The following is a 60,948-nucleotide window of genomic DNA, read 5'->3' as shown; positions in this document are numbered from 1 at the left end:
TTACGGTTCTGAGTTTGAAGGTAGGTGGAATGATCGCGAGAATTCACATGACTTGGCGCCTGGAAGCGTAAAATAAATGGAAGAGTAATTTTTAAAGTCCTGGGTAGAAGAGCTAGCGAGTAAGGTATATATACCTACGCTACCTATTAATAGAAGTAAGTAACGTACATTCGTTATAAGTAACATCCATAATTCGAAAAAAGTATCACGTTACCGGTAACACCATTGCTGGTAACGCGTTGCCTCCAACGCGGCTTGTAAGCCTGTCTGCCTAATGTAAAGTAAAAAGAACGTCGAGAATGTAAATTACAAATTTTGTGAGTTTCCGACTGTGACTGCAATTCGCTTGGCGAAAACGTGGGAATGAATTGTATCCAGGTGTCTAGTACAGTCAGGATGTGTCGTAATACGCCATATGCTGCGGCCTTCGACACTGCATACTCGTTCTCAATTCAAGAAGAAAGAGAAACAAGTTTTAGGCATTGTTCATGCGCCGGGCGAAGTAGCCCTTACAAGATTTGGCTGTCGGAGCAAGAAGGGATGTTTTTGGCGTTTGAAGCCTGTACGTCTTGATAAGATAACATATATATGTAACCTAATATGCACCTACATATATCTTGATTCTCTTCATAAAAGGGGAAATTAGGAATGCTCCGTGAGGAGACGGAATATTTATACTAACAGTTCTTGACAAGGTGAAAACGATTATAAACGAGGTTCCTTTCTTGTTTCCATGTTCAGTTTCTTTTTCTGACACACTCGCAATGGAGGAGAATACCCACTAGGGCAAACCTTGCCATCATATCTGTCTCGCGATTGTTTCCCTCTAGCGTAGCTGTTTATCCAGCCGAGGCGATGGTAACACTGTGCACGTAATATATTTAATTTCACGCGGACGACCTTGAGAACACGTGGCAAAGTTTCACGAAGAAAAGGAAATTGTCAAACCTGTATTGACCACGGACGGGAAAAGAGCAACTCGACCTGGGTACATATCGGTCGAGCCGGTTGCCCGGTCAACTTGCAACCGGACTTGCAATGAAAGCGCGAGGAAGCTGATATAAACATCGCATTTCCGCTCGCGTAGCAGTCTACCTGTTTTGCTCGCCGACGAAGCATGTCGTTCGTTCGCTCTCTGAGTGTGCTTTTGGCCTTGGGTAAGACTCGTCGACGCCTGCCAGTGGTCATTGGTTTAGTGGGCCGTGCTAGTTTAGAGAGAAAGTACTTTACAGAACCCGTATCCCGTGATTGAGGGTTGCCAGCCCATACGAGGCCTTTAATTTTAATGCGAACATAATTTTTTCAAGGGGTGTAAAAGACGAGTACCGTCTTCACTGTGTATATATGCGGCTCGGTGGACATAGAGGAGGAAATAGTACTTATGGTAGGTTGAATAATTAACTGAAATTTCTTGGGATGATTGCTTTTAGGGGTCATGTTTCAATTACAATATTGACGTAAGTGACCGTTAGAGGCCGGATCAATTAAAATTATTTGTGCAAATTGAATGTTTTTTTCCGGATATTAATTAATACATTTTTTATGTCCTTTAGCCCGTTTTCAAAATTGCGCGCAAACAGCACACCTCAAACCCTGCTGCTCACAATGACGCTTAGAAGAGCGGCGTAGTCGTCTCGATCGCATCGTCATTCGTGTCATCTGCGTAGCCACCAAGAACACGCTGCGGAGATGGTGACGATACGATTGAAACGTCTACGTCCCTTTTCTAAGCGTCATATGGGCTCGCGGCACGCATTTTTTGCGCGCAGTTTGTTATCCGGCTAAAGACAAAAAAATTCGAAAATCGATAAATGAATACCTTAAAAACCATTACAGTCTAGCAAATATCTATTTTTTTTTTAAATATTGGATTCTCCGCTTAATGGTAATTGCTCTTAATAAAGCAATTACAGCAGGACCCCTAGAACTAATTATTATAAAGTAAATGCGAAGGTTTTTACTTAATAAGCCAACTTACCATGATGATCGTACCCTCATCTAATGTCCGCCACGCCTGATAAATAAATACATGGTGAAAAAAGAAATCCCCTAAATCTTTCCCCTTTAGAAAACCACAAAAAAAAACTGTTAGAAATAAAATGAAACGCCCCGTGTCGTTACTGACAGCTTAAAGAACGCTCAGTGCGTGGCTTATGACGTTCGTGCGTCTTGATTTGTCATTCCATCTTCCGCATTCTTTATTGGTGTTAATGCCTTATCTTAATTAGCTGCAAAGTGATAATAAGTTACCCTGAATCCCTGTGCCTTTCTGAACCCTCTCAGTTTGACTGTTTTTCTATCGTTTGATATTTGGATCGTGGGTGTACCTTACTGTAGTATACGGTTCAGCAGTTGTAGCCTTTGTAATCGGCCCGGCAGCCTCCTCTGAAAATTCCAGTCATGGTTATTGAGAATATAACGACTTTGCAGCTCCAACTACTAAATATTTCAAGAGTTTATGATATATTTAATAAAATTAATTTAACTTGTCACGTTAAAAAAGTATTTTGGGGCATTGCTAGTTTAACTTTTCTTTCACTAAACCAAAGCTGAGAGTAACGTGTGAACTGCTTTTAACTATTCCTCACATCTTGTGAAGGGCCGCTTAAAAGTTGAGTTTGCACAGCACACTTTTCTTATTATTATACCGTGCAGAAGCGTTGTTAACCTCGTTTTATTGTCCCCCGCATTGTTGAAAGCTGGGTATACCAGCTTTTTCTTTCGAAACACTGACACCAAACCGACTAACACAAGTCGGTAAGAAGGCGAGTAAAATTCTGGTGATAAAATTGTCGACCTCAATCATATTTATGATCTTGCGTCTAAGAGTGAAGCTACCGGCGTTGTTAATGCGACAGAATGTAAAATCAGAGCAAAAGCAAACTTGATTAGAGCGATCGTTTTATGCTCTTTCATTTTAATAAACTTGAAGCTTGTTAAACTTTCGCAGTTGCTACGAAAAGGACGAAATATGTGGGCGAACGCATATCGATATTTGCCACGTCATCGCACATCACCAATATCTGCCTAAGATGTCAAAATGCCATGTGCCCTTGTTTCAACCTGGTCTATTTTAATTGTTAGAATCTGTTATCTCATCATTAGGCTTGGAAGGATTGACAATTTTCATCCTCAATACTCTTTGTGGTAGGATGCAATGATGTCACCTGTAGGTATATACACAACATCGGTTAGTCCGGTAAAGATGAATTACCATAAGGGGAGATGAAAACAACTATTAGAGCAGCTAGAAATGCCATATATGAAGGGTAGAATAAAGTTATCCTATATTACGTTAGACGAAAAACTTTTTAATTCGGAAATTTCTTTTAAATCCGGGAGAGTAAAACGAGAGAAAGTGCAATCGAGTTTACCTACTTTGACGAGACGAAAAGATGCACTAATATAGTTTGTTACGTTACGCACGTTGAATAATGTGCTTGTGCCGATCGCCACTTTGTGTTTCAGTCTCCCCTTTCAGGGTAGATGCTAAATTATCAATGGTTTATGACTATTATTTGAATAAAAATGAATTGTTTTTCAACTTTTACTATCCGGCATGATTCTGTGACTTGTGCTGCGTTCAGAACTGAAGTATTCGATACTTTTCGAGGACGCCCCAGAAGCTACAATTGTAAAAAATCATTCTCTTATTTATTCACGAGATATACCATAATGTGAGTTGCTTCAACTATGTCACATTTTATTTCAGTGCCCTTTACCCTACTCAACTGGCAAACAAAAAAACTGCGAACACAAAAACTGCAAAGAAACGTGCATATTGAAAGATTTACGGAAACTTCCTCTATTGCTGACCGTTTCTGTAGAATAGTTGGAACCACTCATTTTGATTGGATGGCTATATGCATTATTTGTTAACCATGAAGATTAGTTATTATAAATGGCTTCTGTGCCTATAAGCGAATAGAGGTTTTAATCCTGAGTTAACCTACTAGGTAAATATTTGGTTGGAGAAGCTCTTTAAGCACGTTAATTTACCCTACCAGGTGGAGTCGCTGTGGGGTCCAGTCAAACCTGCCAAGCGGTGAGTGTGCTCGTCAGATATATGGCAAATTGAGGAATAATGACGTTCCTGCCATTGAATAAGAAGTACATATTAAACTCTAATTGTCCAAGCGCGCAATCCGCACCCTGTGGTATGGGTACTGAAATAAACCATTATGGGTATTTAGAACAAATACGCCTACGCATTGATTTGTTGACTAGAATATCTTAAAAAAAACCTCTGCTTCGAAACCGATACAGAAAGGGGTTGGATAATAAACTAGACAAAGAATATTTTCTCATTCTTTGAGTCGTCGCAGACGAAAAAGAAATATGCAAGAACTGCTCAATGAGCTTCCTCGAAAGTGAACGGCCTTTATTTTACAGTCAGGGAAAAGCATGAGAGCACCGTTATCGAATTATTTATTATGCTGAAGGTAAGAGGTATAACGATAATGATACATTATGATCAAAGACGCCGGCAGAGTATCTAGTGTAGTTATTGGAGTTATCGGCACGGTCTACTAATACCCCTGTTACACGGGCACCCTTAACCACGGCTAACTCAGCTTTATTAGCCGTTACGCGGCACCACAGTTATCACACTATACTGTCGAACAGTTATTTCAGAAGTAGTGAAGAGTGTGCTTGCACTGCTTTGATGGGTGCTCAAGATGCTCAAGCGCATGTTCACCAATAGCATTGACTGCATTGCCGCTGAATGTTGTCCGCAAGTATTGTGCACTAGCTGTGGCTTAGCCTAACTGCAGTTAAGTGTGCCCATGTAACAAAGGTACTAGCCAGTATTTAGTTTAAACCCGTTTTAATTGTAGAATAGCTCAAACACCCTTAAGAAGAACACATTAAATGGGATACGCAACTATGGTTAAGCAATTAAGTGCTGGAAATATGTTGTGTCCGAGGCGGTAGTGATTGCCTAAGTGCACGCCAATGCGAGCAGTAAGCATCGTTTTGAGCGTAATCACTAGTGCGCCTTTTAAGTTTGTAGTGCACTGGCTGAATCGCCTATACACAGCAGAGACGTCATGATTTAATCCGAGAAACTTCCTGTTGTCAAAATATTTCTAAAACATGCTTGACGAATTCCTTTCATTTTGCTTCATTTTGTTTAGTGCTTAAAAGAAAATTTTGATTCCGTGTCTTATCCTCTTATACATATATGTGAAAAAAGTATAACCATGGAATGGTCACTTTTAAATATACATCTACCTGAGTGATTTACTTTTCTGTCCTGTAACATTGCACGACTTTGTTTGCAGGATTCGAATTGTTCCCGTGGGCAGAGATGCGTTTCTCACTTCAACTTCGCAAGTTCTGCGAACTGTGAAGAATCCCGCTATTGTGAGTACATTTCATCGTCTTACGGGACGTTTGCAAGTAAAGCAGACCTTGTTGCTCGCTCCGGAATAGGGAAGTTTTCCCACTTTCCAAGAATGTACCCTAGCCCTTTAGACAAGGTATGAACTTCACGTGTGAGAAGATTTGAAATACTTTCTGCACATTTGTAATGTAGCAATGTAGCCGGCTTTGGAAACATGTATTACTTCGCGCGTGCGGACGGTTGCGAAAAAAGCCACTGGCCGCCGCCATGTCTTTGCTCGTGCGGACATGCGCGTGCAAATTTAAGCTTGCCATGGCTATGTTCACGCGCAAGCTGCACGGGCTTTCACTCATGGGGGACCCAGTCGAGGCGCCATGCTTGCAATAGACCTTTTGCCGAATTACACAAGCATCCAAAAGAATGCCGTGTGTGCAGGTACACGAGCTGCGCGTGCTGGCATATTCAGCTCTAACTGTTCGAAAGCAAAACTCTAAAACAAATGGCACTTCGCACACGCGTTGAACGGACGCTTTATTTTGTTTATTTACTTCGAACCATTTTGTATAGGGAAGGCGAGCACGTGCAACACGTGTACCTACCTTCCCAATATTGTTTTTGATGCTTGGGTAATTTAGCGAAATGTCTGTTGTCTATACTCAAGGGCGTCATTGGTGAAATATTTTTCTAGAAATTTATAAATTGCGTTTAAACTTTGGGATCAAACTATCTAACGTTATAGCACCCGAAAATGCGTACTTTATCTGCATGATATAGTTAAAAAAAACAAGCAAGAATTTCTTTTGTCGTTAGAAATATTTCTGCTAAATACAATGTCTGATTTGATGTAAGATAAAAAAACAAAAACGACGTTTATAATGGCAGTTTTTTTTTTTTTTTTTTTGCGAGAACACTTTAGGTAGAGAGCTCTAAGAAACTATATGTCACGAATGACTAATGATTAGGCGAATAATAACTGGGGAAAATAAGCGTTTGATGGGGCGAGCCTGTGCCCAAAACAAAATAGAAGAATGTCAACGTCGCAGTTTCCGATGTCGGCAAAACAGCAGGATTGATCGCTGAGGCGAGACTGACTCCGGCTCGCCAAGCGGAGTCCCTTATGTACAGTAGACGCGTGGGCTTTCAGATCAATCAGGGTAGGAGGTTCGGCACGTGGAACATACGGAGCTTGAAAAAGCAACCGTGTTTTACGAATTTACCAAAATGCGACATTTACAGAAAAGAAAAAAAAGGTGCTTTTTAGGGGTTAATAGCGCTAAAAAACGACGGACGAGTAGGAGAGACACACACCACAGAGCGCTACTTGCAACTGGTTTATTATTGGAAAAACTACACGTACCGCGAAACCAACAAGACTCAGTTCCAACCGTCGCTAATCACACTTCTTACTCTTACACCATGCATGATCGTAAAAACGATAACTCTGATTCAAACAGGGTTATCGATGGGGCACTTACACACGTACCCTCGTCACACTCTGAAATAAAAAACGCTTCCGTTATCTCCCTTGTCTTTCTATTTTTGTTTCGTGCCAAGATGACGGTGTTGTCTAAATAGGGTAAACACTCACACCTACTGCAATGTACTGCGAGATTGCCAGAGGGGTCTGACCTCAATGACAGGGCATGTTCCCTCAGTCTTTCGTTCACGCATCGCCCCGACTGCCCCACGTATACCCTCCCACAAGACAGAGGAATTCTGTACACTACCCCCACTCTGCATCCTACGTATTTCGTTGCGTGCTTTTCTGACAAATATCCAACCGTGTGTCACCCCGTTCCACACTCCCACATAGCTTGCTTAATTTCTGTGGAGCTGAAAGGAGAACCGAAATGCCATGCTTTTCCCCCCCCTTTTTGATATTATGGCTAACGTTATGTATATACGGTATCACCACTGGTCTTTTATCTGGCTTGCCCCTCTCTTCCCTCTTCCCTCATCCACGAAACCTTTTTAGCAAGCCCTCTACCACCCCCATAATGATCTCACAGGGAAAGCCTCCCTCCTCCAGCCTCCTCACTTGTAACCCGAAGCTTTCGGCTACGCTGTGCTGACAGGACTTCGTTAAGGCCGCGTTCAGGCAGGTTGTGGCGATCCCCCTCTTGATAATCTTGGAGTGGTTCGAGTCATAGGGCAAAACACCTTTTTTCGCCCTAGGACAGTAAGTCCAACATACATGCGACGGGAGAAGGGCCAACTTCAGATCTAAAAACTGCAAACCACCCTCCACCGGGTTCTCACTTGTGAAATTCAAGCCCGAAGCGCTAGTTCTGAAAATCTCCAACATGTCTGACACGGTTGTTGTTGTTGGAACATGTTCAGACATGTTCCAACATGTCTGAACAACATGTGTGGAACGGTGTGACACACGGTTGGATATTTGTCAGAAAAAGCACGCAACGAAATACGTAGGATGCAGAGTGGGGGTAGTGTACAGAATTCCTCTGTCTTGTGGGAGGGTATACGTGGGGCAGTCGGGGCGATGCGTGAACGAAAGACTGAGGGAACATGCCCTGTCATTGAGGTCAGCCCCCTCTGGCAATCTCGCAGTACATTGCAGTAGGTGTGAGTGTTTACCCTATTTAGAGAACACCGTCATCTTGGCACGAAACAAAAATAGAAAGACAAGGGAGATAACGGAAGCGTTTTTTATTTCCGAGTGTGACGAGGGTACGTGTGTAAGTGCCCCATCGATAACCCTGTTTGAATCAGAGTTATCGTTTTTACGATCATGCATGGTGTAAGAGTAAGAAGTGTGATTAGCGACGGTTGGAACTGAGTCTTGTTGGTTTCGCGGTACGTGTAGTTTTTCCAATAATAAACCAGTTGCAAGTAGCGCTCTGCGGTGTGTGTCTCTCCTACTCGTCCGTCGTTTTTTAGCGCTTTTAACCCCTAAACATGTTCAACCAACTAGCCCAAATCCAAACCCTTCTGGAAAAAAAGGTGCGTCCGCGCCCAGGCATCGAACCTTTGCCACATTGCGTGGGAGTTCAGCACGATAACCATTCGGCCACGGGGACTTTTTTATATCCTTATTCGGAATACAGACACATGCATACATGAGTTTACACATTATTTACACTTTTAAAATGAGAAAGGCCAGTGCTTATGGGCGGGTGGTGATTTGAATTCTTTCATGCGTGTGATGATATCAAACACTCCAATCAACTCGGGCGGGTTGTCGCTCTGTTCATAAGCACTCTTTACCTGTGCAACATAATAAATAAAGGAAATACGCGTTGACCTGGGGAATCGCTCTGCGTGTCTCACCGTCATCCGCGACTTCCACAGGCTAAACCCAAGAACCATAATTATGTCTAGCAGAAGGTTCTCGTTTGCCCCGATGGGTAGAAAACGGATATAATGGGGTGTTAAGCACACGTCTTTTTTAATGTTCGTCGCAAAATATGGTTTACCCCCTATAAAAAAATAAAAAAGGAAAAAACACTGCTTTTTTGCAGTACAGAAAACTAAGTTCGATAGTTTCGGGAACCTTGCACGGTGGGCAGCTAACATCCCCTGGTTCGGCCACGTGTATGCTTACTCGGAGACGCGCGTGGCATTATTGCTTCGTTTCACAACGTTAAAGGGGTACTCCACCGATTTTTTGCGCTACCTCAACTAACTATATTTTCTGACTCCCCGGCCTTTACTCTCTCCGGTATGCTATTTAGAATCGCGAAATTCATAATAGTTATTGCAAAATGGGCAAATGAAAATGATGCAAAAACCAACATTCAAATATACGCGCGCTTTTCAGGGCCGTGACGTCAGTGGCAGGCAGGCTTGCCAGTCGAGCAAGCAGCCAAAAAATAGAATATGCCAATCATTTCTTCCGTGCTGGAGCGCGGGTACTGCAGCGAGCTTCCCAAGCATTCATTTGACACCATGAAACTGCTTTGAATCAGTTTAAAACAAAATCTACAGCCCAAAGAGTGAATCCCTGCCTTCCACTGACGTCACTTTTTCATTGTTGCCAGTAGAGACTTCGAGCTTGAAAAACACGGTGAGGACGAAAACTGTAAATTCAATAACTTCGCGAAAAAACAATATTTTGACCTAATATTTGGGATACTATTTTTGCGATGTTTGTTGGTTAGTTTAGCAAAATTTCAAGCAAATCGGAGACAATGAAAAAATCGGTGGAGTAGCCCTTTAACACCGTTTTTATTCGTGTGGAACACTTGATATGCTTTACTAAAACGATTTTGTATCTGCATTTATTTAGGTATCCCCGTAACCAGTGGGTCATGCACGGTAAGTCGGCCTTTTTTTTCATTGACTTCTGAACCAAGTGCAAGGTTCTTACTATAGAAGTGGGCATTCAAAAATTGAGCTAGAAGTGTGTTCGTCAGAAAAACAAACCGCGTTCTTAACTCTGCATAGCTTTGAATTCCGCGCTTTAAGTATGCCCTTGAGTCCATTTCTCGCGGAGCACACAGGGAGCCAACGACTGCAACCTGGAGCGTTCGACTCGTCCAACACGAAGCTGAAGCCGAAGTTCACGAAACTCGCCGATTGGACTCTTGTGACAGCGGTGTGACGTCATCGTCGCAAGAGTCCAGTCGGTGCGTTCCCTGAACTTTGTCGAGTACTCGGTGGCTCTCAGAAGGATCCAAACCGATCGTGCTTATGGGAACAACAAAGCCACGGGAGCACAAAATTGAATGCTTTTCACGCGCTAGCATTAATACCCACGTGCCAGTGAAACGCTGAGCTGTCCGTCTGGGGACGAAACACTGGAAAGGAAAGCGCGCCGCGTAAAGGGGAGGAGCCGAGTGAAGGACAAAGGGGAGGGGGAGGCGACGTCACGGGGCGGAAGCCAATGCGCGCGCGGGAAACCGGTGAACGGCGAAAGGAGCGTCAGGCAGTGGATGCCGCTGCTAAGCGCGTGCAAGGCAGGCGAACGAGGTAGAGGAGAGGAAGCAGCGCCTAGCTCGGCTAGCTGGCCAAAATGCGGCGCAAGAAACGGCAAGGCGACGCGGGTCTGAGCGCGACTGATGCTGGGACGAAGCCGGCTCGGCGAGCCCGCTCCGCCGGATAAGGTTAAAGGGACATTCATTGGTAGACCCTTAAGGAATGCGTTAGCATGACCCTTGGGAAACGCCAGACACGTCCCCCTTTGGAGAAATCTAACACTGACCTTGTAGCGAATCCAAGCGATAAAAAAGTGGTTTGAAGAAAGTGCCACTATTGCCTGTGACAGGTTATACATTCAGTAGACGTTTCGCTCGCAGCGCGAGCTTTCTTCTTTGATTAGAATGGACCTTTTCCGAGAAGCGTTCTGCGCACGCGCGAGCGCCCGATGCCAAGCGGTGGAAGTCGGCACGAAAAAATCGAGGAAATTCGGAATGAGGCTGTAAATCGACGAGTAGAACACGTAATTGCAGCATATATATAATTGTGTTACACAAAAAAAGAAAGTGGACGGAAAGAAAAACACGACGTTTGGGTGGACGCTACGGATTTCTTTCTTTAAAGTCGCGCTAGGCCTACCTCGTTGCATTGGGCACGCGACGCTGCTCAGAGAGCGAAGCAACTGGTAACGTAGCTCCCATTATTGATTGGTAGCGCAGGTCACTTCCTCGATTTTTTAGTTCGCGCAGCCACCGCCTGGTGCCGTCGGTATATGGAAAATGTCCATTCGCCGCTCGTGTACTCAAAGGCCTGCGGGAAGACAGTGAATACGTGCTGAAAGCGGAGCTTTTAATACATTTTTGGCCTGTCCCCGACTATGGTTATTGGAAGCACACCCCGTTAATATCCGAGTATTCAACTTGCCATTCTAATTAAATACTTAAAACAATGTTGCTAATTCGAGCAAAATAAATAACTAAAGGCTGGTTCACACAGTCCGATTTTTCTTACGTTACGTTACGTTACGGAAGCTTGCCTGTATTTGCTCACAAGTCGCCGGGACAAATGTGCTTCATATTAGGTGTTGCTACCAGTTCATGAAGACAGCCTTTCACGCGAGATTCGGGACACGAATGTTTCGGTGACATATCCGTAACGTAAGAACATGTAAAGAAACGGAGCTGTGTGAGCCAGCCTTAACTTTGGCACTGTCATCTATCCAGTAGCATTACACCAAAGTCAAATGAATGTAAAATTTTGGGTTTTTTCGTGTGTAACCAACGAAGGAGTTGGCATGCCCCAGCGGTGGACTGAGGATTAATTTAAACCACCTGCGTATTTTTAACGCAACAGCGTTAAGGACTTCGTGTCGCACCGGCCTCGGTGGCGTGGCAGAAAAGCCGGCGTCAGTGGCGTGCCGCGAAAATCCTGATTGGCCGATAGGGTCATGACGTCACAGCCAGATGACCTCGCGCGGAAATTTAAAACAACCCTCGACGCTCACGTGGAATGAAAGTTATTAAAAAAACATGGCATGAAACGCGAATTAAAGGTCGCCGCATGTCTCAATCTATATCACTTTCTAAAGTAATTCATTCGCCTTAAAGAAAAATTTAAAAAAAATTTAGGCGGGATTCGAGCCCCCGTCCCTTCAATTGCGAGCCACACCCGCTACTGTCTACGTTGCGCAGGGCACGCTTGCAAAGCGAATGAAAAGGCGATGCGAATGGGCCCCAATAACGCACGCGTTTCACTCTTAAAGGTGCCATGAGGAGGTTTTTGAGATTGCCCAAACATGGCGAGAACTCCCTCTGCGGGCTCTAAGCATCCTGCGGGCTCCAAGCATCCGATTTTTTTATTAAAAATGAAATCAAAGATCGAACGCACCAAGGTCATCTCCAGCGCAGGGAGGAGCATTGTACCGCGAGCCCAGGACCACTGTCAGCCAATAGCAAGATAAGGAACCTTGCGCCTCCGACCGGTAGAACCGCGGAGCGATAACTCGAATTCGCGCGGCTCGTTGCCCATTTGCTTCGAGAAGTATGGGTATCTCCGCCTAATGGGCTTTTGTGAACCCCCGAGTGAGAATACTTCAACTTCCTCTGCTGGTGCAAGCTCGTGCAATGACAAGCTTCTATGCACAATGAAAGTAACAGAATTACGTGGATTGCACGTGCTCTACCCATAGTTAGGAAAGCAGAAACGCCCCCAGCGAGCTTCTCGCTTCAAATTCATCCCGGACCTTCGGCGAGGATCGTACTGTCGTAAAACCACGTTGCGCACAAAGTAAATCGTGTGCTATCACAGCCGTCGCTTCATCGCGCCATAGCTCTTGTTAATTTGACACCTCTCGAGAAAGAGATGCTTCGACGAACAATCGAATGGGACCCATCTCTTATGATGCGACACCGTTGCACGACGTCTACCATGCAGCCCGGACTGCGATTCAACCCAGCGAGCGCGCGCTCGAGAGCTGACAACCAAACACATCACTCCCGCAAAAGAAAGAAAAAAGAAACAGCGCGTCGTTTTTGAGACGAATGTTACAATGTTATGCTCCCTCTCCGCGAAAAACATTTTTGATTACTCCTATTTGCTTTATCATCTACAAAAGCATACACATTTTGTAAAAGAGCGCTTGCAATCTCAACGAAATGTCGTGTTTTCATTGGTCGCATCTCGTCCTGGCTGCCAGTGAGTTCGATTTTTGATTGCTCTTTTAATAGGGAAATCGACCACGCATAGTTATTATTAATGAATTCTAAGAATGCTTCGATCCCGTAGAGTGAGTTATCGCTACAATTAGGCTATCCCAAAAACCTCCTCAGGGCAACTTTAAAGGCGAAGCTTGAGCGTCCTCCACGTTTTTTTACTTGCAGCCGAAATTTCGGATCTCGCCTTCTTCGCAAAAAGCCTCCGTCAGACTGCGGGCACCTCGGCCGGGAGGTGAACTGGGTGAACCCGCTACTTGGGGATTTGTAGCCCAGCGCTTTGCCTCGATGCCACGAGCGGCTATCTAACGTTGCATCTGGCTTTCAAACTGTCAAGACCGGTTTACAGACTGGCGTCTGTCTGCGACCGAGACAAGACCGGTTTTTACGCCTCTTGTGCCTGGTTACGACCCTGTTTGAGCTTCGCGGGCAGTAGATTGAAGCTGATCATCTAGGCGACAAGGACAGTATTTTTAAGGCCGGGGTAATAACAGTGATGATCCTTCGGTTCAGCATGAATGTTCTGAAGCTGATTAGTTTCCTTGGTGTTGTGTCCAGCTGAACATACATATCGAGTGTGCGTTAATTTAACCATATTGACTTATGTGCGTTTATTTTTTATTTTTATTACAGTGCCAGTCTGGTTATACTTGCCGAATCAAAGACTGCCCTACCTCACCTTACGAATGTAAGTATTTGGTACAGTCTCTAATATTATAAAGGACCCATTCGCCAAAGGAGTTTATACTGCTTGGCCAGTGTGGGTCTGGTCAAACATACTTTGGCCAGATACCCTCTGTTTTTAGCGAGAGAACAGAACAATCGTTCGTTGATTTACTCACCCCAAGCACTGGAGTACTAGCCAAAGTGAGTCCAGCACAGCGACCTAAAAATACCTCGTCAAATGAGTCTACAATATTATTGGAGAATGTACTGCGACAGCTCCTCTTATATATTTTTTATATTATTTTACTTAAAAACAGCAACATATCCGCCAGACGTGGCAACATGCTTTAAATTTTTATCAGAGCAGTTATTTATTCGCGGTGAGAAACTCGCTATAGTGACGCTCCGGTTTTCTTCACTATGGGCAGTGCACGTGCTACCCACGCGGTTATGTTTAAATTTTTATAGTGCATAGAAGCTTGGCATTGAACGTGCTTGCACCAGTAGAGGAAGTTGAAGTATCCTCACTTTGGGTTGTGAAGAAATTCCACCAGGCGGCGATACCCGAAGTTTTCGCCGCATTTAGTTTAGTCAGAAATTACTTAACGAGACAATTAGAAAAAAAAAAAAACCCATGTACCATGCATCTAAAAGATAAAAAAAAAATTTTTTTTGAAATTGGGAAAGGTAAGGTATCCGTTTGCGTAAGTTTCAATGTTGAATTTGTGTAAATTTTGTGAAGTGAAACTTGTAAGTTGAAATGACTATAATTATAAAACTTCGCAACTTTCAAACTTCCATTGATGAAGACGGAGAGTACACAAAAACAGAAAACAAAACTGGAAATTAGTTTAATAAATGCCTTTTGAAAATTTAGGTAGGAAAGATATAAATTAATCTCACAAGCCAAAGAAAATTAAAAAAAATAAGGACAAAGCACTGATAAATAAAAGAATACTCGATAGTGCCGTACATTTCAAATGTATTGTTCACTTTTTTTTTTTTAATGTAAATTTGTGGCTGCTCGAATGCGGATCCCGGGATGTCTTGTGATTTCTTCTTAACAAGCAGGGTGTAGAGTTATCTTTGAAAAAAGTCAAAACAAGGTGATCTCTATCGGGACTCTGATACTTTTTACTGATATTTTGAATAGATATGTCATTAGACTGCATTGTTTTAGGCGCATCGTCACATCACGTGTTGAGTGACGATACAGTGTCAAGTGACTCCCCCCTGGTGGCTTTATATATTCACAAAACCCTCAGAATATACCCTTCATCGGATTCCTTACTCTGCCTGAAAAATGAAGACCTCAGAGAAAATTAATGCAAAAGAAGTGGTATGCATTTAGACTGCACTTGGAAAATTCTAAGAAAGCAGCCAAAGATTGCGTCAGTAGAGTGGAACCACCCTCCCGGGACAATTGCCACCATCGCGGACCTCGGACCTTTTCAAAACTCCAATTACTAATCTTTTATTTGTTGAGTGTGTTTAACCTATTTTCAGGCTTGTTTTTCTTTTCTGTAGTTTTCTTTGCTCTCCCCCTCTGTAATGCCTCTGGCCTTGAGGGAAAATGAAAAAAAGATATAAATAAATAAATATCGCTCCTGTCTTTTTTCCGCAGGTGTCAAGCTGGAACGGACAAACACTAGGTGCGGTGGCCCTCGCGTAAGTATTTGAAGTTTTTATAAATCCCTTAAAAATAATTTGCGTCTCTGGAAAGCGCGACGCCATCCCGCGGAAAAAAACGCGAATGAGAGACGAGGAATATATCCAAGTGTGCAGCAAAAACCAATATGGCCTGGAAGACCAGTAGACCAATCTCACCAAGTGATCGGCGCATGCGTGTGCCACCATAGCTTTAGTTCACAGGAGGCAAACGGTAGTGCACGAGAGGGCTGGTGCTATCTCGTGCTCCATACGCGCAGAGCTCCAGCAAAGTGGTTGCACGTGCAGAAAGACTAAAGTTCCCTCGATGCATTGCGGCAGCGGTGGCGTAGTAAAACTGGCAAGTGAGATCGGCCTATTGTGAAACAGCTAGAGGAAAAGGGATCGAATGCGTGCTCGTGAGTTGCGTATAGTTCGAGTGATACTGAAAGCAAGAAAATGCAAGGGCAATGCTTGAGAACGTTAAGATAGGAAATAACAGAGAGGGTGAGCCACCTTGTCAAAAAAACATCTAACGTGAGCTTTTACAGTTACAGAAAGGGTAAGATTTTGTCAGGAAAGCAATTAACGTGAACCTTTAGTTGATTAAATCAAGTTGCAACAAAGGTTTTTGCATATATATTTTTAAAAGCGTAGATTATGTTGCACTATAGGATAAATATTGATACCATAGGCTGAAAAAACCTTTTCGTCTTTTTATGGTTCTATTTTGATCTACGAGATCCGTAGATACTGAAAGCCACATATTACACATATATGCCTTAGCTGTAAAAATAAGCACGCGACGATTTGCGGTCAATCCCCGAATACAAGCGAAGGAGAGAAAGTAACAGAAACGGCAAGATTATAGTCAGGGTCAAAACGATTTGACACTATTTCTTTTCTTCTCGCTTTGTTGATACTAAAGAAACTAAAAGAGCAATAGCTTAGACATTATGCGAACCAATGCTGAATGACGACGACATCTCCGCCTGGAAGGGGGGAAAGGGGTTTGGGGGTGGTTTGATGCTAGTTAAAGGTCACGCTCCTGACTGAAGCCGTCCACTTGGAACCACACATATTGGGAATACCTTTGACATGGAAGGCTGTCACAATAATGAGACAGTGTCATTGGCCGAACTCGCCGTCTACCCTAGCGAGCTTGTAAATCTCACTTCTCGAGGAAAGGAAGCACCTCCTTAAAGATCCACAAGACCAAAATGCACCGCTAAATACACCCTCGATAAAAATGTCACCTTGCTACGCGCAGACGCCGATTCTTTCCGGCCGATTATTGAGCTAGCCTAAGCATTGAGGACACCCTATATGCATTCCCTGGATATTTATACTAAGAAGGAAAATATTTACGACAGAAATTTATACTAAATTAGAGAAGTTATTTCCGCAAAATAGCTTTATCGATCTCGGCAAATGTCAGAGCGCTGGTGTTAAAAAAATTTGTGGCTTGATGAAATTAGTTTGATAACTAAATTTTAATCTATGCACCAGAAAACTGAAACACAGGAGACGAGAGCGCGCTGGGACGCCAGAACGCCGAGTTCTGACGTACATCTAAAAAGTACTTCAACTACAAAGTTAATGGGAAGTGATGTACTGCAAATAAAGTTGTAAGTACTCTGGGTGCAATGTACTTGAAGTAAAGTACTATCAATACAACGTACTTCCAATGTACAAGTTTTGCTTAGCGCAATCTTTTGTGATGCCCTTTCATACCGCTATACTGTGTTTTTTTCTTTCCTTTTTTTAACCTGCATACATTGCCCCAGGCGTAATCGGTGGTCATGAGATATTTTCAGAAACGGCGGCGAATATTGGATAAAGTCAAGTGGCGACAGAGGAGCATTTTTTCAGAAATGACGCCAAATTCAGAAGTCCCCTTGCCTTCTGAATTTGGCGCCGCTTGCACTGGATTGTTGCATCTAAGGGGACTAAACGTACTAGGAGAGAGGCTGACGCCAGCCCCGTAGCTTCGGCAAGCATTCCTCTCTTAAGCGAGTGCTTTTTTTTTTTTTTTTCTTAACGGCAACTTCGGTCGAAACGAAACCAAAATAAATGACTGGTATCACTTTAGTGGCACGAAATATGATCACAGCCAAAATATTACGTTAAAGGGAAGCCGCGTAGTTCACTAAAACGACTTTAAAATACTACCAGGTGGTCTTTAGGCAGACGGCAAGCGGGTTAGCTTGTAGTCAAGGAACACTGGGTGGCGTACCCTTGTGACGTCACGTCGCGGTGGAGCTGCGGTTGATTGGTTGTACCGCTTACCGCAGCGCCACGGTTACGTCACGTCGCAGCCTTTGGATTTGGATTCGGGGCTAAACCCTTTGTATCGGGGGGATCTCAGCAGCGCTGGATCTAGCCTGGCTAGTAGCTACACTATAGTCAGTTACAGGTTAAGAAGGTAGCGGCAAATGCCCCTCAAAGGGAATCAGATATCCCTCCGCCACCTCCGCATCCAATAGCGTCCCACCGTTTCCGTGATGTCGTGGCCAACGCGCGAGGAGGGTCTTGCCTTTCTGTACATATTTGCTTTATCTTTCGACTTTGACTTAGCATTGTGGAAGCCACGAGAGGGAGATTAGAGTTCTTTCCCACCGACGGAAACAAATACGACTTTCGGGGATTAGCTTCCCCCCGATGGATACAAAGGCTGCTTTCAGGGGCTCGGTTCCCTCTCCAAAGAATACAAAGGTCGCTTTCTTAAAAAGTGGGATCGGAGACAAGTGGGAAGCCATTGAAGCGGAACAAGGAGCGTTTCCAGTGAACTCTTCTTTCGACCGCGGAGAGATTTGAAACGGGCGCATCACACTTGTGGGAGGAGCTTCTTCTACCTTCTTGACTTGTAACCGACTATAGCCAATGTCTTAGTCATGGGCGTACCAACCAGGGGGGGGGGGGGCAAGGGGGGCACTTACCCCCCAAGGTATGTGTTTTGCCCCCCCCCCCCCCCCCCCCCTGAAACAGCCGCCACTGGGCAGGGCAAACACTGACCGGCGGCACTTACGGGATACCAAGAACACCTCCCTCCGGTCCTGGGGGGGGGGGGGGGGGGGAGGGGGTTCTGGTTTGCCCCCCCCCCCCCCCCAACTTAAAAACAAGTTGGTACGCCGCTGGTCGTAGTCGTATTCCCTTGCCCTCCTCCACCAGCACTCCAGTCTCCTCTTCGTCACCTCCACTGGTTGCGAACAATCGGCGGGGTATTGTTCGTCAACGCTCCGGAAGCCCAGCGCCACCGCCATGTCTGGTTTATACGTAACGTCCGGCTTCAGGCCCGTGCATTCCAATATGACGTGCTCCGCTGTCTCGTCTGCTCACTGCGCGCACATGACGCACTTCACTTCCACGTCCGTGTACTTCGCGCGGCTGATGATCAGTGTTGCCATCCGTCTAGAAGATAGTTTCAGTTTTGCCGTACACGTCCGAAACCAAACTTAGAGCCGTGATTTGTATACAATTACATACGATATCGAAAATTAAATTATACCTTGCAGTTTAGGGACACTGGATTCAAAAATAGTGACCGGAGTTGCCCTTTAAAGAAATTGTTCGGTCAAATTTCGTACTCGAGAAAACAATTGAATTACATTGTTATTGCCTCGAAACGCATCACCCGTGCAATATCAGAATATTATATGCCCCTCTGCATGAGCAATGGAATATTAAACTTCTCCAATCGTACCCTATCCTAATCGATGCTTTCGTTGGCAACATTGAAGCTCTGTCGTCACATAGTTTTAGAATAATAGGAGGGGAATCGGCGGCTAGGGTCAATGAGTTGAAGCGGGAGATACGGGTAGAGTGGGAGAATCGGGTTCAGCCCGAGGCGCAGGTCGGAGATTTGGTTAAAAGGGCCGAAGCGGATGTGGAGGAGATGACCAGGGAATAGCTGGAGAGCTGAGGCAATAACGGGAGCAGCGAGCCGAGCCCGAACGACAGGTGGAAGGGCTTAGACAGCGGGAAGAGTGGAAGGCGGAGTTGGAGGAGCATAAGAAGTGGGAGGATATGAAGCAGCAACTGACAGAAGTAGTTAATAAGGAAAAGGAGGAGGTGGCAGAGAAGATGTCGATATGAGGCGGCAGAGCCAGGGGACAGTTCACTGGTGACCAGGTGGTTGGCAGTGTAAGAAAGGAGGCTGCACAGCTGTATAGTGCTGCAGTATAGCCGGGTTCAAGGAAGGCAGCAGAGGTTTAGGCAGAGAAACCACAGAGTGCTGGAGGGGGTGAAGACAGGCAGTCGGAGGTTAAGACGGTGCTTGTGGTAGGAGACTCAAACATAACAAAGGTTAAAAAGAGGCTGCTGAACAGGGTGAAATGGGGTAAACATAGCGGCCCAGTCAGGAAAGTGCATCGTAGACGCGATGGCCACAGTGAAGGAGGAGGTTTGGGAAAGCAGGGAGGGTGAGAACCTAGTGGTAGTACATGCAAGACCTAATTATGTGTTAAAGGGACGGAGCCAGAACCTCGTCAGGCAGATAGAGTTGGGGTTACGTAAGCTGAGGGAGGTCTCTGGGACGGTGCATGTGCAATTATGCTTCAGCCCAGAGGTCTGGGGACATTCTTTGCAGATAGAGAAGCGGGTGGTGGAAGCTAAAGGTGCATCCACACGACGGACTACATTGCTCTTTTGGTCCGCGGGCCGCGCATCACGTGATCTTACGTCACCGGTTTTCGAGGTCCGCCGGTGGTTTGCGGCCCGCGCTTGTGAGAAATGCCAAGCGACTTTTCTCGCCCGGACCTTGGCGGCGGACCGCGGCGTTTTTAGTAAAATTGAAGTGCTAAGTCTGGCAACAAGCTGACTTTTGTTGTTTGGATTGAGTCGTGTTCTTTTGGCGCCAACTGTTGAAGACGAAGAAGACGAAGCTTTTGTTGTGCAACGATGGCGGCATGGTGCGACGATGCAACTTTTTACTTCATCGCTCGTGGAGCAATTCCCCGCTCTGTGGGACAATAGATGCATGCCCTTTTCGGTTCACTTAAGTCCTCCTCGTCCTCAATAGTCCACGCCAGGGCCACCGCGGCCAAACGTCTCTTTCGTTCAACCTCCATCTTGGCTCCTTACAAATAGCCTCAAAGCAGCTCGCTGCATGCGTTTGGCGGAGCTGTGAGGTCGAGGGTTAGACCGGCCCGTTCACTCTGTCGTCTGCTTTTTTGGTCCACCGTGTGGATGCTCATTGCAGCCGGGCAGCCCGCGGGCCGCGCATCACGTGATAAATCGGTCCGCGGCCCGGTCCGTCGTGTGGATACACCTTAACCGGGTGATAAGGGGGATGAGCCAACGAGTAAAGTACGGAGTGATGGAAGCTAACAGGGTGGTGTACGATGCTCACTCCGACCCTTTTACATGAGCATCCACTACAGTGAAGCCACTGGCAGCACGGTAGGCGATAGGATCTGACGTGACGTCGTACATTTTCTGGGGGGTCCGGAGCCCTGGGGTGCCGGTGTAAATGAGGGCCGAAATGTACACCCAGGGGAGAGGGTTTGGGAGGGTGGGAAGAAACTTCGAAGGAATAGGAAAAAGAAACAGCATAACATTGGGGGGTAGGAACAGAATAAAGTGGGAGGAGTTTGAGGAGCATTTAGAAAGCGAAAGCTTTGCAGTGTATGCTTAAGCAGAAACAGATATGAGGGATATATGGAAGAACCACCATACATACTGGGATATCATTGGATGGGATGCGGGCCAAACGGGAACGCAAGGGAGGGGGATTATGGATGTTAGTGAAAAGTCAGAAATGGTAAAGGGAACGAGAGGGCTGCAGGCAGCACATGTGGATCAAATGAAATAAATGGGGTTTGGAAACAATCTTTGGTTTCGTGTATTTAAAAACAGGGAGTGACGAATGGGAGGAAAACATAGAACACTTAACATGTATACCAGGAGACGTTACGGAAATTGGAACTAACGAAGAAATAATTATCTCATGGGACATGAATGCGCATTTCGAAGATTTCGATGGGCATACGGATACAACAGGATTTAAAGGTAAACATTTGACAGAGATCTGTCTGGTTGGGAGTAATTAATATTAAAAAATTCGAACACCAACCAAGCCCTTCTGTAGGGACCCAACGTTTCAAGGCCAATTCGGCCTCTTCTTCAGGGGCGACTACGGCTATGGCCGTTGAGGAGCAGCGTCCTTTTCTTTTTCTTCTACGCGGCGTGTGTCTGGCTCTGGTCTTCTTCTACGGCTCTGCCTTTTTCAATAATGTGACGAAGCCCATTCACATAGGCGGATGGTAAAGCCCCTAGAGATATGTTGATGTTCTGTGGCGTTGTTTGAATGTGCCATGATTCTAGGAACAGTCTTTTTCGAGGATTTGTCTCAACGTCAACGATGCATGCGTTGTCCAAGTCAATGCGATGGTCCTTGACGTCGCAGTGCTCAGCGACCGCGCTACGCTCGTGATCGAACTTGCGCACGTCGTTTTTATGTTGACGGATTCTCTCCCTAAAGTTCTTCGTTTCGCCGATGTATGAGGCCGCGCAAACCCCGCACGGAATCTTATATACAACGCCTTGGGCCCTTTCTTTAGCAGGGCGATCGTTTGGGCGTGGCATGAGTCGTCCAAGGGTAGACACAGGTTTTTGCGCTAGTTGGATACCCTCTTTCGCAAGCACACGTGCCAGTGCCTCGCTTGTTCCGTTGATGTAGGGAACACTGATGCGGGAGGTTGGGCGGAAATTCGCACTTAACTGTTGCTGCACGTGTCGTTGATTTCGGCCTACACGGCGGGCAACGCGATGGATGAAGCTGCTCGTGTAGCCGTTTTTCTTAAGGTCAGCAATGACGGTTTGTTCCTCCTTTCTTTTGTCCTCTTCTGATGAGCAGATGGTCTTTGCCCTGGTTAAGAGTGTCCTGACCACCGACGCCTTATGATTGGCTGGGTGGCTGGATTGAAACTGGAGGTAGCGTCCAGTGTGCGTCGGTTTTCGGTATACAGAGAATTTTAGCTGTTCCTTTTGCGGCTTTACTAGCACGTCCAGGAAAGGTAAGGCGCCGTCCTTTTCGCGCTCCACAGTGAACTGGATGGCCGGCTCGATGGTGTTGAGATGCGTCAGGAATTTGTCCACTTCAGTTTTTGCCAGGACGCAGAAGCAGTCATCTACATACCGCAAGAAAATCTTGGGTGGTGTAGATAATGACTGCAGTGCCTTCTGTTCAATAGCTTCCATGCAGAGGTTTGCCGTGGTGACGGAGATGGAAGCACCCATCGCGGTTCCACTGGTCTGCTTGAAGAACTCCCCCCTAAAGCTGAAATATGTACTGTCGAGGCAGAGCTCAAGGAGGCGGCACAGTTCGTCCACGCTGAGGTTCGTTCTGTCGCTGAGGTTTTTGTCTTTTTCTAAAGCGTTCCTAGCCGTGGCGACTGCCAGGGGAACAGGAACACTTGTAAAAAGCGAGATGACGTCGAACGATACCATGGTGTCCTCAGCGCTCAACTTTAATAGTGCAACCTTCTCTTCGAAATCGCTGGAATTGCGCACATAGGTCGTCGTATTTCCCACAAGAGGAGAAAAGGTGCGATGAAGATAGTTGGAAAGAGCACGAAGTGGCGAGGTGGTAAAATCTACAATAGGTCGAAGAGGAACGCTAGGCTTGTGAATCTTCGGAAGATCATACAAGCCTGGAGCAGATCCATTCCTACAGAGTAGTCGCAGGTGGAGGCTTCTTGAATCAGGGTGCTTCTTGAAAATGTCCGCTAGAACTTTGTTCATTCTTGCCTGGACTTGTGATGTAGGGTCCTTTGGCAGCTTTTTATAAGCGGAAGTATCAAGAAGATCGTGAACCTTTTTCTCGTAGTCATCACGGTCCAAGACGACAGTGTTAGAGGAGTTCTGTGATGCTCTTGATCTGGTGTTTGTTAACACTGAGGTAAAATGTGACGGAAAAATAACGTGGAAAAGAAACAACTCGCATTGAACAATTGACTACTGTTTCATGTCTCGGAATATATACAACAAATTAGTACCTATGAAAATAGATTAGGAGGGCACGAAGAGCTTGTGACCTTAAGAGAATTGAGATCAAATTTGGCATATTAAAAACAGAAATATTCACTCAGAATTAAAAGGATATCACTAATTTAAGGGCCGTGCAATTGCAAGAAGCATTCAAGTGAATTGAGAGCACCCATAAACAGAATTGACGTACAAGGATTTAGTTAGTATTTTCAAGAGGTAATTGGAGAAATACCAAATTAAGCAAAAAGGAAGAGGGCTAAAACACAAATCGAAAAGTTGGTGGGATGAAGAAGTTAAGGCAGCCATAGCGCGACGCCAGGAGGCATCTAGAGAACAAAGATGGGCAAAGAAAAGGAGGGCTGCACTAGCAGAAGTAGTATCCAGATGGGGAGACTTTCAGAAAAGAAAGAGGGAGGCATCAGCATTAATCCATGGCAAAATTGGGAGGGAAGGAGTGCGGTGAATGATAGAGATGGATCGGAATGATTGGAATGCTGCAAAAAGGTTCTGGGAACATATTAAAGCACAGGAAAAACAAACGGAGGAATGTCAACAGATACTGACCACACAGGATGGGATAAAACTAGAGGGGGAAGAGGCACGAGAACACATTAGACGTACAATAGAAGCAGCTTTTTTGGAACTGGAACCAAATCAGGCTTTAGTTAACAGTGACAACAACGTAGCACCAGAGGAGGAGTATAGTGAAACAGCTGAGGTTACCACAGGGGAATTGGTTAAAGCAGAAGCTAAGGTCCCGGCTGGAACTGCAACAGGCCCAGATAGCATACCAATGAGACTGATTAAAATGTTAGGCAAAATAAACGAGCTGAAGCTAGGACAGGTGATTGACCAAATAATTATGGAGGGGGGTGTACCCAATCATTGAAAACTCCGGATGAGACTATTATATAGGGGCAAGGGAGAAAAAGACATTATCACATGCAGCAACCAATCACAGTAACATCAGCAATCTACCGAATAGATGCAGATTGTACAGGCAAGAATTGAGGAATGGGCACAGGGCAAGCAGATACTGGGAGAGCTCCAAAAGGGTTTCAGAAGGAAAAATGATGATGTTCTTCCTTTGAGATTGCGCCGGGACGCGACGACGGAGGCAGCTGATGGTCGCTGGCGGGGCCGACTCTCACAGAAGTGATAGAGGGCTCGTCATTCTTGTACAGCTCTCTTGCACCTTTGCATTTCCTTGCATTATAAGGTTAACTTATTCGTAATTACGTAGTGCATAGAGATAGTAATGACAACGCAAAGGCCGTTATGGCTGGCGTTTTTAGACATCAACGGAGCAAACGACAATGTCAATCAGGCAAAACTCTGGGATCAATTGAAAGGATATGAATTAAATGAAAATTTGATGAGCTTTCTAGAACAGACATACGCAGATAACGGGGTAGTTATAACTTGGAAAGCCGAAATCACAAGACCAGCAGCAATATAAAGAGGACTTAGGCAGGGTTCCCCATTGTCTCCCCTGCTCTTTATGATATACCTTAGTGAAATGGAAAAAATAAAAAAAAAGATTAGAGCAATGCAATTTAGGATTTGATCTGACTAAAGGGCCGCCCACACTAGCGAGAAAACGCGCCCGGCGCGCCGATAAATCGGTTGAGCGGGAAGATAAAGGGCGTGTCTCTGCACGCGCTCGTGGCGCTGACTGTGCTACGGCGACATTTTGTTACTTTCCGCGATCGGCGTGCCACCCGCGTTTTCTCGCTAGTGTGGGCGGCCCTTTACCTGGAGGGAGAGAAAAAAAAAATGGAAGCCGTTTACAACTCCCTGTAACGCCGAGTTAGAGCGCAGCTCTTGAGGAGGAGGAGGGAAGGGTACTGAGGGTCACGTGTTATCGGGGGGGAGGGGTGGTCACGTGACCTTGGAGGGGTCACATGACCCCCTCGCCAAGGTCACGTAGGGCTCACGTGACCTGGGGGTGTCACGTGACCACGGGGGTCACGTGACCTCGGGGGGTCACCTGACCTCAGGAGAAATTTTTCCGCTAGATTTAGCGGGGAAATTTTTCCGCTAGATTTAGCGGGGAAATTTTTCCGCTAGATATAGCGGGAAAAGTTTTCCGCTAGATTTAGCGGGGAAATTTTTTTGCTAGATTTAGCGGGGACATTTTTCCGCTAGATTTAACGGGGAAATTTTTCCGCTAGATTTAGCAGGGAGAATTTTCCGCTAGATTTAGCGGGGAAATTATTCCGCTAGATTTAGCGGGGAAATTTTTCCGCTAGATTTAACGGGGAAATTTTTCGGCTAGATTTAGCGGGCATATTCCGCTAGATTTAGCGGGGACGTTTTTCCGCTAAATTTAGCGGGGACGTTTTTCCGCTAAATTTAGCGGGGAAATTTTTCCGCTAGATTTAGCGGGGAAACTTTTCCGCTATACTTCGTTTCAGCTTCGGTCCGAGCGCGGCCGATGTTATGAGCCAAAGGGCCAATCAAACAGCGCAAAAAGCGCAGCGTCATGGCGTGCTCTCTGCGCTTGATAGGACTAGCCGGCGGAGGAGCGCGCACAGAGAGACGGCGAATAGCGGCTGGTCCTATCAATTGCAGAGAGCACGCCATGACGTTGTGGCTCTTTCGCTGTTTGATTGGCCCTTCGGCTCATAACATTGGCCGCGCTCGGACCGAAGCTGAAACGAAGTATAGATTTAGCGGGGAAATTATTCCGCTAGATTTAGCGGGGAAATTTTTCCGCTAGATTTAACGGGGAAATTTTTCCGCTAGATTTAGCGGGGAAAATTTTCCGCTAGATTTAGCGGGGAAAGTTTTCCGCTAGATTTAGCGGGGAAATTTTTCCGCTAGATTTAGCGGGGAAATTTTTCCGCTAAATTTAGCGGGGAAATTTTTCCGCGATTTAGCGGGGAAATTTACCCATAATGGACCGCGCGGTTACGCCGCGGCGACGGCGACGGCGACGCCGACGCCGCTCAAGCCGAAAACGGGCGCCTAAGAGCTGCGCTCTAAAAGTAAATCACGTTTTACCAGGGCTGATGTATGCAGATGGCAATGTGCTTGTGGCAGAGAGTCAAGACGCAATGTAGGTACTAATCAGAATGACTCCCTTTAGGCCTCAACTTCAGTAGGGACAATTCTGGGATACATGTTCATAACGACGCGAAAGGGGAACCTCTGGAGATGCAAGGCACCGGGATAGCGTAGAAAAGTGTAAATATCTGGGAGTGTGGTTAAATGAGAGAAGAAAGTATCGAAAAAGAACATGAAGATATTGTAATAAAGAAGAAAAAACGGGATTCAGCCCTTATGAAACACAGGGCACTTTGGAACTATAATATACCGCACTGGCTAAATTGCTGATCTACAGCCGAGACATCAGACGCCAACTGAGGCAGACTAACTTTCGGCTGTATAAACATACACACAACAATTTGCTTTGCTTTGGAACTATAATAGATATGAAGTCGTTAGGGGTGTATGGAAGGGAGTCATGGTGCCAGGACTGTCATTTGGGAATAGGGTATTGTGTATGAGGTTAGAAATCCAGGCAGGTTTAGAGATAAAGTAAAGGAGTGTGGGTAGGTTGGCAATGGGGGCACATGGGAATACATCAAATGAGAGAGTACAGGGGGATATGGGTTGGGCATCTTTCGAGAGTAGAGAAGTGATCTGTAAAGTAAACTTTGAACAAAGACTACTAGTTGAAATTGAAGAGACCCTGTGGGCAACGAAAGTGTATCAAATCTATATATGAAAAGTGTAAGCACTAAGTGAACAAACCAAACCCGCACGATGAGATTTAAATACATTCAATGAGATGGGGCCGATCAGAGGATATAAAAAGAGAAGGGGGGAAGGAAACTGAGAGGAAATTGTGGGAAAAGAAAATGCTAGGGAAATCAGCTTTAACAATATACATGACACAAAAGCAAGAAATAAAAAAAGGAACAGTTGTATAACAATTCATTCGGGAGCTCATTGCTGTTTGGAGCTAGAACGGGGATGCTAAGAACGAAAACATATAGGGCTAAATTCCAGGAAATATACACTCTATGCGACGTATGCAACCGCGAAAGAGGAACTATAGAATATGTAATTATAAGGTGCACGCGGCTTCGTCCCACCCTCTTGGGGTGGAGGGGGGGGGGGGGGGGGGGAGGGGTGACTACGGATTTAAGGGGGCACTGGGATTCGCACAGACGGAAGGACGAGTGAATAATGCAATAATTCCGTTAACTAAGAGGAGATTGGAAGATCGGTGGGAAAGATCTAGCCAGTGTTGAAAATACAGATAAAAATAAGCAATGGGAACAGTTTAAAGAAGGGAGGGTTGTGTTGAAACAAAATTTATCAAAATTAAAAATAAAAGAGATGACGAAATGTTAGTCGAGGTGGCACAAGCTGCCGCCTGTTACAAAGTATTACCATTACCATCCATCCATTCATCTATAAAGCAAAGCGAGCATTTCTGTCTCGTCGTTTGCCTGCGAGTGAATGCCGCAGCGTGCTTAATTTTAATGCGAAAGCACTAACTGTTCCATGGTTCGAGCGGACGTCATCAGCCGCGCCAAACGGCACATAAATTCCCGAAGCCGCGGTCTCAGGCATCCCAGCTTTGAAACCACGCGGAAAGCCACGCAAACAGCAGTAATATGAAGCCGCCGCGCGTCAGTTTCAATTAGCGCCACACCATGGTGCTGCCTGTCCGCGAGTCAGCGGCTTCACCGCTCCACGCCCCATGTCAGCGCAGCTAGGAGAGCGCGCACGCTCGACCGTCGACGCAAGTACGCCGCAGACGAAAGAAGGGAGCGGAAGATCGGCGTGCATGCTTTCGCATTCACAACTCATGAGAAGTGCTTAGGTGTACCTCGTGCCTTTTTGTTGTTGTACTCCACTTGTTTCGTGGATGGATAATATCTTTGTCTCGCGTTTGGGTGCCACAACCAATACTTGCTAGAAGAGAAGGCCTGCGCATGACGTTTCGTTAGTAGATCCCCGACCCGCCCAGTCAACTTTCCGAGGTAGAGGGGGCCGGTCAGGATGGTGAAGACCGATGATAATGTTCGTCTGATGCAAATCCCCCGCAGAGCCGAATAAAAAAAAAACAAAAAAAACTAAAAGTTGTTCGATTCCGCTTGACACGTTACGACGTTTGTTGGTTTACGATGGCCAGTGTGGCCACGTTTATTTCAATACAAAACGACAACAAGTCAACAGTAATTTACATGACAAAACTCCCGAAATTAAGAACCATACTTTAGTCCCCCAGTCTCAAGAGTCGAATCTGCCAGATCTCAAGAGCTGAATCCCCGAGAATCCTCTCGGCAGCCCTCTTCAAGACTTGTAGGGGCCTCCTTTCCCTCCAGAGACAGACCAATCACTTCAAATTTGCCCATTGTCACGTGGTACACTCTTACCCAATGATCAGCGAGCTGTCAACGTGACCACGCTCCGACACCTCAACGGTCAAACCCAAATTCTTTGTAGAGTCACTGCATGCTTTCTTCGCCGTCTGGTTGGCGCCACCAAGTTAAGCTATTGCGTCGATTAAAAGCGAAGTTTCTACACTAAGCGGCGAAATACGCCGGACACAAGCACACCCGCTTAAAAGCCAGAAGTGCGGACAGAAGCCCAAGACGGGGGTGCTCCGGCGCCCCAAACTGAAACCCAATCCGTTTGTTAACGACCGGGGTCCGACTCTTCTCCACCGAGCCCCGCGGCTGCTCGAAGCTTCCCCGCGCGTGGGGGCGGAAGACGCCCAAAAATGCAGACACAAACATAGGCAGATAAAAAAAAAACAAAAAAATCAATGCCGACGCAACTGTAGAAATATAGACTTTTCTAAAACAAATTTTACTTATTTCTAATAAAATCCTTCCTACTTCACACGCCCCAAGCGGCTAACACCACGAAGCTTGACGAGAGTAGGGGCCCCGCGGAGCGCGGGTGAAAAGGATCGCAGCGCCCCTGGCGAGCTCGGAGACTTTGCTAGCAGACGAATTCTGCGCAACGCATTGGTTTTGCCTATTTCCGTGCGAGGTGACCAGTAAAAAAAGATTGTCGCGGGTATTCGCTGCTTTGAATGTTAAAAAATAGGTGCCACCTTATAAGGGAATGACATTTTCTTCGTGTGGGAAAGATGTTACAGCTTTCAGGTTGCAATTTTGGGGCTCTCCTGAAGAAAACACTCTGCCACAACTTATGTAAGCGAAACAAAACACGAATGTAGTACCTTCGCACTGCTTTCGAGAAAAGGGGCAGTGTAAAAAAAGAAAAAAAATTAGAACGTAGCTTCGTTTTAACTTTACTGTTCTTATCAATCAATTTCTTCGTTGTTGCGGTTCCCATTCCTTATGAATGACTTGCTTAAAACCGTTTTGTCGAATAGGCGAATAGGATGAAGAAGCAAAGGGCAATTTCGAACCACGTGCGTTATTGCGATGTCAGTATGTTCTGGAAGGAGTCGATTGTGCACATGCAAATCTGACGCTATTACTGAAATTAATAAAAGCGGAGTTACAAGAAAAGCAGACTTCTTGCGCGTCCAAAAGAAAAAAAAAAACGAGAAGAGCGTCGTAGTGCAAATAAAAGTGATTTCGATCACGTTATATACGGAGCACATATTCCCATTGTTAGCGCCGGGACGAGAAACGTCTTCGTCGTCTACTGCGATAAAGCCGGCACCCGTTGGACCTTCAACAACTCCTTTCATTTTTCAATGTCTACTTCCTTTTTATTTTTGAGGAAACTCTGCGCCGTCGTGTTTTTTCTTCCTCCTGCTTCTATGTTCTTTTTTTACTTGACGTTCGAGGCATCGCGTATTTTGTTTTGCCTTGTTTGGATTAGTTTTTGCTCTCTTTCCTTCACTTCGGCGCTTACTACCGCCAGTCCGTCTACTACGCTGTGCCCGGACATTTTAAAAGCCGTCTGCAACTTTTTTTTTTTTTTTAGCTGGATATTTTATGTTATTGATGAACGCTTACCGCGTCTGAGGCAATTGCAAACCGCATCACTTACGTACGTTTATCGAAAAAATCAATTTCAACCGGATGACGATGATCTTGGTCACATAAAGATGAGGACGCTTTTTTATTGAGAACACGGTTTTACTACGGGATCTCCATTTTCGTTTCTCAAGGTGATCCTTCAGCAATGTGGGTTATCACAATATTTTATTTCTGGATATATAGATCATGACTTGTATACAATAAAGCGACATCAGATTTAACGTTTATCTTATTTTAATTAGCGTAGATAGATGAATTCGAAATCGCCCAATTTCTACAGGGTCCCAAGTGTACCCGGAACCAGGTGTGCGCTTACGAAACTACTGGGCTTCAGTGCATCAAGTGTCCCTGTTACGGCACCCATCGCTCTACCTGTAAGTGTAATTTATTATGTCTACTCTTGAACAGCAGAAGATAATTACATCGAGCTATTTTCTGAAGGTACACACCACTGCGGATTTTTGATTGTCGTACATCTTCTCGATTGTTTACGTCAGGCTCGGGTCACCCTCACGAACTTTGTTGGGTATCTTGTAATTTTTTTTTTTTTTGCAAAAACAAAGTTTTCCTTAAACAGGACGTACACTCTGTCACAACATCTGCATTGTTCGTTTGTCAGTAAGTGGATATATCGTTGATTGATTTCTTTTTTTTTTTTTGATACACATGTGAAGTGTTTCGTAAAACGCTGGCCTAATCGCTGATGTAAAACGTTCTCATCGTAAAAGAAAAAAAAAAGTCGATGTCCTGTTGGTTTCTGCTAAAGGGTCTGTTGAGCAAAAATATTATTGTGAATCCTAATTAGGTTTCATTTTAATTTCGATTAATTTTCTTTCAAAAGTATGGTTTCAATTAGAAACTTTGTGGTCGTAATCCAAAACCACTAAATTAGAAACTTTCCGGGCATCATCAACAACCACTGAATTAGCGTAATCAACAGACATATAAGTCACGCGAAAAATATTACAGCTATAAAAAAAAAAAAAAAAAAAAAACTCAATTTGGTGCGCTTTATGAAGTTGCGAGTTCAATTCAAAACTCACCTCAGCGTCGGCGGTCCTGCTTCCCCGTGGTTAAAGCGCGAAACCGGAGCCGTTTATACTGAGAGAGAGTTTGACCAATGGACGGAGCTTACTACCTACTAGAACCAGTGGATTCCGCCATAACACAAATGGCGTTACTTTTTTGTCTTGTTGATTCCTGAGAAATCGCATAGAGCTCCTAAGAGTCAGAGCCACAAAATGGCGGACGGAAGTAGTCATCCCCGGTTGTCAGAATACGCTGCTGTGGTTGCCAGGCTGTCAAAATCCCCTTAAGGCCAACCAAGCACTTTCATTATAAAAGGCTCTGCGCGAAACTAACGTCCTCTGCCACTCAGTCTTCGCATGACGAGAATGAACTCAAGAACCAAGGCTTATTTTTAGATTGTAACTGGAACAGCGCAGCGTTTCGTATCGCCTACTTGAGCCACACTTCCTTTTCTCCATTGAGGAGACGGCTTCTGTTGAGCGCTTTGGCCACGCGTAACCGGATGGCTGGCGCAAGGCTGCACTCCCACTGGAAACCTAAACCTAAAAACAGGTCCAAATCAAGTTGTTGTTGTTGTTTTTTTTTGTGGAACGCAGGAAAATGTTGCGTGTGCCTAACATTTTTGTGAAGTGCGCTAATTTAATACTTTTTGATGATGCCCCCCACAGGGTTTATAATTTAAACCATACATTTTAGTTTGCGAATGAACATTTTAATATAAAAATGATGAACGACCGAGATACACCGAACATTTTTCATTTGCCCAGACTTGACTTTCGGTAGATACATATTTGACACGAACCTTCTTCCTCAGAGGTGCGTACTTTTAACAGGAGCGATTTGGCAATCCTTCCGCAAAACACCTTGCACAAGACAAACGATTGAATTCAGTGCACTAGTATGTACATACACGCCACTTTGATATCAGTATGAAAATTATATATATAAAAAGGTTTTTCCTACCATAGCCTGTAGAGAGAGGTGAACACCTTGCATACTCTCTCATCAGCGCTCGTATACAAATTGTAGTCTGCGCCACATCACCCTTGTGCGCCCTAAACCCGACTTTCAAAAGTGAACCAACCATTATAGAAAAAGTAATTTCCTAATGAGGGCAGATGCCCTTGCTCTTAAGTCTTCTCCCGCCTCACTTTTGCTTTTGCTTCAATAATAAAGAGTTTCTGGTGAACATACTAATCATCTGCACACAATGTGTTCAATGCCCAGGTGTGCCGAAGAACCCCAGAAAGCCGTGTGGACCTAACAGCATTGCCACGGTCGAAGGAAACAGTTACAACTGCGACGGATGCGCCTCTGCGACGTCCGTGCTTACAGCCTGAAGACCCTCACAGCTTGGGATGCCCCAAAGCTGCAGGCCTTAGAGCCGCCTTGCATTTTCGAAGCACAATAAATACCCAATCAAGACTACGTGGCTTCGTGTTTGCTTAGGGGTTATCTATTTTCATCTACAAGGGTCAGCCAAATGAAAACCTTCAAATTGCAATAAAATTTTGAAATTCCAGTAGGTTGGCAGCCTACTTATCAAGAATTAAAAGAGCGTCAACCAACACTCGCAGCCAGCACGACGTCATAATAGCCGCGTAGAGATGACCGCTCCACACTAGCTCGGAGCACATGGAGCGAAAGCTCGCCTTGCAGAACCCAGAAATCCCGGTTTCAATCCCCACTCCTGGTTCCTGGCCGTTTCGATCTGGATGAGCATCATATCGGCGTGCGGTCGTGTATGACTACTGCTTGGTGCACATTAAAGACCCCAGGCTAGCAGTCGTACTGCACTGGCAAAATTGCTTATCTACTGTGGGTAACAATGTCGCCATGTTTTAACAGACTAATCTCCTGTTGTATAAATGAACTAACGACTAATCTGATTATGATTATAATGCAATTAGTCGCGCACCAGTCACCTAGCTGTGTTTGGAGATTTATGTTTGTCCTTTGTCCCTCTTGTTCCCCCTCTCCAGGGATTATTTTCGTCAGACTAATCTGACTTTTTTTAAATTTTTGGCCTATTGCTAAGTTCGAGTACAGTGTTTCACAAGGCTAGCATGGCACCTGCACGATGAATTCTCACGGCTCTCAAGCACGACCTACTGTAATCCTGATCCGCCCATGAAGAATGTGCCAGCGTGCATCTTCTCGTACATGACCAAGCCGTAGCGTTTCGTCACACCATGATTTCGCTGCGCTGCATGAAGGCTGTTTTGTTTCCTAGGGAATCCGCATATCAATCGAAGGCGCGCAAAACGAGGCCAGCCTTATCTGGTGCTGACCTGCTCTCCTCGCGTATTTTCGAGTGATCGAGTCAGTAGGTCGTCGCGTGACAGATTCCTCACTAGAGACGCCGGCTGACATCACAGTTAGAGTGAACTGGAAAGGATTGAATGGGGGGAGGGGGGGGGGCATTGGAGTGCTATTTCTGGAGCTCCGCATGTAAAAAAATTATTAGAGACACTACGAGCGAAGTGGCTTGGATTTTCATAATTTAGAGTCACCAAATGAGCGGCGCTTAGATTATCGCCACTCTGTTCCCCGACATTGTTCCGGACGCCACCATTTTGCAACCGCCGATCGGCAATTGCAGAGCAGACGCAACTGCCGATCGTCATGAGATTCATAAATGCGACTTCCTCAGTGTTAGATTTGGTGTTAGAAAGCTAAAGTAATATTGCTTAGCTCTGTCGCGAACTTTTTAAACATTTTTAGAGAGCGGAAAAGTGTTTCCTGTGATTTCAGATAAAGCTTCAGATGACTGGCAACCATTATTCTGAGCCAAAATATGGACAAGTGTCGTTACTCTGAAACATAGCTTATTTAATGGCACTAGCATAAACAAGGAGTAAACGAGCGCTCCAATATAAGCTCTTCGCCAACCGGTCAGATAATTTTTAACACAGAATGCATTTTAACAGCCGTTTATTCTGAAAAAAAGCGTTGCGTTCCAACGCCACGCTCGACCGGCCCACAGGTCAAGGTCATATAAACAATAGAGACCCGAGCTATATTATTTACACAGCCTAGATGTCAGGCGTCATGTCAGGCGTCACGTCAGGTACCTGAAGTGTCGTCACAGCGTCATGCGACATTCCGACGACGCCTTGACGTCAACGTCGTCGTCGACGTTGACAACGCGCGTTACACGACATCAAGACTGGGTTCTGACGTCTATCACGTTCACGACGACGACAATGGCATTGTGGGCGTTGACAACGACAACGTCACGCAATGTCACAACGACGTTAACGTGACGACGACGTCACGCAACGTCAGGACGACGTTAACGTGACATCGGGACGACGTTAACTTTCCGTCATAGCGACGTTTGATGTTGCGAGGGGCGCCGCCGTCAACGTCGGCGTCGACAATCACGTCCACGTCGCCCTCGACTCGGCGCGACGTCACAACCGCGTTATAAAGGCGACTTCATGTCGTGTAACGGCGTCGACCTCAAAGCGACGCAATGTCACAACCACGTTTCAAGGGCGACTTGAGGTCGCGTAACGGCGTCGTCCTCGACACGAAGCGACGTCACGACAACCTCAGGACGGCATCTTGGCGTCGTGTAATGGCGTATCGACGATGGCATAAAGGCGTCGTCGTAACGTGACGTCGTCGTGACGTTTTTTTTTTGACGTGACCTCTGACGTCAAGAACATATAAAAAAAATTTGCCCTTAAGGGGCTATGTTGTCCACATGACTGCTGAGGCAGCAGCTAGCGCCACCCACCGGGCGGCTGCCAGTGGGGACAGAGCGCGAGCGGCACGAAACATATGGAATGCCGACAGGAAGATCTCAGCTGCGAGCCAAGCTGGCTCGCTTCTTTTGTATATATATTAGTGTGAATATTAACCTGTAACAACTGGTGACAAGGAGAAACATGAGTGAACAGTCTTGTTCTGTACCGGAAAAGACGCCGTAGCGCCTGCGCCATGCCGAAGTTTGAAGCATTTACTGCAGAGGGTGGTGACGCGTGGCAAGAGTACGTTGAAGTTTTCGAGCAACACATCATTGCTCACAGCGTTCCGGCGGACATACAGCGTGCAATATTCCTGAGTTTGTGCGGAAGACCGACGTATTTTCTGCTCCGGAGTTTGGCGGCACCCAGACGCCAAAGTGAAGTTCCACTCCGCAAAAGTTCACAGCTGTTCACGGATCATTATGCAGCAAGACCGTCCGTGATTGTCCAGCATTACCACTTTTATTGCCGAGCGCAGAACGAAGGTGAAGCAATTAAGGATTTTATCGTCGAGCTGCGTAAGCTGGCGGATCCATGGGAGTTCGGTCGAGAGCCGGACAACAATCTAAGAAACAGACTCGTCCAAGGCATTCAGGGCGACCTCATGAGAGGACGCCTTTTGGAGGAGCCGGAATTGACTCTGGACCGAGCCGTCCTGATTGTTTCGAGCATAAAAACAGCGGTCAAGGGAGCGGAATTGATGACTGGCCGGGCAGCAGAGACAGGCTCTGCATCGAGTATCGAGTGCCAGGGAGGCGGCCCACGACTGTCATCGTTGCGGTGGTCGGCATCGTGAGTCTGCGTGCAGAATCCGGAGGCTACACTGCTTTTCTTTCCAGAAAAAAGGACATGTGGCCAGGAAGTGTCTGTCCAAGCAAAAAAAACTAAGAATTCGGAGGACACGACTGTCACTAACAGACAGTATGATTGCGAACGGGCGGGAAACTACACCCGACGAACCGTGATAGCGGTGGAGACAGCGTCCGACGACGAGGCTGGAGGGACAGACGTCGACAGCTTGTGGTTACTAGAACACGGGTCTTCGGTAGAGTGACCATATTCCTCAAGGTAGAAAACGGGACATCCCAACGACGCGATGTCTGGTCACGTACCCATGTGGAGTTCGGTGGACCTTTTCGGGGGGAGGGGGGGGGGGGGTATTAGAGGTTAAGATTGGGAGAACAATTCCCTTAAATAACTGCTCTTATTTCAAAACGTTACCATGTTGCACTAAGCCCTAGGGCCTAGGAAGCAGTCGGACTCAGAGTTCAGCTGCATGCACTCATTTGGTTTCAAAGCGAGTTTCGGTTTGCTTCAACTCGCTTGGTGCCAATTTCGAAAATATGCAGTTCTGCGAAAACGGAACATGACTTTTCATTGGGACAAAAAGACGGGACGGCAGGAGCGGACCTCAAAAACGGGACTTTCCCGGCCAAAACAAGACGTCTGGTCACCCAAGTCTTCGGGGGAGGCTGCTTTCGTGGCGCAAACCGCAGTCGTGAACGTTCTTAAACCACGGGCACCGCACTTATGTGCTACGGTGATGTTTGGTGGTTAGACGGTGCGTATAGAAATTGAATCGGGGGCCGTCTACTCGGTCATGGATGAGGTGGGGCTCAAAAGGCGTTTCCCAGCAGTGATTCAACAGTCCGACGTCAAGTTGCGAGGGTACTTCGGACAACAGGCGGCGGCTGCCGGGAAGGCTACGCTGGCTGCCGAGTTCTCAGGAAGGCACGCTCAATTGCCTTTGATCGTGGTCAGGGGAGGGTCACGGGCCCTTTTTGGGAAAAATTGGACGAGAGAACTCGGCATGCTGCTCGACAGTCTGCTAGATGTTCACCACGTTGAGAGTGTGGAGGATTAGGTCGGAACTGTTTGCGGACGGGCTGGGTACCCTTGGTGATGTCGAGGCCAGGATAAGGGTGCCGGGAGACGCTATATCAAGGTTTTTCGGGCCAAGAGCGATTCCGCTCGCACTTCAGGATTTGGTGGCGCAAGAGCTCCAGCAGTTGTAGCGTCAAGGCATTCTGAGTCCGGTGCGCACGTCGGAGTGGGCAGCCCCGCCAATTCCGCTCCTAAAGGAAGATGGAAAGATCCGGCTGGGTGGGGACTTTAATGTTACCGTGAACCAGGGGCAGACATTGAGACGTACCCAGTGCCGCGGGTGGAAGAAATCTGGATGAAGTTGGCGGGGGGCGTGAAGTTCTCGAAATTAGATCTCCGGGACACCTACCAACCAGTAGAATTGGATAAAGCATCAAAGAAGTAGTTAACTATTAATACCCAGCGGGGACGTTCCAAGTATAACAGACTTCCGTTTGGTACAGCTTCGGTGCCTGCAGTGCTTCAACGGGAAATGGAAAACCTGTTGCAAGGTTGTCACAAGCTGGTCGTCTATTTTGATGATTTTCTAGTGACGGGCATGATGGAGGAAGAACATTGCCGAAACCTAGAAGAGATATTTGCGGCGTCTGAGCAGTGCAGGATTGAAGCTGAAGCGGCAAAAGTGCACCTTCGGGGTGTCCAGCGTCGAGTGCCTGGGCTACGTCATCGACAAGGACGGCCTGCATCCGGCACCCCAGAAGGTCGAGGCCATTGTCCAAGCACCCCAGCCAACGGATATACAGGGTGTCACAAAAGAAAATTTACACGGTCTTTTTTACCGCAAAATTAAACTAGGCATCGCCGAACGCTCATTCTCCGCGCAAAGGTAGAGCTAGAGGTCACAACCAGATGCCAAAGTTTCAGCCCGATCCGATAACTCAATCAAAAGTTATAACTGATTTTCTGAAAAATTCAATGGGAAAATGGCGGCCGACGGAGTTTTCGAACACATGGGGCTCTATGGCACCAGAAACCGAAAACGGGCAAAAAAAGGCTCCTTTTCCCCATTGAAAGTTTCAGAAAATCGCTTATAACTTTTGATTAAGTTATCGGATCGGGCTGAAACTTTAGCATCTGGTTGTGACCACTAGCTCTACCTTTGGGCGGAGAATGAGCGTTCGGCGATGCCTAGTTTATTTTTGCGGTAAAAAAGACCGTGTAAATTTTCTTTTGTGACACCCTGTACGTGAACTACAAAGTTACTTGGGCCTTCTTAACTTCTACCAAAATGTTTTTGCCGAACTTGTATTTGTGCTGCATCCGCTGCACCAGTTACTCAAGGAAGGAACATCTTAAAAGTAAGGTCGTGAACAAGCGGCAGTGTTTGAAACCAGTAAGAAGTTGCTGACGTCTGCTGAAATGTTGATTTATTACAATACCAAGCGTTGCTACCATGTTGTTATGCGTCGCCGTACGGCATTGGAGCATCGTTTGCACATCGAATACAAAATGGTGCAGAGCGACCTGTGGCGTTTGCTTCAAGGAGGTTAATAGCAGCAGAAAAGAACTATAGCCAGTTGGACAAGGAGGCTCTGGCAGTGATATTCGCGAAGCTGAAATTCCATCAATGCGTCTAAGGAAGGTTTTTTTTAATGTTTACAGATCACAAGCTATTGCTGGATCTGATTGGAACCGATTGCCGCATTCCGCTGCAGAGTTATCCGCGGATGCTGCGGTGGGCGTTTATACTGAGTGGCTGCAATTCCAAGATGTCCTACAGGCCAGGTGTCAGTTTCGGTAATGCAGATGCCCTGAGTCGACAGCCACTACCAGTCAAAATGTTGGAGGAGTCAAGAGTCCTAGATGTAGTCATGCTCGAGGGGACATAAGCCAACGGTTTTGTCTGCCGCAGTAGTGGAGGCGGCGACTGACTAAGACACAGTGCTAGCTTTGTTACGTATGGCGTTGTGGACTGGGGGCCATCCATCATCCGGAGCTGAGTGGCGGCCATTTGTAAACCGCATGGAGGAATTCTCGGTGATGGACGGCTGTGTGCTACAGGACCTGCTTGTAATGCGCCCTGCCAGCTTGTATGCTGCAACAGAGGCTCTGGCAATTATCTCTCTACTGAGGGGTGGTCCCCCTGACAGAGGTCTGCCCTTCGGAGGGGTGGCAAAGCAAATATCACTACGGCAGTGGTTGTCGGCGTAGGGATGCCCTCGCCCGTCAATGACCCACTGGTGTTGCCCTTGAGTTCCCCTTTGTGGGGCTGGGCTGGTGTCGGGCTCTGCGGGGTCCTTTCTCCCTGTCGGTCTTTCTTGGGCTGCTTCTTGGTGTGGCCCAGTTTTACCCAAGTACAGTTCCCAATTGGCTTTTTGGTGAAATTTCCACTTGATCCAAGGATACAATTTATTTATATCAAATTGGCTTTAATTTAATTCTGCCCATTAAGACGGTACCAATTGAGGCAATTTTTATTTTTCAATCTCTTTACAAGCCTCACCTTACTACTACTACAGGGGAGCCGTGTGATGGTTCCAGCGTCGCTGCGAGCGTCAGTGTCGGATTTGTTACACGAGAGTCACCCGGGGGTAGAAAAGATGAAGCTGGTGGGTCAAGGTCACGTGTTGTGGCCGGGCATCAATGATGCCATTACGGCCAGAGTGGGCAGATGTGCGGTCTGCCAAGTGCATTGGAAGTCTCCACGGGAACTGCAGAAGACACGGTGGCCATTTCCGGAGCGTCCGCGGTCACGTCCCCATATGGAGTCGAGGGACCTTTTCAAGATTTCTATTTCTTGGTGTTGGTTGACGCATTCTCTAAGTGGGTTGAAGAAGTCCGCGTGCCGTCACCGTCGGCAGAGGTTGCGGGGAAATGCCTGAGGTTAATCTTCACAAGTCATTGGTTGCCGGATGTGATAGTGAGTGATAACGGTCCCGCAATCGCAAGCGCACAGTACAAGTTGTTCCTCGATCGTAACAGGGTGAGGGCAATACTTATCCCTCCGTACCATAGAGCCTCCAATGGCGCCGCAGAAAGGGTGGTACAGACTGTTAAAAAGAAACTCAAGAAGTCTGAGCCTGGAGATTTTGAGTGTCGAATCACCAGCCACGACCCGATGTGGTCAATGTAGTTCGATCGTTCCGGCGTGCGCGCGTGTATCACTACTGCGTGATGAACGTTAAAGACCCCAGGCTAGCGGTTGTACTGCACTGCCTGAATTTCTCATCTACAGCTGGGGGAGAACTGAGAAGTCGCCCAGTGAGGCAGACTAAGTTCTAGGCTCTATAAGCATACACACACCCCAATTTTGTTTCCAAATCCCTGGGTAAACTGTTCCAAAGCGATACTAGCACGAGCTGAGCACGCGCCACTGCGAACGGGGCACGCGCTTCTTTTGTTAAAAATTCGTGCCCGTACGACCGCTAAACTCAGGATACTACGAAGACCTTCCGTGGAGACAACCGAGACCCAAGGAAGCCGCCGCACCAAAGATGGACCGCCGCAATTCGAACTTCTACCAGACCCCCAGAGGAAGAAGTCAACGAAACCAACTATTGCCTCCCGAAATCTGCAAATTGAAACTACCGCCACTGCCTCCCCCTTCGTTTACCTGCCCGTCGCATCTCAGACGCCGACGCCCCTCCACGGCGAAATTCACGAGGACGTCGAGGACTGGATCCACCATTACGAGCGCGTGAGACGCCACAACGGATGGACTGCCGGGCAGTACCTGCAGAACCTCTACTTTTCGCTGAAGGGTACTGCGAGGCACTGGTTTGAGTACCACGAGGCTTCGCTGACGTCGTATGACATCTGCGTGGCCGAGTTGAGGCGGACCTTTACGAGCCAACATCGACAGCAGCGGGCAGCCGGATCTTCTTCAAACAAAGATTCAGGCCCCCAACGAGAGAGTAACCGGCATCGCTGAAGATGTGTTACACCTTAGTGCATGCACGCGCCGACCCGCAAGCCACCGACGAGAGAACGTTGCGCTTTCTCATGAGATGCGTGAAGAGCGGCATCTTCGGCAGCCTCGTCTGCAACTTTACAACGACAGTCGACGGGGCTGTTGCCGAAGCAACAAACATCGAGCGGGCGCTAGCGGCCAGAGCTCGCCACTATCATCGGCTCAACGACGCCTCAACTCTGGCATCGGTCCGCTCCGAGCTCAGCATGAGCTCCGACGAGCCTCGCAAGATCATCCGCGACGTTGTTGGCGAAGAACTTCAGAAGCTTTTGCCTGCTGCCGATCCCCCCGCATCGCTGTCAATCGCCGAAGTCGTGCGGAAAGAGTTACAGAGCCGTCGAACCACGGGCTCCTGTCAACCCAGCGCCGCTAGAGCAACCGACCCTGTGCTGCGCCGCAAGCAACCCGTCAGTACCAGTACCCGGCGCCAACACAACGGGAGAGCCCTACGCAGCATTAAGCTCGGCGCACTGGCGAACAAGCTCCCACGTCCCAGGCGAACTCCCAGCACCAAGGAAGACACGTGTGGCGCACGGCTGACCGACGCCCGCTGCGTGGAATCTGACAACGTGTACTGGCGATGCGCCTACCGGCAGCCTGACCTTCGTGGGTGCGCACTAAACGTCCCCTGCCCGAGGAGCGCGGAACGATCGCGGGACATTGAAGAGTGCCTGCATCGCCTGCCGTTACCAGCTCCCGCTTCCCCCTGTCACCACGACGTCTGGCGTCGCCACTTTGTAGGTCCCGCCGACAGAGCTTGTCTACCGTACTTTGTCGGGAAAACAGGCAACCCCTGGGGGTGGAGTTGCCGAAGACGATCGTCGGAGACATCCTTCAATAACGTCGGAGGGTCCCTACTCTACCGACGACAAGCATCAGAACGACGACTTCGCAACGGTGCCCAACAACCTGAACGTTGTCCTCGACGGCCATGACGCGTCGGCGTTTGTGGACACCGGAGCAGATTACTCCGTTTTGAGAGGAAAGCTCTTTCGCCGCCTTCGGAAAGTCACGACGCCCTGGGACGGCCCGCATATACGCACCTCACGAAAAACACCGTGAATTTCGAATAGGGAGAAAAACAGGCACTTGACGAGCTGGAGCGACGACTCCAGTCGCCACCCATTCTTGACCAGTTCGACCAGTCAGCCGAAACAGAAGTTCGCACGGACGCCAGCAATACAGGACTCGGCGCGGTACTATAAGTTCAACGACAATATGGTATAGAGCGCGTAATCGCCTACGCTAGTCGGACGTTGTCGAACAAGGAACGAATTTACTCGACGATTGAGAAGGAATGCCTTGCCGTTGTCTGGACCATCACGAAAATCCGCCCTTAATTATACGGAAGCCGTTTTCGAGTGGTCACCGACAACCACTCGCTATGTTGGTTAGCGAGCTTGAAAAACCCATCAGAACGCCTCGCTCGATGGAGCCTACGATGCAAGAATACGACGTGACTGTGGTCTACAGGTCAGGCCGAAAACAGCGATGCCGACAGCCTGTCCAGAGCCCCCGTCGGGTAAGCTACCAGCTATTCCACAGACGACGACAACGACGACGACGACGACCACTTTCTTGGTTCAGTGAACCTTAACGGTGTGGCAGCGCTCCAGCGGGACGATCCTGAGCTGCGCGCACTGATCGACCTCTTGAAGGGACGAGGGGGTACGATTCCCCGAGCCTTCTCACGTGCCCTGCCAAGATTCGTCGTCCGGAGTGGTACCCTACTCAAAAAGTTATATGAATTTATTTCTGATATGTTTATTGGACACCTTTTTCATATCATAATTTATTATTTCATATCAGTTTCCTAAGCCGCATATCAGTTACACCAGGCGAGGTTGCGATAGGTACCACCCAGTTCATGTGCTACAAAAATATTTTTATTTTCTCACGCCACCATGTAGACACATTACGCATACCACTAGCATCAGCTGAACATATACATTCAGCGCATACACGGCACAACAAACATGAATACAACAGCACACCCAATAACTACTACTGAGCTCTGAGTTTCCGCTTTTTATACAGGTCGTATAGTAAGTACGGAGTTTTTCGGTGGCCAGCAATAAATAATATTCTCAGCATGTTGGATTTTTTTAAGTAATGCCGTACCTCTGAGAGTATTCTGAACGGCTCAGGGGATGAATCTCTTAATAAAAAGGAAGCGCTCATGCCGAAATTATTTGAAAACCAATAAATCAAGTACACGTAGCAGAGCGCGTTGGATGGAGTACAGTTCACATGGAAAGAATAAAAACACAGAAAATATACGAGGGACAGACACACAGAAAAAACTGTGTGTGTCTGTCACTCGTATATTTTCTGTGTTTTTATTTTTTCCGTGTGAACCAATAAATGAAGCCACTCTACTGCGGTTCCAAGCCACGTGTTTGCTTGTACGCGCGGCACGTCGTGTACTGGAAAATGTATATGAATTTATTTCTGATATGTTTATTGGACACATTCATATCAGTTGGCATATCTTGCATATCAATTCTTATATGTCGCATATCAGTTTTTGAGTATTTCATATCAGTTTCATATGTCGCATTTCAGTTTTTGGATATATCAGTTCGTATATATACTCATATGATTTTTTCAGTAGGACATTTTCTACAAAGAGAACTTCGGGGACAGCAACTCGACGTGGCTCCTGGTAATTCCTACTCAGCTTCGAGAAGATATCTTCCAAGCTTGTCACAACGACCCAACATCGAGTCACCTTGGCTACAGCAGGACTCTCACGAGGATCTGAGAGTACTACTACTGGCCCAAGCTCCCGAAGACTGTGCACCCTTACACACAATCGTGCCACAAGTGCCAGCGACAGAAGAAACCACCGACGAAGCCGGTAGGCCTCCTGTAGCCGATCGCGCCCCCGACTGCACCGTTATAACAAGCTAGAATGGATCTGCTTGGACCTTTCCCGCCGTCGACGCAGGGAAAGCGTTGGATAATCGCGGCAACTGATTATCTCACCCGGTACGCCGAGACAAAAGCACTCCCGTCGGGAACTGCTGTGGCAGCAGTCAAGGTCTTCGTTGAGTCTATCGTCCTCCGACACGGCGCTCCCCAAGCCCTGATTACGGACCAAGGCTGCGCGTTCATGTCGCAGCTGACACAAGAGATACTCCGCGTGAGCCACACCAGCTATAGTCGAACAACGACATACCACCCGCAGACCAACGGGCTGACAGAGCGATTAAACAAAACCATCGCCGACTTGATCTCTATTTTTACGTTGACGTGGAACACAAGCCGTGGGATGAGGTGTTGTCCCACGTCACGTCTGCGTACAACACGGCGGTGAAAGAAACCACAGGGATTACATCTTTTGAGCTGGTGCGCGGCAGAATAGTGACGAGGATGCTCGACGCTATGCTGCCTCACGACCCGACGGACGACGGCACCGACGACGCCCAGCTGGTCACCCAAAGGGCAGAAGCGGTATGTCAGCTAGCCCGCCTTCGGACAAAAGACCAACAACGTGTCGACTCTGGCCGGTAGAACCTTCGCCGCAGCGACGTGGAGTTCCTGTCCGTAGACAAAGTGTGGGTGTGGACGCCCATTCGCCGCCGCGGCCTCAGCCAGAAACTCCTAAAAACGTTACTTTTTGGACCTTACAAAGTCATTCGCCGCCTTGCATGGGGACTTGGTCTATAAGGAACCCGACCATCAGGACGCCGCCTACTACGACCCGAAATGGTCCACGTAGTTCGACCGAAGCCGTTCTACGCGCTTTAGGATTGTGACGCTGCATGTTTATTTTGTATCACTGCATTTGTAGAGCCATTTCAGTGTCATTTCGCGTTGCATCGGAACGATGCGCTTTTAAAGGGTGTCGATAATGTCGCGCTCACGGCCGAGCAAGCAACGCTCGGTCACGGAATTTTAGAAGATTCGCGTTTATTCTTGCTCAGGGCATAACTTTTATAATTTCGTCTTAATTTCTTGTTCTCAAAACTGCCTGTTCATTCTCACCCCGAACGCTCGATGCCCCAATTGCTTCTGGGCTGAATTTTCGGGATGCCGATGACGACGCAGACTAGATAAGAAACTGCCCGTGACCTTGTCGAGTCAGTCCCGCTCTTGCTTGCTGTTACGCCGCCAAATCGCCACCCGCTTTTCTGCTGCATCGGCGCTCGTTCTTTGTTTTGTTTGACAGAGGTTCGCCAATTAAACCTTTATTTTCAGTCCACTGTCGGTCCTCTAGTCATCTTCATTCGCGACAATAAAGAGTATTCGATGGACGCCATATTTGTGGGTGCTGTTTAGAGCGCATGCTCAGAACGAGCTCACATCAATAGGTTGTTAAGACCGACACTCTTGATGATGCGGAATACACGTTTCAAAAGAAATGTGTAAGTTCGCCATCAGCACGCGATCAGCGTTCGCGCACACAGCTATGGCCGCCAGTGAATACTCCCTATACACAATAAATTACACTTGAACGACAAAGAAACAAAGGAAATCCAAGGGATCGCCAAAACGAGGTCTGTTATTCACGCGGGAAGCCTCCACTTGAAAACAAAAGGTCGTACGTTCATTCGGGGTGCAGCGCAGAGCGCCAATGATGATAGTGCACGGCTGTTTCATTGGTTTGTTTGGCCGTGTCCTTCTATTCCAAGTACGAAACACCGAATAGTAGCGGTCTCGCCTTCTTTGCGGTAGAACTTGAACATCTTCGCGTGGTTCTTCTCGTGTGGCAAAACGAGCGCAGTAGCGCGTGCACTATCCAGTGTCAACAACGTGAATTAAGCTTACTCGTACTGGACGTACTCGGAGTGACTCCGAGATCTTGACGAGTCGCCGAGAGCAGCAGACGACAAGAAGTATCTCGTTTTATAGTAGAAAACGGCAGCCGCTGGCAGAAATAGATATAAACACGTCCGTCTTCCGCCACCTCCGAATTCTCTTCGGCGGCAGCGATTTTTTCGCGTGTAAACGCATCATTACGCTGGCCGTCGGTAGCGATGAAAGCGTCGTCGCCATATTGAACTCAGTTAGCGGAAGTCAGCTGAGTGGTTCAGTCAACGGAAGTAGGATATACTCAATGGCCAACAAATGGCCAACAAATGGAAGCGTGTTGATTGCAGGACATTCTCACAAGACTATCGTCCTCTTCTTAAGTGCCAAGAACAAGTTTTGATGGCTCCAGTTTATTAATAATAATAATATCTTTATTTTCCATTTACAATAGTGGAGGCCGAGAAAAAAAGCCGCACGAAACGGCTTGATGAGCTCTCGTCCCCCAAATTGCATTCTGCAGCAGTGACAAGGCGAGAGAGAACTAAAAAACACACACGCGCACCAAAAATATTAGTCGTCTACAACAAAATGGCACATCAACGCACGCAATTGTTTCATGCTGATGGTGTCTACGTGAACATCACTGTGAATAAAAAATTAAGCACTTTAGATAATCTATAGCATAATATTTATTTTCCTAGGTTTAATCGGCAAGTAGGTTCATTCCAGTGTTCAGGGTTTCGAAAATGATAATTGGGAACGCGTTGGTTTAAACCAGACAGTTCAATTATGTAAGTACGGTTACTGCAGAATTCATGTTTTTACATTGTAAAAACCCTATAATTATACATGTTGCAGATACTAAATATAGTATATGTTCGGAAGGGATTTTCTGTATGCGTGCAGAACGGCACATTAGCGATTGTACGTAACATTCGTTTTTGGAGTAAATGTATCATCTTAATATTTGTTGCCGTGGTAGTACCCCAAACCAGGTGGCAGTAATTTAAATGAGCGAAAAAGAGAGATTTACACAGAAGTAATTTAACCGACCTGGTAAATATATATCGAATCTGATATACAGACCTACAACCTTTGCTCATTTATTTTTTAAATAGTCAATATGATGGTCCTGTGGCATATTTTGTGAAACACAACGCCAAGCGTTTTAAATGACTCAACCAATTAAATATTTGCCGAGTTTATATAAATGTGTTCTAATGGAGAAAGATCTTTATTTTTCGACCTAAATATCATAGCTTTTGTTTTATTGGTATTTATTTTCAAAGCGCTTTAAGGGTCCATTCTCCTAATTTATCTGGTACTGTGTTGGCCTTAGATATAAGTTGATGTGCCTTACCAGCAGTAAAAAGAAGCGTCACATCCCCAGCATTATAACAAATTTAGTTGACTGGTCAATGTTCACAATATCATTGACATAAACGTTAAAAAGAAAAAGTCCTAAAACACTGCCTTGAGGTACGCCCGATATTACCGATTTGATTGGGAAAATGAAATTATTACAACAAACGTATTGTTTGCGGTTTCCAAGCTAGGATTGAAGAAAAGTTAAAACTTGTCCGCGAGTTCTATAATATTCCAGCTTTTTTAATAATAGTTCATGGTTTAGAAAATCAAACGCCTTAGTAAAGTCTACGTGCATACCAAGTACTAGTTTTCGTTTCTGGAGATTCCTTAAAATAAATTCTTTCTCTTCAAGTAAGGCAAGTTCGGTTGATTTATGCTTTCTGAATCCAAACTGTGATCTTGTAATTAGCTTATGTTTGTCAAAAAAGTTAGACAAGCAGGTATGGATAACCTTTTTAAGTCCCTTTGAAAAGACTGGCAGTACTGCCACAGGTCTATAGTTATCAATGTCATTCCTATCTCCCTTCTTGTGCAGAACGGAAACCTTGGCTACTTGAATACGCACAGGAAATATTCCTGTCGATATGCACAAGTTGAAAATATATGTTACATAGGGTGTTATAATGTCTAGAACATAATTTACTGGCTTAATCTGGTTATCATCAACATCTCTACTCGTAGTGTTCTTTAAATTCATAAACACCGGAAACACCTCGGTATCAATAACGAGATCTAGAAAAACAAAATTCTCATTCTTTCTTTAAATTTTGTGGAATTGGTTCACCAGCTTGCCTGTGTTTTTATCCTGTTTTTTTATAACTTAGAAGCATAACAAAAACAAACTTCTAGTGAACTTTCACTGGATAAACACTTTGCTTTACATTTAATTGTATTATTTGTATTATTGGATTGGATTTGTATTATTGGAGCTTTTGTTCGCCCATTCTGGGTAAATGTTGAAGCCGTAGTAATAGCCTCCGGTGGTGTGAACCGAGACGAAGATGGCCAGCACCGTGACGCTCTTGATGATGACCACGGGCACAAACTGCGAAGAAAACAAATGACACAACATACTAGCGACCATTATCCGCAAAGTCTTATATTGCCAGGATAAAAAACATTATAAATATGTCAGACATGGCACAAAACAAGGGAAAACAAGGTGAAAGGAGATAAGACAAGGCAAGGCAACGTGAGGTTGTGCTTTCCTTCTCTCGCATGTTTATTCTTCAATTCTGACCCGCACTCCCCCCCCCCCCCCCCCCCCCCCACCCGCTCTTCAGCTATCAGTCCTTATATTGCATGGAATGCAGCATTTATGGAGCAATGATTTACATTTCTTTAGAAGGTAATAGAGAGTCGTTTCAGAGAGTGAAGAAAACATTATATACATTTCCACGCTACATTTTGCAGAAATATTTTACGTGACGCCAAGTCCCGTGTCCTGGCGTCGAGTTACATGGCTGACGGAGGGACGGACAAGTGGCTGGCCGAATAAAATTCTGGTATTCAGGGATTACGTTAACCCTCTACTGCATACTTTTTTTTTTTGGCTCAGACAAAAAGAAAAAGGAAGTAAAAGAAACAGGTTGTCGCTATATATGAGCAGTGCTCAAAACAGATTTTCTTCAAATATCGTATGACACCATATGCAGTAGCGATAATTCTATTAAAACCAAGTGATATTATAAATTCATAAAACTGGATTAAGTTGCGTATTCTTTAAGCGTTTATTGGTCGTGCGAATACATTTGATAAATGTATGTTGTGCAAAAACTATAGATCGTAGAACGTATAATGCATTGCATTTAACACAAAGTGTTAATTCTGTTTTTGCTGCAGCAGACAGCGCCATCGAATTTTCGGCAAGGCACAAAGAATTTCGTTTTGCACTAGGGAAATACACTGTGGTTCAGCTTTTATCCGGATGGGGAGGTTTTACGTTTAGGTTGTACATCTTTAGGTACCGTAGCTGCTGTACCAAGCAGGTTTTTGATTATCTAGGCTCTCTCTTTCTCTAAGCGAGTGTTTTAGCTGTGCAGTTCCAGCTACTTGCAACCTCAAGTCGGCTAATATCCTAGTTATACTAGCCCTTTCAACTGTCATTACACCAACAATCGTTGGTATCTCCCAACTGTCATTGAGCTCAACTAAGTTGTCCGGTGTTACACGGTACATAGGCCTAACAAACCTAGTTGATATGCGCGTCACGGGACACAGTTGAAACCGAAACAAAACCAAACACTTTTCATTAATTCTAAACGTAAAAAACAAAATAAAATGAAATTTTTTTTTTTTTTTAGAGTAAAGTCAGAACATTTAACACGAATTAAACCAGGAGAGACATAGCAAAAGTCTTATCAGGACCGACATCACAATGGCCGACCTCGCCGAGCTTTGGCTTCTGCGACGTGCTATGATTGTTCTAGCAGCAGCTCTGGCCCTGAATCGCACTTCTTCCGACTATATTTGCTGCTACGATACTTTCTAGATTTATCGCCCAATTTTCTGCAATAGTAAGTGCTTCGCTAGCGCTGGCCATGGGCGGCAATGAGTCGGACACCGGCATATTAAGCTTTATTGGGGTGGACTCCATCACTTAACTCATAGCATCTTCGATCAACTCGCACCGGAATTGCCCTGGTACCAGGACAGTGCACAGCGCTCCTCGGTCGTGCAGCGCGAAGTCGGTGCAACATCGAGGACAAACTGTGCCGCGCCGGTGTAGATTCCGGTGCACCGCGGCGAGCTCCACCATGCGTCTCGTCGCGTTTTGTTCGTTTTATCTTGCGTGGGACCGCGCGCGGTGCCTGTTTGCGATCAATTTCCCCTGTTTTTTTATTCGCGGATTTCACGGTGCCACACAAATGAACATCGTGGTCGTGATTGTTGATGAGGTCACGAAGCGGATGACAGTTCCACAGGTATATGTTGCCCATCATTGTTCAAGAAAGAGAAACACCAGATGATAGCCGTACCTCGGTGTCATCGAAACACCTCGCGACGCGTTCCACGAAGTTCATACCTTTAGGGCGCTCCTTGCCACCGCAGCAATCGCCGGTAATCGCGGTGATGGTAGGAATCTCGTCGTCTCGCTCTCAGAAGAGCTAAGGGTTTCATCGAGTGCAGCTGCGAGGCGTGTTCGTTTTCGCAAGATCACCATCTCGATAGACTGCGCGTCTGCTACTCCCGCCATCTCCTCGATTCCCGCTCCTAGCCGTAATGCCTGATGGGACTGCACCCGGGCGCACCGTCGATTTTCTACGTGCGCGCTGGTGCAACAAAAAGCCGCACCGGGAGGGTGCGCTCCGTTGATCGAGGACATGCGGTGCGCACCGGTGCACTTGATCGAAGACGATGGGGCGAACCTCGCTGCCCCGGTGCGCACCGGTGTGGATGATCGAGGATGCTATCAGGTAGGCCAGCTCAGTTGAACTCAATGATCGTTAACGGCTCTGTGACAGTTGGCGCCGCCGTGTAACTCCGGCCGATCGCGATTGAGTCAACTGTCGTTGGCATAACGACAGTTAAGAACGCTAGCGTAATTAGAATATAACGCCATACCCTTTCGCTTCCTGCACCTTCAACGTTCCCAATAGTTTACTAATGCCAGCTGGACATGGAGTAATGCTAATCATAATATATTTTATTTGACCTTATGGATATTCTGTAAAACATCAACACATGATTAAGAAAGTTGATGCCAATGAGGTAACTGTAGTATATTTTGAGGAATTGTAATCACGATTACAGTATTTTTACTATTTCTGTAGTGAACTGCATGTTGTGTCATATCTGGCGCATACTCGAATCAGCATAGTGTAAACAAAATATACGATAAGTACGAACGCCTTGGGCATTCTATAGAGATGCGAAACAGCTTTTGAGTTACTGGAGGATGTTTTACTTTACTGGCATATGCTACACGTATATGACCCACACTCTAAAAAAAGGGTATCACCTTACACCCCTTTGTCCCAAATAATGCACTCCAAAAATATAGTTCGACTTACAGCGCACTATAGTCGAACAGACGGCCCCAAATCGTACAAGGGGCTTGATAACGGTGCGATATAACTTCTTAAATAGCTAAAGTACGTATCAAAGACCACAGAAACAAAACACTGAGATTTTTCAGTAGGGCCAAGAAAACCCAGATTTTTTTTTAGCCAGTAGCACGCACTTTAAATATTTTAAATAGTTGTACCACACGGCTATCAAGCCTCTCGTGAAAGTTGGTACCGTCAGTTCGACGGCAGTGCGCGGTACGTCGAACTGAAGCTTTGACGTGTATATTACACCCTTTTATTTAGAGTGCAACATGCAACAAAGCGTTAAAAAGCATTCCAAGCTTTAATAATGAGCATGTATGAATTGGTGAGCCTTTCCAATAGCACTCATTACCAGCGATTGGGAGTATTCTGAAATGACAGGAACTAACAGATAGCCTCTAATTGAGGGCAACTTTCTGTGGCAACGAAGTAAAAACTATACGCGTGCACGTGAGCTACTGGTGACGTTGCCACGAAAAGCGTCGCTCTAGTTGGTTTTCCCTCCTACTGCTTCCCACGATTGTACAAACGCTCAGCAGGACGTCTCTATTGGGCTTAGTTCTAATTTCATAGGCAGAAATAAGAACAATGTCACAAAAAATGACAGTCTGTCAAAGTGCTTGTTTAAGAACGCGATGGCTTCAAGGTTCTACCGTTTATTTTCACTATTTAGAAAGATTAATTTGTAAACTGTAGTTTAGGATTGAGCTAATTTGTATGTTTTATGCAATTCATGCCGTCCGCCATGCGCCGTGGCTGTGTTCCCGAAAGGAGTTTCTTTTCTTATAAACCACCCTATTGGTACTATGTTCTAGTTTAAGTTTGAAACGCTTGATATATGATCCGATGTCTGCTGAACTTTTTTTTATACCTCAGATTTTTTTTTTAATTTCTATCCCAGGCTGTCATATTAATGACAAAATGCCAGTGTCATACATAATGACAACGGCATGCTTGTACCATTATTTTGTAATACGAGCCGCAAGTTTACATTATACAAGACACAAATAACATTTTTCTAAATTATCCGGGTCCCAATGAGCACGCTCTTCTGAGCGTAGTTAGAGCGATGCACATGCTGGCGTCTGCGGCAGGGACTGTACTAAAGCTAAGGGCACTTTGCACGTGCTATTATTTTGACTATTTACTTCAAATGTTTTATACTGATAGGCGAGTTCGTGCACGAGGGTACCTACGTCCTCAGTATTATCCTCGGACCCTCGGTGCTAAGGTAATTTAGCAAAAAGGTCTATATACCCTCCTCGAAATTCAGTCTGGCAACTTTGTTCACTAACATAATCTCGGCTACAGTGAACTAGAACTGCGGAAAATGCAGCGGCAGTGCCTCATCGGCCGTGCGAAGCCGAGGGTGTTGTAAGTCGCGCGTGGCGCTGGTATCGAAACCCCGTTGAGCTCGTGCTGCTCGCAATGTTCCCTGCTTCCCTGCTGCGCACACACACACACACAGAAAAAAGAAAAATCAAGACGGGTACATTTGGCACAGGCTCGCGTTGCCATATGCGGGCGAGGTGAGGCCGGCAAAAGAGCGCCAATTTGTAGGTTCAACACGATGTTCCTCACGAGAAGGCCGTCGCTTTTCCACTGAGTGTTTCTAGTCCCCTGCATCTGAGTTGCTTCCTTCGTTTTACCGTGTTTCCGAGTATAGACCGCAGACTATAGGAAAGAAGCGCACATAAATCAAGCCTTGACCAGAGCGACCTTAGCGGCAAACACATTTTTCTTCGGCAGGTCATTTTTAGCCGCTGCATTCGGATTACGTTCGCTCATGTTTTGTGTCACAAAAAAAAAAAAAATTCTTGCGGAATTTGTAAGAATCTTAAATCCCGTCGCAACAATGAAGTGCACACTATCCACACCCCTATAAAAAAATCTCATTTGTGTGTGAAATTTATATCCAATAAACACATAGGAATCATACAAGATCTACAAGAACATATACGAACCATATAAGAAGCCTATAAGAACTATTTATGTAAGAACCTATAAAATCCATATGTGACACTTGTGAAAATTTCTTATATGCTCTTATATATCTTATATAACTCTTATGTAGTTCTTATATGGTTCTGCGATAACGCAGCGCATGCGCACTTTCGACCAATCTCCGATGGAGGAGTCCCCCCTTAAACTGCAAACGCTCCTCATGGTTTGAGTTGAGCCCTCTCTGCAATCTGGGCTCTCTACGAAGAATAGGCGAAAGAGGCGACGCCGCCGGCCTGCTCCTTTACCACACATGATTAAACATGCCCTCCGAGATCCCGAAGCGCGCGAACGCTTCGGCCTTCGCGCGCGCGCTTCGGGATCTCGGAGGCCATGGATTAAAAGTAGAAATTTTAAGCATTACGGACTATCTACGCATGGGGGTTAAACAGGAGTTTTGTCTTTCAAAATTGTTCACTATTACGAAACGCGACAGATTATGTGCAAGGAAGAGATTGTTAATGATGATTCATGTATAATACAAACTTCTTCGCGAGCTAAGAAAGCAGACACCTGTCAGGGGATGCCGTGTATGATAAGATTTTCGAGTCGACTAACCACCAGGTGCGGACTATGCACCGGGTGCGGACTATGCACCGGGTGCGAACTCTCTAAGCAAAAACTTCTATTCTTGACCCCGAATTCGCCCCTGCGGACTATACACCGGGTGCGGAAAATACGGTATCCACACCTTGTCCACCGGCTTCACTTCGCGCACACCGCCGTATTTGATTTACGAGTACAGCATATCCAAGAACACGAGTGGAACCCTGCACATCTCTGCACCGTGCTACACCTTTCGGTACCGGCGCAGGCTGGTGCAGCTTAGTCGAACCCAGCAAGTGTATGGCATCTGTGCGATACTAACGGCGGCCTCCTTAAAGCGGCTATGAAACGATTTCTCTACTTTCGCTAAATACTGCTTAGAATCCGTCCCTGGCGCTAATAACTCAATTAACTTGCCCTAGTTTTTTTTTTTTTTTAATGCAATGGCAACTACCTCGAAAATTCGAGAAATATGAGCATCCTTCGTCCCATCAACTTGGAGCCAGAACGAGCGGCGACGTGGCCTGGTGCCCATCCTATGCCGACAACGTTAATCGTAGCCACGCGCTGGGGTCTGCGAAGTAGAAAACGCGACCTGAGCTCCAGGCATCGTTAGAGTTCGGCTATTCTCATCGCCGAAGTGGTTTGTCACGAGTCGCTACCTGAGTGTCCGCCGAGGCATTGATTCATTGGAGCCGAAGTCGGGTGCTCACGCAGTTCTCGTGCCCAACCTACGAGCCGCACTCGACTTTCGTGAGGCGTGTAATTTCGATCCTACAATTACGTCATCAAGTTTTGCTGAGGCAAGACTGAAAGAAATAGTCCCCTTTTACCCTCGTCAATTCACCGCGACAACCAAGCTTTTCAATCAGTGTCGGTCTGTGCGAGCACACTTTGGCCTGACTATATAGGACCAGTACGCCTCTGCTAAGTCATGAACATTCCGACCTGATAACGTTTCATGACCGCTTTAAGGCTTTTGAAGGAAGAGGGTGAAGATACTATCAAATTGAAGTTTTATGAGGCTTGTGCGTTCCAGGCGTCAGTACAACATATTAGAAACAACGGTTGCGTAAGTGTTTATTTCGAAGTGTGGTTCTCTTCGCACAACTTAGGTTTGAAAGATTTTTGATGGGAGAAATTTTAATCACGGTGTTTATGAGTCGTAACTTTGTACTGGCTAGTTCTTAGGTTCACGCCTTAGAAACTAAACCAAAGTAACAATGCCCGTAGAAATAGTTTTATGTCCAATATTAGTTTGTCGAAAGTGAAAGTGCTTTTTGGGCCACCAGATGGCAGTACATCTTTGAAAACCATCTATTACTTACAGGCAACAGGCAACAACCGTCTGGAAAACCTCAAGTAGCTACCGACGTTTCGTGCAGAGTAGAATTTCAGCGAGAAAAAGGATCCGAGCGCAAGCGAACGACGAGCAGCGCGGGCTCTACCAACCATCTTGCTGGCTTCGTAGCCGAGGAGTGCCTCGTGCGCCAGGGCCATGGGCACGGAGGCGACCGGCAGAAGGAGCCCCGTCGAGCAGGCCACGCTTACCGGGAAGCTGTAGTACAGCGGGTTCACGCGAGACGACTCGGCCTGCGAGAGGACGAGGACCTGGACTGAAGTTTTGCCGTTGACACGGTATGCCGTAACATTTAAAATTCCACAGCCCAGCAGGCAAACTTCACAACACTGCATACCCACGCTCATCGCTTTGCAGATTGAACAAGGTATACGCCCCTCTCACGTGAACATTGCAAATATGACATCGCTATAGACCCCTTTTGAAATTCGCGTGCCGATTATTCGAAGGTCAGAACCCCTGCAAAATGGCTGAACAACTGACATCGTGGAACGTGCCAGTCAGTTCATGAGGTAGCGAACGTCGGAGCGCCGCCAACGATAGGAGCCTACGAGCCACTCAAATTGCCTACGAAAGTGCAACGTCACTGCGTTCATCATCTTTTTCTATGGGTGTCGGTTTTCTTCTATTCCAACCCAACCCATAAAGTGTGCCATGACGTTGCGGTTTTTGTTCCGCCATTGTGCAGGGATCCCACAGCTGCCAACAGAGGGCAGTATTTCGAAAAGGGTCTATACTACATTTCGGCGCCTATCACCCAGGGCAAAATGCCGAAGGCTGTGGACGCTTGCCCGGTGTCCAATAATACGCAGAAGAGCGCTACTGCGCATGCTAAAAGCGCATTCCACAGCTCTGTAGACGACGGAGTTAGAAGCGTACGGAAGGCGATTACTGCGATGGTCAATAATGCGTGAACGTTTGTCTGCCGCTCAGCGCACTTCGTGCGTTTGTTTACTGCGCCCAAGCGCTCTCATTTCCTCCGACCGCTACCAATGACGGCGCGAGCTTGGCTGCCTCGTAATTGCAGATTCTATACGTGTTTTCTGTGTTGCCATTTGTTTGGCGTGCCCCTTATTGCGTTCCCATGCGCAAAAGATGTATTTTAAAACAAAGGTGGGCTTCGGTGCTTTTGAAAGAATAGCAAATCATTCCAAAAATAGGGGTGGGTTGTCTTTCTCGGGTGGAAAATCTCTCGGGATATTACAGTAGTTCTGGTCAAAATAATTTATGTGGCATTTTGAAGAGCGCACTGAGCTTTCCGTGTTTTTAGGGAGTCAATAACAAGTTAAAAAAAAAAAAAAAGCGTACGCAAAAGCTTTCCGTACGAAAAAAAAAATCGCCGAATCCACTGCGCTATCGAGGAGCCCAAAACGATGTCGCAAGAACGACGAGGATATTTCTCGAAAGCTTTTGGATAAAGCTATTCTAAAACTCGCGATTAAGCAAACTAGTTTGGAGCAGGCTCGAGAAAGTCTTTGTGTTTTCTTAGTGCGTGCCTCCACGCGCCTGCGTGCGAGTGTTAAAAAAAAAAGAAAAAAAAAGACGAGTATGCAGGCGCGATGTGTTTGCAGGAAGTCAAGATTTTACAGCAGGCAGTCGACTCGTTATAGATATAAAGGATCATTACTTTTTCACGTAATCTTTGTAATATCTAGGTTCCACTTTTGCCCAGTAATATGTAATTTACCTGCACGCGAGGCAGTGAGGGCATGTGCGTGTGTGTATGTGTGTACGTGCGTGCAAATTCTTGCTTACATTTTTAATTTTAGTGTGTGTCCGGGCGCGTAGGCGTGCACATACCTGTATTCGTGAATATGCGTTGTGCGCATTTCTGGCCGGTTCCTTCCGGTTGATTATAAAAAAACGTGGCGTCAGGCTTTCAGGTAAGATAAAACATCCAACCGTTTTATATTTTTGAGACAATTCGTTTTCTTCTCCTTTCAGCATTTTCCCGATAAGCTTTATTTTTACCTGGTCGCTTATCGATACTTTGCATGCTCGTGGCAATCACTGGAAGTGCTTCTGCGGTTAACAACACGAACCCACTCTTTGACGAGATGAGCTGCAACATTCGATCCGGCTTTCTGCTACGCTTTCGGTCCCCACCCCCAAGATAGGCTATCTCTCCACTTGTCAAACTGATGAAAGAGTGAGGCCTACCCTTTGTGTTCCATCCCTAGTCAGGTATACGCCAAAGAAGCACCAAAGGCTGGTGCAACTCCTGTGCGGCGCGAAACTAAACGAGAGGGGAAGACGAGAGCGCGCGGAGTCGTTATAACGCAGGGCTCATGGTTGGAATGATGAGCGGGTGGATCTAAACCTGGCTGCCTTTGTCTCTAATGTATACCCGCCGAACCCGTTAGAACGCGAAACGTCGGCGTCCATAGTTGGCTCTTGCATTCGAACTCGTTCGACGAGAGCAGGGGAGGCAAAGGCAGCTAGGTTTAGGTCCCACTAGTCATTCGAACAAGACCTCGGCGTTCTGACGTCCGTCTCGTTTCCTCCTCTCCCTTAGTTTCTCGCCGCATAGTGTCCGCAAACGTACTTCATTTTAAAGAGCGGCACTTTTCACTTCATGATGTAAAAACAGTGCAGTTCTTTAAGTGTAATGTCCAAAATGACTAGCATTAAACCGAGGCATTTCTGATTATTAAATTGGCAACTGAAGGTCCTCACGCACTGAGAAAAGCGCAATCTTCTAAAGCGCACAGGTATGATCTACATCGATGACGTCACGAGGTAATGACGTGATGGGGTGAAGGAACACCTGCTAACAAGACGGCATAGTGCTGGATTTTCCACGCCGTCATCCGGAGGTCAACGCGGGACACACATTGGACATGGGTTCATGCGAGCTGCGTGAGTGTTCGGTAGGAAGCCGCGGTGTCATTTGGCATCTTTAACATACGTGTTTGTTGTGCGGAGCGCCACAGCGACCAGAAGTTCGCGCTGAACCTTCGAAGCACGCGCTCTTTAGAGCGCGGAAGGAACGCATACCGACGGTAGGCTGCCGTAATGCTGCACTAAAGCACGAGTTCCAGACAAACGCTGACACAGCGTTTGTGTACAACTTATGCCACCTCCGAGAGGTGATGTAGAAACTCCAGCAGTATAAGCCTATAAGGCCTTGAAACGTGTGGCCTGAGTTGGCCACCGACAGGTGATGTAGCATCTCCAGCAGTATAAGTCTATAAGGCCTTGTTATATAAGAGGTGCGGGGACGGGGACGCCAACCTTGAACCCAAATGAGCAAAGTTCGACTTCCACTTGCGGTTTTGTTTAAAATAACATTCACAAAAAAAAATGTATATAAATATATTTTTGAAAAAAACAATTACAACACTTTAAAATAACTTCACTGATATCAATTATATTACAAACGTTTCGAAGCTGACCAGAGTAGTACATTAACGCAGCTTCGTGCGCTCGTCCGATGTGCTCTCCACAGTGGAGCCTCACCAGGTCGCAGGCGATGGGTATAAGGACGCTGGCGGTGGCCGCGTCGTTGTTCACCTCCGTGACCAGGGTGGTAACGACCATGAGCACCGCCTGAACCACGATGGGGTTCCAGGAGCGCATTGCCATCATCAGACCGGACAGCCACGCCCCCATGCCGGACTTCTGCGGAGCAGAGAGATTGGACGTGCGCAGATTTTGAGTTGGGGTGGTATGGAACAAAGATAGAGTTACCTCTGTGTTGCAGGCTTAAAAGGAAACTAAAGCGGTCTGTTGTATTTAAGAGAAAAAAAAACAAAAAAAAACAGACATAAGATTTTTGTTTTTTTTGGGGGGGGGGGGGGGACTCTGGGATCAGGAATATGAGAATTGTATTTGGGATTGACGCACCAAGCAGCCACAAAATCGCTTTTAAAATAGCATTGAAGCGCCTCCTTCCCGGCGCGTTTGGTGGGACGAGGAAATGGTGAAGTATTACACGGAGTTCTTAACATCTCCGCGCCTTCCGCCAGCCGTACCCGAGCAGTCAAAAGCGCTGCACGTGTTCTTCCGCAGGCTGTACGTGCAAGGCATCTGAAACCTTTAAGTATGACGTCACACCCAATGGTTGGTGTTTCGATTTTTCTCGCGTCTATTGAAGGCTTCGAGCCAAATTCTAGAGATACTAAAATTATCGGGACAGAAATACTGTAGAGTTCACGTCTAAATCGTTTTTACAGTGGTGCTGTTAAGGCCTAGTTTCCCCAGGGTCGTGTCCGTCAGCAAACAAATGATGGCACAGAACTTTGAACAGCTACCGCCATCTATGAGCGACGGCGGCAACCAGACAACCGGCTTCCCGGTCGTCTGGTTGCCGCCGTTGCCCATAGATGGCGTCAACCTTTTGAGCCTTTCCACTGGCTTGCCGACTTGCGGCCGGCCATTACTTCATTCCCACCATAGTACAGCTTGGCTGGTCTTCCTTCTTAAGCAAAGTAAAAAAGCTGAAAGGTCTTTTTAAAAGAATTCGTTTAGTTCTTTTTTTTTTTTTTTTTTTTTTTACAAAGTAGCTAAGGAAGTTCTTGAAAAAAGTTTAAAAAAAGGGAGATACGAGGTAGAGGTGAATTTTAGAGTATTTGTGTCCCGTGAATTTTAATATCACTAGCATTTGGTCCGAACGTATCGATAGACGGGAGAAAAACCGAACACTTGGTGTGACGTCATGCATAGAGGTTTCAACTGCCTCGCGCTCGCCGCTCATAAGAGAACCCGTGCAGCGCTTTTGACTGACTGCTCGCGTAAAGACTCGCAGAATGTGGGTAAATGGCGAGATCTCTAGGGTTAGAGAAGAATTTCATAAATGCCGAGGACAGGAAGACACATTATGCAATTCACCTCTAACACCGTAACTTCACCAGCATGCTCCATTTGCACGAGTCTCTATTATACGTCACGATTCTCTCCTCCCTCCGAACGAGCAGGGCGCTATTTCGTCGCTATATTGAGAGCGCTGTTGCGGGTACACGTGGCGCATTCATCTGAAATACAATTTTGACATTCGTGTACCTGGAGGCCAAATGAAGAGTATTTTAAGCGTTTCCTTTTTCACGAATACAGAACCGTTTTGGTTTTGTTTCTTAAGGAAAATCGCCCGAGGATAACGTCACCAATGTATGCTCAATCTTCGGCTCCATGTAGACTAACCCATTGTTTCCAAACAAGCCCGCTTTCCCCGCACCAGGTATGGGCACTGCGCGTGCGCCGAAACCCCATTCGGGAGGAGCGAAGCATCTGCGCATGCGCGGTACCGACAGCAGCGCCACCACAGTGGCGTAACGTCCGTGAGTTGAGTTGCTCTATATACTCCGTTTAAGTCCGACTGCATGTCGACGCAACGATACGGTGGAGGCAATTAACCAGCGACAAAAGTGCGTCGTCACGACCGTCTTGGTGCGCTTGCTATTTCCGGCTAAACAAATCAAGCAGAGAGAATATTCCACGATCCTGCGCTCTTTTTATGCGTGATTGCTTTAACCGGTGATGTAGTAAACCCAGAAACGCAACGAGCGCCGTGATGGTGCATTATTGACGGTACTTGATTAGCCCCATCAGATCGTAGCTTTGGCTGCAATAAAACGGACTATAGTTATACCGTAATGCTGATAAGTGTATTTCTTTTTTTTTTCTTAAAGAATTTAATGCGTTTTTTTTTTTAATTTAATAATTACGGTTTTAGTACCCTGCTGTATACGGACTGGACTTAGAAAGAAGACTGTTGAGAATCTATTTGAAGAAGTCCCTGCAACGTGTGGGGGTCTCAGGTACAGGTTCAAGAACGTAGCATTAGAAAATGCGTTTCTTAACGGCGAGCGCCGCATTCGAAATATATAAGATGAAACAGCGGAGGAGAGAACCTGACATTTAGGATAATCCACAACCGGTGCGCGGTGGCTCAAGTATCGCCACTTGCTATCGGTCGGAATGAAAAGCTGAACTTGCAACTTTAACTTTTTTTTAGGGAACGCATGCCCATGGAGCGCTCCCACAGTTATTGTTCGTGGCATCCGTATAAACCCGTCTATATAACAGAATGCGTGGATGACCCACAGTGATTTCACGACTGTTGTGA

At 46.4% G+C, this 60,948-nt stretch overlaps 2 protein-coding genes across 2 annotated transcripts in view; one reads left to right on the top strand and one right to left on the bottom strand.

Moving 5' to 3' along the window:
• Window positions 1–1,073: 1,073 nt before the first annotated feature.
• On the top strand, window positions 1,074–32,678 carry LOC115330370. The gene is made up of 8 exons (XM_040220187.1): window positions 1,074–1,157; window positions 4,008–4,045; window positions 5,286–5,367; window positions 9,594–9,622; window positions 13,567–13,621; window positions 15,224–15,267; window positions 30,502–30,595; window positions 32,478–32,678. The coding sequence occupies exons 1-8, from the start codon at window positions 1,118–1,120 to the stop codon at window positions 32,588–32,590; spliced, it is 495 nt and encodes a 164-aa protein (XP_040076121.1). The 5' UTR covers window positions 1,074–1,117; the 3' UTR covers window positions 32,591–32,678.
• A 15,148-nt stretch (window positions 32,679–47,826) lies between these two features.
• LOC120848220 (solute carrier family 13 member 5-like) overlaps window positions 47,827–60,948 on the bottom strand; it is a 16,582-nt gene continuing 3,460 nt past the window's right edge. The window contains exons 2-4 of the mRNA XM_040220193.2: window positions 58,344–58,505; window positions 54,977–55,117; window positions 47,827–47,970 (exon numbers count right to left, since the gene is read on the bottom strand). Of these exons, the coding sequence (XP_040076127.1) occupies window positions 47,827–47,970; window positions 54,977–55,117; window positions 58,344–58,505 (447 nt within the window). The remainder of the gene's footprint in view (window positions 47,971–54,976; window positions 55,118–58,343; window positions 58,506–60,948) is intronic.

The sequence above is a fragment of the Ixodes scapularis genome, unplaced genomic scaffold (genome assembly GCF_016920785.2).
Source record: "Ixodes scapularis isolate PalLabHiFi unplaced genomic scaffold, ASM1692078v2 PGA_scaffold1__304_contigs__length_218370807, whole genome shotgun sequence".
NCBI lineage: Eukaryota > Metazoa > Arthropoda > Arachnida > Ixodida > Ixodidae > Ixodes > Ixodes scapularis.
The sequence above is the reverse complement of the archived record's forward strand: the minus strand, read 5'-3'. Positions and strand labels throughout refer to the sequence as shown.

What these genes read in the sequence shown, in the direction of transcription:
- LOC115330370 (XM_040220187.1), top strand. Translation starts at nt 1,118, where the DNA reads ATGTCGTTCGTTCGCTCTCTGAGTGTGCTTTTGGCCTTGG. An exon ending in GAGTGTGCTTTTGGCCTTGG is followed by an intron (nt 1,158 to 4,007) that starts GTAAGACTCGTC and finishes TTACCCTACCAG; the next exon opens with GTGGAGTCGCTGTGGGGTCC. An exon ending in CTAGGTGCGGTGGCCCTCGC is followed by an intron (nt 15,268 to 30,501) that starts GTAAGTATTTGA and finishes CAATTTCTACAG; the next exon opens with GGTCCCAAGTGTACCCGGAA.